The following is a 72,089-nucleotide window of genomic DNA, read 5'->3' on the forward strand; positions in this document are numbered from 1 at the left end:
ACAAGGTAACAAATAAATAGACTATTATTCCTTCCAGAGATGGAGAGAAAGGTAATCAGTAGAAAATGGAACTTCACAGCGTGTCCAGAGCCAAATGTTTTCCTGAAGCCTCTCTCACATGAAGTATCCCTCCTTCAGGATTCAGCCTAGTTTCTGCTATACCATGGCCATATCTCTCCTTGACCTGCAGAAGATCTTCAAAGTTTGGGATCCATCCCAACCACACATAGCTCACCAGCCTGGAATGTTTGAGACAGCCTGAAGTGTGTAGCCAGCAGAGTAGAGAAGAAAGCCAATACCGTCTCTCACACCAGCTGACCAGGTGACCAGGGCACACAGCCTGGTGGGACTCATCGCCAGAAATGTGGCCATCAGTACAGGCATGAGGCCTATCTTGAACTCATAACCAGGCAATAACCACTTCAGCCACTGCTACATCCTCTCTTCAAAGTCTGGGTGGTGGATCCAAACAACCTCACTGAGGCTGGGAGGCTGTGTAGGCTGAACAATGAAGGATATTACTGAGAGCTTTCCACTCAGCCTTTTTCAATCAGACAATCTTTGCAGGCTAAGATTACAGATTTTGCATTATGTTTTGTCATGAAAATTCAGTGAAGACAGGGATTTATAATCCGATGCCCTACTGCTGTCAGGCATAACTTCCTGAAGAGAGACTTTTTCCTTTGTCTAATTTATTTATTTTCCTTTGAGTGCAGCCTAAACCCTCCCTTCCTGTTGGGAACAACAGCTGCAGCACGCAGCATTGCCTTGCCAAGCCTGAACGACTGTGAAATATCATTTATCTTGGAGCAAGTTAGTATCAAAGAGAGCAACCATGTGGGTCTGACTATGAATTCATTACATAGCTGTGCTTAGGAGGAGTAGGATAAATTGCAATATCAGAGGCAAAAGACGTCCCACTCCCAAGGTGACACTCTTGGACCTGAAAGGACTGTCACATCTGAAAACACTACCGAGTCAAAAAGGGAATTTTGGTTTCCTTGCACAGAAAAACACTCTGAGCCTTCAAAGATTGGAGATACAAAAGTATTCACCAGGGCAGGAAACTGATACTTCTTCTGTAGGTTAGTGGGAACATGGTGACCCTAGAAGATGAAGTAATTGGCTGATGAAAGCCACATGCCTGACACACACACTTCCCAGCATACCTGTGTTATCCCACAGATCCGGTGGATCCTATATGAATGCCACAGCCCGCGGACAGAAAATGCTTTTAGCTACCCTTCTGTTATCTTCACCCTTTCATGTTTTTGGGGGGCTTTTTTGCCAGAAGCAACATATTTAAAGTTTACAAGAGAGTTCAGACAAGCTGGAAATTAATGATTAATCACATACTTTCCCCACCACCACTCCACTCCCATCTTTTGCTCTGGGTGCCTTTGGTGCCTCAGGTCCCCTAGGGGTGGCCAGCTGAGGGTTGGGGCAGGCAGAGAGCACTGGGCTGCTCATTGTTTTGTGCCCCAGTCTCAGGCTCCTCCGGAAGCATTCTGGGCTGCGTGGAGCTGTCGTACTTGCTTCCCTTTTCAACCTCACATATTTCCTATTAATGATGAGTGGGAAAGGTCAGGGAGGGTCTCTTTAATGGCCTGCTTGACAGCAAGCAACAGCCTTGGGAAATGGCTCTCTGATTTCCTGGGAATCCCAGTCTACTGAAGCAAAGAAAGAAGTCCTAAGAAAAGTGAAGATATCAAGGTGCTAAACAGGACTTTTTCACATGGTCTTGGTTCTGCCAGAATCCTCTTATGTAAACTTGGGTATAACTCTCCCAGGAATTTTGGTGGTAGGAGAGTAGCCTTAATACGAACAAAGAAGGCAGATGCAGGAAGTGTTGCACAGATGCACTAGGAGATAACAGGGCTCAGTTTAGGGCAGCCCACTCGGGTGCGTGTATGTCATTTTCAGTAGTCCGCCACAAAACACCTGGGAAGGGTCCAGACCACTGGCACTAGCATAATGAAGGCATCAATACCTTCTGTCCTTCAGTTCAGCTGCAGCAGCTGAGAAGTCTTTTCTTGACAGCAGTTCTGTAATTTCTCAGGGATCAGGATGATGAATGATTTCAATGTAAGAACTCTGCATGACAACAGTTCTCATGTCCCAGGACAGAAAGCCCCAATTTTACCTGTGCACATTGTGCTTCAAATATAGAAGGAGCGATAGATAACATTCCCATCAGTATTTTCACAGAGAAGCTATCTGGTGTAAATCAGTGTTGCGCTACGGAGTTGAAGCCAGTGGAGCAACGTCAGGAGTTTTTTGCTATTATTTTTCCCTCTTTGTTTTGTGACTTGCTTTGCTCTGTCTATCACTAAATGTTCCAGGGCTCTCTACCATGAGCCCAGAGTGTGGAAAATGCTGACCAAAGTTGTCAACTTTATCCGTGCTCACAAACAAGCTGTTATTTGTCGTTGGCATGTAAATAAGTCACTGTTCTTTCCACCCTATAGCCTTTAAATAAATACTGTGAACCAAGTTCACAGCATTGATTTCTTGTAAGAGGTAACTGAGATGATCTCACAGAAATATCCTGTGACAGTTTTGCAAAACAGGATGAGTCTCAGCCTGAATTTCATGACTCTGTTTTTTTCCACTTCTATTCCGATGGTTACTGTGTTTTTGCTGTCACAGGCAGCCGGTTAATTCATCTTGACTCACAGAGACCAGGAAAACGGAAACTTTGTCCACTCTTTTTAGTGTCTAAGGTATATGCATTATAAATTACTTGTATTTTTGTAGTATATTGTGTATATACAAAAGCTATATATTACTTGTGTGTTTGGTATGACCTAGGAGTCCTACCCTGTGTATGCACACTCACAAATACTGCATACTGCTGATTGCAGAATAGCATGCAGATAACCAAACAGATAGCTTTAAATAGTACCAATGTAAACAAGGGAGCTGGTAGCCTAGTCCAGGCTGAAAAACTTGCTGAAGAGCATGCAGACCAATAAATATATCCTGCGTATAAAAAATGCCTGCCTGCAGATTAAAATAAAAACACCGAAACTGGGAGGAAATCAGTTGTATCATCTTTATTCTACAGATGGCAAACTGAGGCAAAGATTAAATGCTTTGCCCAGGGTGCCATAAGACACCTGTGTCAGCACCAGGACTGGAGTTACCTGCGCCTCTGCCTGTGCCACTGCAGCCACAGGTTCCTCCTTGTTCTGAGCACAGTGTAGATTCATGCTATAAGCTGACGTAACTACTCTGACCCAGTAAATGTCATGCTCAATTTTTACCTGTTAAAAGGACAGAATCAGTAAGAGTGTGAGTGTTAAGGATGCTGCTGGGCAATGAAAATTGAAAGCTTTCAGTCTCACACACTGATGATAGGCATTTTGGGAAGGGAGTCAGCAGCAAGTTTTGCACTTAAAAGAAATAATATCAACAGTGGTGGGTAGGGGTTTGGGAAGCGAATCTAAAAGGTGCATCTCGATTTGGCTAAGAATGAAAAGAGTGTTTTCTTTCCACTGGTTGCTGGCTAGTAAAAGCAAAGGGGTGGAATACATCCAACTTGCAAAACTTGAATACAGTTACTGCTATCTGCAAATGGGTGCCCCTCCCCGCTCATGTGAGCTACACAGGCAAAAGAGAATGACACATGTGCTGTTTCCTTTTCCAGTTGTAAAGGGGTCAGGAGCCAGGCAAGGAGAGCCCGAACAAGAGGAGCATTTTCCTGGGCTCTTCCAGCTGTTCTGTTCAATCCCGCCGTCAGTTCTGAGCAGGGAAGAGAGGCTGTCAACACAAATAAGGCATTTTTCAGAGGCGTAAATTATGAGTTACCAAAACAATACGACATCTCAACCACGTGAGTACCCTTATCCCCCCTCCTCCTTACAATAAGAGTGGATTTATCAGTCTGTCACTTATGGAAAAGACTGTCTAATGCATCTCATGTGCAAAAAAAAAAAAAGAAAAAAAAAAAGAAAAAAAGAACACCTGAGACTAATCCTGAAGAAAAAAAGTTGTGGTGAAAATGTTTTCCTTTTCTTATTCTCTGTGTTTGTGCGTGAGCGTGTGTATGAAGAACTGAAACGGGCTCTGCAAACTCTGGTTCCTGAATAGGACCGAGCAAAGTTAGTAACATTTCCGCCTAAACCCTGGCTTAGAAAAGCTTCATTTGAATGTTTTTCCCTCCCCCGCCTTCAGGAATGAAAATACAGAGCATTTCAAAAGTGTACTGACGCTTTTCTAAGATATTAATGGTGCTGCCCAACTTGTGTTTAAGTCTCAAGCTGTCTGTGTGTAATATGAGACGCAAGCCACAAGCTGACAGTCTATATTTAAAGCTACAATGTGTTTCTCCTCCTGGAAATTTAGAAACGTGGGCTTAAGGACAAGCAAATTAGTTTCTCAGCAAGAGAGAGTACAGGAGGGCAACTCCGCTGCTGGCATAACTCTGCATATTTTAGTAAATTTGAAAAGAGAGAATTTGGCCCAAATATTCAAGTGAGCACAGAGGCTTAGCTGCAGCAGGGTAGCGTTCATTTTGGGGCAGTATTAAAAAGAAAGCAGAGGGGGAGGGAGTTGATTCTGATTTGAAAAGCTGAGAAAAGTCAAGGGGAAAACTGTGTTTTTGGTACTGCAATAGCAGCTCCATATCTCTTTTATGTCTTTAGTAAAACCTTTCCTGCTTTAATTCAAGACAGCAGGTTTGTATTATTTTTAATAAACAAACTGCCAACAGCAGAATTGTTTATCATACTGTGGTATCAGTAATGAAGGCAGAAAGTACAGACAGCATTGCTGGGAGCTGCCTGTGGTTCAGGGTTTGATCTAGAGATCGCTGTAAGAATATTTGGTCTATATGGATGTTGGCACTGATGATGTTTCCCAAGCTCTAATGAGGCAGGCTGATCCAGCAGAAATGACACAGTAAGCATCATCACTGGAATCCCAACCAGCAATTTCTATTTACCCTTTAGTCCTTTTTGCAACTTCCAACCAACAAGAAAGATTAGATGCTAGCTTTATATTAAATTTTATTCTATTTTATTCAGCAGTTTAGAATATTATAGCTTGTTTTCTATTGTTTCTATTACAGCTGGTTTTCTATTATTAATAGGAAAGAAACATGCAGACTAATTCAGGATTCTGAGAGTTTGCGTTTGGAAAAGCTTAAGTAAATTACTGCCATTGGTGTTCTCCAAGTGTGTGCAGGAGGGTGGTCATGACTCATTGAGGTGCATTTTGCATTTTGCTCATTGTGCAATATCAGCAAGGGTCCAGACCCAATCTTGTATCTTTAATGACAGGCTTGGCCAGGTGACAAGCCCAGGACGAGTGCTACAGTCCTGAAAACATTACTAATCACTCTCTGACAGACCCAGGTTGTCAGAGGACCCCACAGAAGGCCCTAGGGTTCTGGATGAGGAGTTAGTACCCCATGGGGCCTTTTGTGTGTTCATAATGAAAAAAGGCTGATGCATCAGGTTCTCTTGTTTTTTTCCAAAATCTAGACAGCAATTCTCAGCTTGAATCATTTTAAGATCATATGATTGCCAGTGAAAATAAATGGCTTACAATCTAGCAAGAAGAAGTATTCTGACTGAAAAATAGTGACTATCTATTCTTTATTTGCCCTCATAATTTCCCTTACTGATTCAGACAGGGCGTTCCTGTATTTTGTTTCAGTATGACTCTTTTTTTTTTTTTTTTTAATTACATGGATCAAATTTACAGATTAAGAACAGAATTATATTAGAGGGAAGTCTGATAGTACTATATTCCTGTATAATGCAAGTTCGATGCTATGTTTTTATAATGGTTGAGGTTTTGGGGTAGGTCTTGGGGAAATAGGTATTATTTCATATTAAAATTCCAGAAATTTTTGCAAGAAACAAGATATTGAAAGATCAGTGTGTTAACAGGCAGTGCACAGCATGGATAGCAGATGTTTGCCAGAAAGGCAGAGTAATTGGGAAAACAAATTTGCTTCATAACCATAGTGAAAGTCTTTGAAATGGGTGTGAAAATGCATAAAGAATCAGCAAAAACCTTTGACTATACTGAACATATTAATTCTTTGCTGAGTACCTGCAGGTGAGACCACAAAGCAGCTGCCTACTGATGTAAACTGAACAGTGTTAAGTTACCTAATTGCTCGTGTTCTTTGCTTATCTCCTTGTATTCACTCGTGGCTGATAAGGAATTTTTATTCATTCTGTAAATACAGTATGATCCTGGCAATCCAGGTGGGAGCAGAGTACTGTTTCAGATTTTCTGTTTCTGTGAACCCTGCAAATGTATTCTGCCTCTGTGCGGGGATGCCACACCATCTAACCTCGGGCATTTTCCACACCTGGCTCAGATATCCCATTGCTCTGAGTGGGCTCTCTGTATACTCAATGGAGAGGCAGACAAGCCAGTAATTCAGCTTGCTGATGTTAGGCAGTGTGTGTATATTTACTCCATCATTCATAGTTAATGGATGTTTGTGTGTGGCTGGAATAAAATGGGATACCTAAGTAAAGAAGTCTGCTACCAAAGCCAAAAATGGAGTTGGCCTTCAGTTTTGTTGACTGGGATTCAATACAATATCGTGCTGTGAATATCTGCAGTTTCTCTTTTTTTTCCCTCTTCTGCTGCTGCTGCTGCTGCTGACATAGAAGAGATCTACCCTGATAGTAGGAATGTAAACTTCCTGATTTTTAAATGCATAATCTCTGAATGCATCAGCTTCTGGTGATGCATTTGCTTCCTCCCACCTCTGCTCAGAGGTACAGGCAGTAGCTGCCTGACATTACAAAATCTGAGGAATTGCACAGGTTTAGCAATCTCTGTTCAGACTGCAGCTTTTGCCCTCTTTCTTTTAGACTGCAGTGACCCAGTTCCAAGGCAATGGACAGCTCAGATGAGGTGAAGGACTCACAGATAAACATCACTGTGCCAAAGGTTCAGTCTGGGGAAGCAGTGATCTATGCAAAGACATCTTTGGGGGTCAAAGGTGTTTATTCCCTTGGAGAAGGTGCTGTGCACCTTACAGGTTTTAATCTGTACTTGGCATGCTGGGAATGCTTTATCTGGGGCCTCTTATACTCCAGATGCCAGCTGTCAAAGGAATTAGTGGGTAAGGAGAGCAGTTTGTGGAGGCTTCTCTTCCAGCAGGTAAGGTCTTCCTTCTGGGTGGGTGGGAAAGCAGTGTGGTCTGTGCTATGTACAAGAATTGGCCCAAAAGGAAACCAGAAGGCAAGATTGTACCTCAGGCCATGCCTCGGCTGCAGAGAGAGTAAGAGGGTCAGGAACAGGGTGAAGCAAAGCAAGCCTTGTGAGCTGCATGCTTTCCATCTGTATTGCCAGCTGTAGTTCAGCAGTAGTCCAGGTGCAAGCCCTGCCCTGCTCAGTGGGAGCATATCCTGGTGCTGCCTCTGTCCCACAAGCGGGTAGTCTCGGCTCCCTGGCGCCCAGCTTCTCCACCTACCACAATGACAGCTAGGGCTTCTGGCAAAAAGAGTCAAGTATGAGTGGACTGTCCCTTCCAGAGAGGCTGAGAGCCTGGCAAAGGTGGCCCCTGATAAAGGCAAAGTGACTTACAGCTGTGAATGGTGAGTCTGGTTCGGAGAACAGCCTTGCCGTATCTTTAATTCATTAAGACTTATATTTTGGGGCTGCAAACTGGTCCTTTAAATGTTCCTGGAGCAATACCACTTACCTTTCACACAGGATCTGTGAAAAGCCACAACTGACCCCTGTAGACTTTTAATCATGTTATTCACTGCCTTGGCAATAGATTTTATTTCATTGCCCTTAATCAACAGAAGCGCTTGTCTGTGACAGTAACTAAGAAACAAAAGTGGACACTATTGATTATGAAAATCTTGGTCTTCACTGGTAAACCTGTGCGCATTTGTAAGCAAGGAAACCTACAGATTATAAGAACCTCTCATTTTTAGCACAGGGATCTCAAAATGTGTCCCAGAAGCATTTATGAAAATTGAATGCTTCTGCTTCTATGTTTGTCTCCCACCACTCTGCATATGATTGGAAAATTTGGCTTTATACCCCAGGGTTCTCCCCAACACCCTCGTTGCCTGGGATGTTGATGTGAAAGTCTGCAAATTGAAAGGCTCAGAATGCACCTGAAACTCCGGTAATTAACAGCAGAAATGTTGGCAAACTGCTAAGCTGGAGAGAATGGGGGGGATATCCACCCAAATAGGAGTCTGCTTTTTTAAAGTACACAGTTCTCAGCATTTCTGGGCACTGATTTTCACCAAAAAAAAAAAAAAAAAAAAAGCCAATGATTTATACATTACATTTTAAAGATTCAGGTTATGGCTGGTTATGTGCTTAAGCCTATTAGTATTGCAGAACTGTGCAGTGTCTGCATCTCGTTGCTGATACTGCTGCACCTTTCTTTCTAGGCTCTTGTGGAATATACCCTGAATCCATCACTGTTCAAATGACTGAGTCCAATCAGCAAAGCCTTTTGTAAAACAGGCTTTTGGGACTGCATTCTCTAGTGAAAGTCTGTTTGTGTGTCTGCTCTATGAGTGCCTGTCTCTATTGTTGGGGAGGGATTAGTATTCCTATAGCATACAGAAATGCAAGCCAACAGAGGGATCTGATTGTGCTAGGTGCTGTACAGGCAACCTTTCTTCAAAAGCCTGGTGGTAGACTACATAGAGAGGACAGATTACAGGTAGGAGAGAAATGACTGTTTTCCAGGGGCACTGTTGGAGAGGCAGCTTTTGACTATGGGAAGGCATTTATAGCACCCAAGAGGTAGGAATTAGTATTAATTCCAGTAGATCCACTAGGGCAACAGCTTTTTGCTTCCCACTTCCTGATTTTGTAATACATGCTTAGGAAATAAACATAGCTCAGAAGTCATTTAGCAACTAGCTTATTTGTTTCCCACAGAAAGATCAGAAAACTTCTAAACACGGCATTTGATACCAGTAGGATCGTTGCTTACTTTTTTTTTTGCTTCACATCCAAATTGTGATAGGAAATGCGTGAAAAACTGGGGGACGCCCAGATGCTGCAGTGACAAGAATACATTGACATCTTAGCTGGGCAAGTGTTTGGACAGCAGACAGACTGTGTTTTAGTTACTTCTGAAAGATTTAAGTTGCTAAGTCAAATGAATTTGACAGTGTTACCCCAGTAATGAGCTGATGAAAAATTCACCAGCTGCTAAGCATTCTGAAAAGCTACTTAGCAAATGAAGAAAAGTGGCACTTGGAGAAATCAGGTTTGGTTTGCTCACAGTTTATGAACTGTGAACAAATGGAGAATAGGACTGTCTTCTCTGGGTAATTTATTTGTAACCCATAACTCAACTACATCAAGTAATGATACGGCAACCTTATAACAACAGACATGCAGTTTGTAAGGTGTAGCTCAAATAAGATCTGTACTTCTCCATTCCTCCAAGAGACAGCATGATCTAATTCAGACCCAATTCCTGACCTTCCAGTGTTAGCATGGAAATCAAATGCACTGCCTGTACTATGCTGCTCCCTTATTGCAGATGTACCTTGCACTTGTAGTTTCACCAATGAGACAGCTGGCTAAGTGATTTTCCTCTTAATTAATCTTCTCATCTGCAAAGGAGGCCAGTTTCTCATATCTTCTTCTCTTCTGACATATGTTTCACCACAGGGTTCTTCCTGATGAAGCAGAAAACTTCACTTAAAATCTCAACGGGTTAAACTTGTTCTGCTGCATTGAAGTTTTAAAGTGATATTTTTTTGCCTTCCCTCTCCCTCTCTTTTTCATCTTAGAAAAAAAAATAAATTCAGTTATTTCATGAGAGTCTACCTCTTTCTTCTTCAGATAAGCCCTGAAATGGAGTTAAGCTTTTTATCAGTAAGTTGCAGGGGGTCTTTTGAACACACCCTGAGACAGCTCCATGTTATCGTGAGTGATAAATGCCTATTTTACTGGGGACTGCATGTTTAAAATGTCTAGTTTTATGAGGCGATCCACATTATAAAGACCATGTGTGACAAGGTCACAGCAATGCAGAATCAGACATCAAGTCTTTACATATGTGTTGGTGTTTAGATTTGCAAAGACTATTTTAGTAACATCAAATCTAGAAATTGGATTTGAATTATTTATATATGTATATATATATACACAGTGTATGTATGTATAATATACGGTATATCTATACGTATACATATACACAGACAGACATACATATATACACACACCACCCTTTTCACTACTTATATGGCTTTTCACTAGTCAGACTTCTAGGTATGGAGATTTGTATTTCCATGACCACATCTCTGTTCACAGGCCAATACCCACAGCTCATGTTTCCCCTTTCATATGGCAGATACCTTCAAAAGTAGCAGAAAAAAAAAGACTAGATTTTTGAAAGCTTCGCAGAAACTTAAACTCAGTAACAAGAAAGAGAACAAGAAGGTGATTTGGGCTATATATAAGAAGGTGGAAAATATTACAAAATATCCTTTTTATATGATATAGCAAAACATCAGCAAAGCGGCCTTATGCAAACTCTCTCTTGCAGATGCCAGATCCACGTGCTCTACTGACTGCCTATGCAGTCAGAGCCTGGCAGCTCATGATGGTAAAGGTGCTGAATCACTCCATGTTTTGAATTTAGGCATCATAGTATTTGTCTGAATCCGTCTTGGAGGCTATTACAGGACCCATGTCCACATAAGCAAAGATCCAGATTTCAGAGACAGGGGGAAGCAGATGTTCCATATGGATCATGCTATTTAAAAGGGGAGAACCCAGGTTAGGAAAGGCCAAGTCTGCGCTCTTCTTCAGGCAGTGAATAGTGCAAGTTTAAACTTCAGGCAGGCAGGAGATTTGGTCAGGGTTGTGTTCCTCGAGTAGTTCATTTGTACTGGGAGAATTTGGTAGTTGCATCTTCAGGACAGTTTTTTAGAAAAACTGATCATTTTAGCATATTTGTGCTGAAATAAAAGTTGTTCTTTAAAGAGTAACTATTCTCCTTTAGAAACAGAATGCTTCAGGAATCAATTCAATTGTATTCTGTAATTCTGCATCCGCTTCAGACAGTTATGGGAAGATGAATCTATACTGGATTAGCTTTCATGGAATTGTTACTCCTGTTTAACTTGATCCTTTTGTGTAGGCAAATTTGTTCTCTGTACACAAGAAAAATAAGTTTCTTTTCTTCAAAAAAGCTTTCTTACTAAGACAAAAGCAAGGTGCCTCTCATCTGCTAATCAGATATTTCAAAAATTTCGGTCACTTAAGAAAGGATGAGAAAACAGCTCCTGATGACCAACTTTAGCTAAACGAAATAATCATTAGGTTAAACAAATAGCCCACAAATCACTTAACCACAGGTGATTAGAAAGTTATACATATGAATGAGTAGAGAGAAAAAAAATATTTCTAATGGATTCTTGTGAAATGTGGTCACCCAAGATTTCAGAAAACTTGTGTATATTGTCAAAAATACTGAGGTATCTTTAAAATGATGCTCTGGATTTATATATTTTATTTCTATCTTCTGGGATCTATATGGGTATATTGCTGAATACCATTTTCAAGGGATTTTTATCATTTATTGGAGCTAGAAATTTACCAGTTTATAATAAAACCACATTTTCAGTAGAGTGTCTTATTTCCTGAGGCTTTAATAACCAGCACCGAGGAGCTAGCAGAGGTTATTCTTCTAACTATGTGATGGTTCATTCAAGTGTCATGAGCACAGTCCCTGTCTTATCCAATGCAGGGAGCAGAAAATTAAATTCTTAATGTATCTGTGATGTAAGGATGCTCTCAGAGAGCAGACCAGTCTCTATCATTACCTCTCTGTCACACCTGCCCTCTCAGGTTGTCTAGTCCATGTATCCTCTGCACCTCCTAATCCTGCCTGCCTGGCCTTTTCTCAGCCCACAGGTAAGTGCTCATATTTCAACACAGGAGAAACATACAGGTCCCAGTTGTTAAATGCCTTTTCCTCCCTTCTTTCAAAGACCTTCCGCAGTTCTGGCAGTGGGAAGGAACAAAAACACAGACAAGGAAGACATAAATCTTCCCTTGTCATCCTCTGGGCTGAGGCCTTACTTCCTGTGGGTGTCACCCCCTCTTCCATCTCCCTCCCTCTTCTCTTCTCCATTGGTTGCTCTTTATTCTCTTATCTTCACAGCTTGCTATGAAACAACACCTCCCCCCTCCAGATCTTTCCTGTCATCACATAGGAATTTTTATTTACAACCTGTGACACACTTTTCACATCCTGGATCTCACGATTAGGAGTTTATTATTGTCTGTCTCCTTTGAATTTCAATAATCACATCAGTTTGATTTTTGGAGCCTGTTCCATTCAAATCCAGTTTCCCCCTCACTGAACTCATGGGGATTTTTTTATTTTAAAGAATCCTGTACTACCAGTTACTAGTGGCAATTAAGCCCTTGGTGGAAACGGGGATATACATAGAATTAGGGTGCATCTCTACAGAAAACCCTGCATAAGGTTTTGAGCAGAGCAGACCAGGAAACAAAACGGCTGTTGAGAGCCATGCTTCCGTTCCAGCTTCCCCTTTTATTTGGGAAAAGGGGAAGTAACAGTTTTCTTGCTCCTTTTCAAAACCACTCAGTATGCTCTGCACACCCTGTTGCTTTTCCTATTACTCATCCTATCTTTGCTGCAGTCACGAAGAAGAGTGAAGTTAATGGCTTCTGCTAACATTGACATGGCCAAGAAGAATAGCACCAGGTCAGGAAGGAGGAGGGTGCTTTGTAGATCCTTCTTGTACAGGCTGTGTCCACCTAATGGAAAGGGACCAATTCTTGCCAAACATTATTGATTGCCTTTGGCACTTTCCCAGCTCCCACTGAGAGTTTCCTGCTACTCTGTACTTAGAGCTCAAGCAACAGTTAGTGTCAAGACTCTCAATTATTCTTAAAAAAAATGAAAAAACATCTTCTGTTTCACCTTTTGTAGAGCTGGATGAATCTGGTCCCTCCAAACATCTCTCCCATGCCTCTTACTTACCCACTCACCTCACCCTCTCTCCCCAGTTTATGCTACCTCTTCTCAAGTTAATCATCCTACACCCTGACCCAAGAGCCCAGCTCTCATTTCTGCTTACTTGCTGCACAGGACAGATTTTGAGATTAGTTCAAGTCCAAGCCATTACCACAAAAGTAGTGATACGTGATACGTGATGACTTTGTGTGCTGAGATATGGAAAAAATGGTGTTGTACAGCCCCAGAAAGAAGTCGGTTTGCTTATAGCCTGGGCTAGCTAGCCATGTCTTTCGTCTGTTTCCAGCTCTCCAGTCCAGCTCTTACCATCTTTCCTTGCACATCTTTCCCATTCCTTCTTAACAAAATACAGTCTTCTCCATTGCATAAATGTATCCTTTTTGCTTTGTAAATTCCTCAGGACAGAAATCATCTCTCCTTCCACCTCCTTTCTAAACAAAAATCACCAAACAATTATTTGCCACTTCAGTGTTCATAAGGGGCACTGACCACATCCGTCTTCCCAAAGTTACCTCATCAAGTTACTTATTCTGGGCAGAGATCTAGGCCTCCTGAAACATAAAGATAAAATACAACCTTATGTATGACATCAACTGGCAAAGCATATCAAGTTGGAAGGACTTTAGGGTTTTCTCCTTGAGAATATTTTTCCCCTAAACATACTCATTTTTATTCTCTGAGATAGTTTCTAGACTGTGAAGAACAAAGCAAGCTAGAAATCCAGCAGAGTTTTTAAGTGCATTAAAGGTAGCGTGCTTCAAAGCCACATGCCTGAACATTTAAGCACCATGGAAGAAATGAAGTAACAGGTAGTAATACATGTAAACTTGATTGTTCTCCTCTTCCTACTTTTCAGTTTGTCAAAGCCTAACTCTGTGACACAACATCTGACAAAGAGCAAAAATAAGGGATGCTACATGCACACACATACACACAGGAGAGCATAAAACTCAAGGACACGAGACAGCTTTGGATTTTTTCTTTCAGCCACATTTCAGACCTTGTAAGTCATTTACAGGAGTAAGGATATGGATTTACCAGACTTATGTAGAAACTCACAAATCTGGGCATGGAGTGAGTGCTTCTTGGGAGATTTGAATACAGAAATATAGTTCTCTGCTACACATTTTTTCACCAAGGTAAAGAGTATAAAATGCCATCCGCTACAGACTAGTGGCATTTTATAAATGTCTGCGTATTGTGAATAGAGATAACCGGTCTTTAATGTTCCTCACTTAGCAACTAAAGCATTATGGAAATATTTTCAGGTGATTTCAGAGAGTCTAAGTGAGACAGAATGAGATTATTTCTCTTTTTATTACCCCTAAAGAAAAGAGAACATAATAACAAGAGGTGTCCACCAGATCTGCCCCCTTTCCTACTTTTGGTGTATGTTTTCTGATCAGCTCCAGCTGTAAACACACAGATTCATCACCTGAGGGCCTGGCATGTAAACAAATAGGTGAGCATTTCCGTCTCCTTCAAGTTTCTGCAGAGCTTCTGAGAAAATGCCTTACTCAATGCAAGTTATCATTGCATTGCTGAAGTCAATGGTGTGGAGAGTACGCTGGAACTTGAGATTGCTTGTATTGATTTCATTGGACTTTGGATCAGAATTTGCTGATTTCAGATCTTCACTTTTTAATATTACTCTGCTTCAAATGCCTTGATTTAGCTCACAGCAGCCTGATCTACTATCACCACAGATTTTAATGAAGGCAAAATGATTTATCATGGGTAACTAGAGCTCTTGTAGGAACCACTATTGAAGGCAGTGGGTAGTGGGGAGCAAATAAAGATAAACGGATCCTGTAGGCTCCCAAAGAAGAATACTTCCTGCTAATTCAAGGTTCTTGCACATTAAGAAAAGATGTCTATGGCTCCTGAGCTCCTTCTCCCTGTGGATTAATGATCCATAAGGGACTCCTTGTACTAAGGAGGAGTAAATCAACCCTCCTGCTTTTGGCAGGCAGGAATGCGGCTGGGGAGATAAATGATTTTGCATTTCTCTGAACTTTGCTGTTGCTCCTCAGTAAAAGATTTCCCCTTCTGGAATCCATTAAAACCTATGAATCTCAGACAAAGACTCTTCTTCCTCCCACATTCTGTGTGAGATGCTTAATCTCTGCATCCTGGGGACATAACCATTTATGAGCTGAAAACAGAGCATGAGCCAAGCCCTTCTCCTCTTGGGGAACCTCCTCTGATTTCCTTTGCTTGCAGTGAATGAAACCTTTCATTTCAACAGCATCTGACTTCTGTCAGAAGGTTCATGGCTGACTGGAGCAACAATGGGTTGTCAGAGACAGATGAAACTGTTTAAAAAGTGTCATTGCTAATAAGTAAGGATCAGCTTTAAAGACAGGGGGAGAAAGCAAGAGGAGGTATGACTGCATGACACTGTTTTTAACTAAAAATGCAGCCTGGACTTTTTCCCTCTACTCCTCTCCATGACTTGCATTTCCTTTACAGAAAGGTCATGCCTTCTCTCCCAGGCTGCTACAAGCTTTCCCCAGGCAGGAAGCATATCCTGTGTCCTGTTTTCTCCAGAGGCCAGTAAGTAAGGAGATGGGAGCATGACTTCCACGATGCTGCTTCCACTGTGCTGTTTATAAGTGACCTGAGTACTGAATCGCTGGGTAAATCTCCCTCCCTTTCAAACATGGTGCAGCCCAGCCCCAGGACCTTGCAGAATGCGGCATCTACTGGAGGTAGCCAGAGGGGAAAATACAAGCTACTCCTTTTGGAGGTCTGGATTCCTATTTTTGTCAGATATGAAACTGTAGAAGTCTTTGGGAGTGGGGGGAGCACATGTCCTGTAATTGAAGGTTGAGTCTGTGCTTCATTCTAGAGGAGAGGGGTGTATTTTCCTCATTGAATGAGGAAGATAGGCTTGGAAATGGAAACATCTAGCACAAGCCATTTTCCACCTATATTATTTCCTTCATAGCTCACACCTGAGAAGAGGCTCTTGTTTCAGAGGGATCAACCACCCCAGGTCACGCCCTGCTGCCTGCAGTACACAGCAAGGTCCAGGACTTGTGGGTGGCTGAGGGAAGTCTGCCAGGGACATACTGATAAATGTGCATGTCTAGCTTAGCAATTGATTTTGTTTGCCACTGTTTGGCACATTAAGGTAACAGCTTGCTCTCCGTGGGCATGTGCATCTACATCCCTAAGAGAATATTTCTCCCCCACACTGAACATAATCCTGGGTGAGGGGAGATATAGCAAGAAATACAAAATCAGTCCCTTGACAGGCGCAAAGCCATGGGACACCAGCTGTAGCCGAGGGCCGTATCATCCCTCCAGACTCCCAGAGCACACATACCTGTTTTCCCATTCCCCATCCTTGCTGGGATATTTCCAATCCATGTTCTAGCTAATGGGATTTGGTACCAATTTTTCCCATCCTTTGTTTCACTGCCATTGCACAATGAAGCCATGCTGTGACATTAACAAAGCTGCCTGTGTGTTTTCCTTGGCCCTCACCAGCTGTTTGGTCACAGCAATATTAAGAAAAAGAGACTTTCTTTCCCAGGGGCACTGCCATCTCTTCCCACCTGCTACAGTATCCACGATAAGTGATTGCCAATACAGATTTGATCCTGATGATGCTGGGTATTCTTGCCTGACTTAAACTCTACCCATAAGAGTGCTTTAGTGAGCATGGAGCTGATGGTCCGTCTTCCCCGTTAGAGCCAATAGTGGATGCCTAACGGAGAGTTAAAGGACAAGGCAAGTGCCTGGGGGTCTGAGGCATGGGAAACTATTGGGCCAAAGTTAGTGTTTCAGTGTTTAAATGGTTGTATTGGGGTGTAAAAGCTTTTGCATTTACCAGAGTTTCTCATACGAAATACTTTAACCTCCTGCTCACATCCAGCCTCAGTACTTGGTAGGACTGAACCTCACCTCCCCCTCTTCCCTCTTCTTGAATGAGCTCTTTTAACTTGTAGTTGAAGGAATTCAACCTTGGGAGCTAAGCATTACTGAAGGCACAGCTTGTGTCACGGAGCAAGGCACCCCTCTGCCTTGTTCCCCTAGGTAACCACAGGGCCTCCAGGAGCCACGCAGAAATGCATGTGGCTGTGACTTGATCCTTTTGTCCTCTTTAACAGCCAGCTGTGCAGCAGGAGCCAGCCCCAGCAATGATAAAGGTTGCTGTCTGAAGCTATCCATGCAACTCAGCGCAGCACAAGGGAGTCATCCTGCCTAGCCCCTGTCTGGGAATGCAAGCAGGATAAGGAAGGTCTCTGCCACTCCTTCCCTCCTCACTCAGCTGAGCTCCTACATGTCAGCCAAAAATGTTCAGTGAAAGGCTTTAAGGAAGTAAAGCCAGGCTGCTGTGTATGTCCCTTCTTTATAAAGCATGTGCATATCCTAGGGAACACTTCTTGCTGACTGTCTCCTAAAGGGACTCCCAAGAAGCTATAAAGTCTTAGTGCTTCCACCTATGTGTTTAGCTCTTGTGGGGGTGACAGGGGCACAGGGAAAGGCTACCATGTCTCATGAAAGTAGCTTGGTAAATTAAGAAACACAGGCATTCAGGTCTAGTTGAAGAAGGAATTAAATGTTACAGACAGGCCCTGTAAAAGTGTGGGCTGTTTTATATACTTCTTTCAGTTTTCTGTTCCATCTGTGCAGACAGAACCAAAAAATGGAAAAGGGATGTGGGCTTTACTCCACTCTGACTTGTAACAGATACATACTTGTGTCCAAGCCTTGCCCTGACATAAAGTACAGCACAGCTCCCCCTGAAATAAACTTCAGCTCACACATATCTCAGGGTGGAACTTGGCTCTTAGACAAAGTTTAATGGGAGTCTGCTCTGGCTGAACTCTGCTTATGACTTCATATTTTCCAGGGCTGTGCTAGTGCTGTTGATTTGTTCATATTTTTTTTTCCCATTCTCCTTATACTAATAGGTGTTTCAGTGGGATAACTTGACCTTATGGTACTGTTCCAAAGCAGACTTCTCTAGAGGCAATGGTAAATAGTTTGGCTATGTTCTAAAAGGGCTTTGAGAAATTTGCAGGCTCCCTCATGACTGCTTGAGAAGACAGATTTTTGCAGCCTGTTAGGCAGCATCAGCTGCTGAATTAAACAGGGAAGCTGGAAAACAGATACAATGGACAGAGACTATATCTGATGATCTTGACAATGAATCCTTCGTTCTATCATGTTTCTAATATTCCTAAAAGAGAGGTTTTTAAAGCTTTTATCATTGGCCCAACTGCGCAGTTGGAATGCGTGGGATATCTGCCACCAACTTCAAAGGGAGGAGAAGCAGTTTAACAGAGAGAGCTTTTGCAAATCCCACCTTCTATGTATACCACTTGGTATTTCACTTTGTGTGTTGGAACAGTACCCTGCTTTGATACAAGTGCAAATGGGACTGCAGCAACTGCTGCTGCTGCTCGGCTGCAGAGCGTGATTGAGGCTGATTCAGCTATGGAAGAGCAGCATCCCTCCAGGCAGGGAGGGAGGCAGAGAGTAACTAGGGTCGCTATTTTGAGAGCTGAGAGAGGGCCCTTACCTCTTAATGCATTCCAATAATTTCTTACACAGAGAATACCAAGCCCAACTTTTTCCATGGCCTTCTAGAGCCACTGTGTTTCAACGGAGTCATTTGGCTGTGAAAATCTGGAGTTTTCTGTTCTGTTCTGACCAATCTAGCAAGGAAATCTCCAGCTTTATCCAGCTGCTTTTCTCCTTATGTTTCTCTTCTGGGGGACCTGTTTTTTTGGAGTGGAGATTTATAACATACTTTACCCGCCTGGAAGAGCATTCCTGCTTTTTACCCTCCCTGTCTCCACCTAGCAAACCCCTTCCTCTTAACAGATCAACTGACAGTCAGACCACATGGTCACCTGGATCAGTTTGCCAATAAGTAAATACCCCCCACCTCTTTCCTTTTGGTGGGCTGGTGTTCTGCTGGATCAGCTTGAAAGGAAAAGGGTTAGGAATGAGAATGCCCTTTTCTGCTGGAATGTAGCAGCCAGCTCAAATCACAACAATTCGCTCTCAGCTTTCCTGCATGTATATTTCATACATTTAGGAAAGGAGCAGCCCAAAGGCTTTACAGTAAGTCAAAAATATGTTGATCAGAGAAGTGCTATAGCAAGCATTTGTTGCTATTGAAAAGTACTAGACCATATTTCTTTGCTTAATGAGACACATTAATCCTCCATTGAAACTGCAGGGCTATCCAAGCTGAATCTGGCTTTAAAGGTTTAAAATGTAGTCCAAACTATAAAAATGTAACATTCTGACAAAAAAAAAAGAACTGAAAAAAACCTCAGCGATGTCCCTTTTGTTTTTCGTTTGCTGTTAAAACCACTAAGGACATGGTCTACGCGCTTTGAAATGGTTGCAAAAAAGTGGCATTTTTTAACTCGGTGACCAAAATATTAATATTATCCAAGTACCTACTGCTACTGCTGTTTTCAGTCCAGTTTCCTAACGAAATGAGTCTGATGTGTTCCTGCTGTCTGTCCGCTTAATCATCTGTTCATCCGTCACTTTCCATCAAGAACTTTTTGATCCACTGACCAGTTTCAACCAGATTTGAAAGAGAAGTAGAAGCGTCAGAAATTATTATCTTCTCCCAGTTGTATGAAAGTCAAAATTTGACTAGAGAGAGCCATTCAAGTGAGCAGTAACCCAAAAAGGACTCCTTACTAGGAGACTAAACCAAATGGAGTTCTTCTCTAGTTAGGAATGTGATAGCATCAAATTTTGGCACACTATGGTTGTTTGCAAAAACATACCTGCAACTTAACAGGAAAAAGCAGAGTGTAAGACTGTATTTAAGCACCTGTAGGAGAGATCTAGACCTTCTGATCAGTTCATGTTGAAAGCTCTGCAAAAAAAAAGGCTCTGACTACCTTATCAAAAGGCTAAGCCTTCAGCACAGGCTTTGGAAAGGGATGGTTGAGCAATGCTAACAGTGATAGTTGAGATTTGTTTTCCCTAATTATAGACTCCAGAAAGATAGGCATCTAATCTAAGCTAGTCTTCTAGATGTGCTGCTTGGCTGATGGGAAGAAAACTTGCCACACCAGACCACAGGCTTCATCACACTTGTGTTGGAGTTGAATGGATCTCCTTGCAAGAAGTCATGTCAGAATAGAATAGAATAGAATAGAATAGAATAGGAAAGTTCCAGTTGGAAGGGACGTACAATGACCGTCTGTTCCAACTAGTGTCCTCTCTGCAGCACCTGTGGAGACAGTTCAGATCACATAGATTACTTTCCAGTAGTCAAATATCTGGCCAGACTAGTTAGTAGCTCTCCACCTACATGGTACTTACCATTCAGGTTTCTTTAGGAAAGAGGAACATTAGTAATGACTTGTTAATAACTCTCATAACGTTATAAATCCCGAGCTGGAAAACTTTCAGTATATTCCTTCAGTGAAGGCTTTTTCATGCTCAGTTCTGTTAATGTGTTCAATATGCTATTTGTCAAATAATCACAGAATCACAGAATGTTAGGGGTTGGACCCCTGGAGATCGTCGCGTCCAACCCACCTGCTTGAGCAGGGACACCTAGGGTAGGGGCACAGGAACGCGTCCAGGTGGGTTTTGAATCTTTCTGGGGAAGGAGAGTCCACAACCTGTCTGAGCAGCCTGTTCCACTGCCCTGTCACCCTCACAGGAAAGATTTTCATCATATTCAGGTAGAACTTCCTGTGTTCCGAACGCGCCCATTGCTCCTTGTCCTGTCACTGGGCACTACTGAAAAGAGTCTGGCCCCATCCTCTCGATACCCACCCTTTAGATATTTTTAAGCATTGATAATGCCAGATAACTGTCCAAAAATAATAGACAAGCAAGATTTTTTTGCTTTATTTTTTTCTCTTTTTAACAATTATTGCACAATCTGTCTAGAATTGCTCAGATGAATGATAGATGGTAAAGAAGTTTTGCCAAAATTGCTCAACTCAATTCAGACAGCTTGGACTGATATGTAAATGCTTTTCAGATAATAAAATGGGTTTTGTCTTTTTAAATGGAACAGATATGCAAAAGAAATCTGCATATTCATTGCAGAGTCCTTGGAAAATGAGAAATGTTGTTGCCCTAAGCTATTATTTGCCTTGCAAGTTTCTAAGGTGTTTCAATATGTTGGGGTTTTTTTTTGTTTAATATGCTCAATATTTGAAGCATTTGGAAGATTGTTTCCACTACAGATATCTCCATTAATAATATTAACCTCGTCAGGGCTCCAGGAAAGTTCTGTGTCCCTAAAGAGCATATGCTAAACATCCTGACATTTCCACTTGCAATGCTTAGTAGACAGTGCCTTAGGCAAGCACTGGTATATGAGCTGGATGTAGCTGAATGCAATTCATATCAAATAAGCTAGGGGATGGAGCACACAGAGGTTCTGTTTCCAAGAATTGTCACCTTTCGGACTGCTTTCCTACATAACATTGGTGGTGGGAATGAGGCATAAAGGAAGAAACCTGCCCACGTTGGGAAAATTATTATACTTTTCTAAGGATAGTAGCCTGGCACTACATTCTTTGAATTGTCAAGATAACTGCAGGCTTTCACCAGGTTTCAGGTGATTTCTAGATGACCTCACTTGTAATTTGACCATATCACCTTTAATTTAAGCACAAGGTCAAGCTTTTTAATCTCAAAACAAGAAACAGATATTTATCAGCCTTAATAGTGTAATGGCTGTATTTCTTTCCTTGCATGGCAGTGTTCATTAAAACAAGTTTTCTGGCAGCAACAGAACCAGTGAAACACTGTTGCTTTTGGATTTATGTCTCTGCACCCTAAATCCCACCCTGTCATACACTAGCTCCCTCCCACAGCAGCTCCCCATGGGGAGGGGAAGCACCTTGCTGCAGCTCCTCTGGATCTACATGCTCGATGACTGGAAAGCTGCTGCTAAACAGAGCTTAGAATTGCTGAGTCCTCGCTACCTTTCCTTCACTGCTGGACTACTCCAGTCTACCTTTTCTCTCCAGCCTTCATGAAAATTGAGGCAAAGTGCTTGTCTTTTCCTGCTCCTTCTTTAAAAACAGTTGGAGTTGAATAATGGAGTCAAACTTGTAAGGATTACAAGGACAGTCAGGCACACAGCAGGAACAGAGAAAATCAGTGCAAAAATGCTGCCCAATGTGTTCAATGGAAATATTTCAAATACTAACAAACAGTTCCATCTGTCTATGTTAGGGTGACTAATTTTAACTAGTGTTTGTCTTGAATAGTGGCACATCCATAAAAAGGTTATGTTTCAAATGTAAACTAAAACCTAATCCTAAGAAGTTCTTAAGGTCATAAAATCAAGCACAGCAACATTAAGAAACACAGAGATCACCTTATCCTCTGATGACATAGTCAAAAGACTTGAGAGTCAGGACTGAGGCTGGTAGACCTGTTAGGTACAAATTAAAAGCACGTCTTGGTAAAAAATTACAAGCAGTTTAGCAGTTAAATTGTCTTACTGCATCATATAACCATTTACGCAAGGGGTTGGGAAGGAATTATCCTGTCCTCCAAGACCTCTTGGCCTCTGGCTTTCCACTGAAAGGTTTTGGCTCAAATTTTTATGCTTATGTTTCTAACATGCAAAGTTTAGGTCAGTGAGGTGTGCTTCTTTCATGCACCGTTTCTCAAGAAGTGCAAGTTAAATATCTGCTACAGGTTGTCAGATGGGCTGTCACTCTATCCATAGTCAGTTCCTTTGATTACCTATAATCATTTGCAACATTTTCAATGGTTAATCAATTAAGCCAGTGATTCCTTTCCATTCAGCACTGATCTCAGTGAATGAGTAAATGGCTGCTTTGTTCCCTTTTTCATTTGGCAAAAATGACTAGAGCTTGAAATTGTTGACTTTGGAGGAAATTCAGGCAGAAATTATTTGGCAGATTCACTGGATATTTTAGCATTTCTTTCAAAACCTTCCAGATTAAAAAGCCCTCAAAAGGAATACACTATTCTGATGAAGAGGGGAGAGATGGGAGGAGGATGGACACATGGAGAAAAATGTCCTGTTTGTGGACTGTACCTTATGGATTGGTTTATACCCCATTTGTCACTCCTCCTTTAATGAAGCAATACCAGGTCAATTTATCTTCCCCAGCAAAATGTTGTACATTTGGAGCGTGAGTCAAATTTGATGGTTGTGGAGGAAAAATATAAATTATGGCCTGGTTACATTAACATATTTCCATGGAAAAGTAAGGAATTTTTTGTAGTGATATCAAGCAGCTTTCCCATAGGAGCACAGCAAAACTTGGCCACTATACGTGAGCAGCATGACCACCACTGGGTGGATTTTAGTGTCTTCCACATCCCATCTCTAAGCACAAGTTTTCTGCAGCATCCTTTTGTGAGCTTCATTGCTTGCTTTCTAAGGAGCCCCGCTGCTAGTGGAGACAGCTCCTTTCTCTAACTTCTGTGCTCTGAGTTTCTTCTGCTGACCCCAAAACCTTCTCATCCTTCCTGATGCTATAAGCAGCAGACAGATCCATCTGAATTTCTCTGTCAATTTTTTACTGTGTGTATATATATCAGTGTGAATGCGTGGGACACTATATCCGTTACCAGAGGGGACATGGCCCCACAATAAACTCTCTCTCAAGTATTGTGCTGTATGGGAGCTTTAAGGTTGTAACATTTATAATACTTTTGAGCGGGACGGCCATTTTAATGCTTTTACTGGATGCACTTTTCTTAACTGCCATCAGAATTGGTGGGTGGTCCTCAGCTACCCTGAGCTAAGGAGCTAAAGTATTTTAATATATGTCTCTAGTAAGTGCAAATAAAAAAAAAAAAAGTATATGGTTCAAACCAAAAGGGGAATTGGGGGAGGTCAGTTCTTTTGGGGGATAAACAGAAAAGTTTAATTTAACTAAAAAATCTGTGGATTTTTTTAGATTATGTAACCCTTTAAAGCAAAATTTTTTCTTTTTTTATTTGTTATTTAATTTTTTTATTTCAAAATATAGAATACCTGATCAGCTTTAAAAGACCCTTACTATTTTTCACATAAAATGATTTCCAAAATTTCATGAGCATTTTCTCCTTGTCTCTCTTATCATTAAGAGATATCATCAGATTATTTTTTGGCAAGCTGATTTTTAGTGTATCTTTCCATCTCAGATTTTCCCCAAGACCCAAGTGCAATTCAGCTTCACAAAAGAAGGAGAAACTGTGTGAGTGATGCCATTACTTCCTCAAACACTGGAAAACATATTTTCTATTTTTTTACTTTATAACATTCCAGAATGGTGCAAAAATATTTTGCTAATACTGTATACCAGAATCAAATGTGAACTGCTAAAATTATGTGGCAATCCTAATCTAATTAAATTAATTTGATAATGCCCTTTTATCCTGTTTTACAAAGTATGAAAAGTCTTGAACAGACCATTATTTTAATTGAATGAGACTGGATTTTTTCTTCTCAGAATTAATGACAAAGTACTTGCTAGCTAGGACAGCAAGAGGATTGGACTCAGTGCATTTAAATTTTGTAGACGTTTTTAATGTGCATGATTTACCTTACATTTGGAGAACAGTCCATTTACTTGCCCAAAAGATCATGTGGCTGTTGTTGTATGTCACCATTATTGTCCTTATAATAATTTAGTATATAAATGGAAGCCAAATTATTCTGTCTCTTGTCCAGATTGACAGATGAGAAACTGTTCCTTAATTTCGAAAGAACAGCCTTGATGTGTTTCATTATCTAATGGGAGCTGGTGATGGCTTTTTCAGCAGAATGTGTCAAATTGATGGGTTCAGGCTGATGACCCTTCGGGATAAGAGATGCCAGCTCTGGCAGGGCACTACACACTTACCAGCAAATATTAAAATAGGTAATGACATTTTTTTTAATCCAGAAAGTCCTCAGTGCAATGCATCTGATATTGTAACACAGGCCAGAGAGCAGCTTGAGCAATTAACATATTTTTACCATGAAGTTTTCAGAAGTTGGTTCAGCTCAGTTTTACACATGCGGCTGCAGTGAACCAGTTCTAACTATAGCTTGTAAATTAAATCGGTATGCTAAGGTTAATAGATTAATGATTTTCTCGTGAATGCAATGTGTTGGCAAGGCACAAACATAAACCAAAGGGCAAGGAGGACATACCACAGTTGCATAAACAATGGAGATGTTAAGACTTCATTAGTTCTTCCATACTAGATGCGCAGTAAGAAAAGTCTTGCATCAGTGATGACAACAGGAACACATTAAGACTTGGTTTCATAGTTGAATGACGACTGCAGAAGAGCATACACAGAACAAAAAGAGCCCCTGGGAAAGGAATGGTTATAATAAATACATTTTATATACATAATGTAAAAAAAATTGCAAAAATTATAGTAAAGCTTTTGCCAATAGCAAAGTCTTCCTGGTGGACTCTCTGTATTACTTTATACTTTCAGAAGTTTCTAATGTTTTACTGAACCCAATCAAATACCTTACTATTGTCCTCAGTGGAAGCAATTAGATCTGTGATGAGTGTTTTTGAAACCCCACCTAAATACATAAAAAGGCAGTCTTCTTTTAAAATTACAACTTTTTTAAAATAAGGCAAAATTTGTATGATGTGTTAGGTCAATTGATACAACTCAAAAAAATAGACAATAATTTACTAGACTTGGTATTACTAAGTAAACTATATTTCGTAAGTCTCCAGTTCTACTTAAAGCTCTCTTTCAAGTGTATGAACATATGAAAGAGCAATCAATAAAGAGGCAGTATCCTCCTCTGTATTATATTTATATCCTTCCTGAATCATGAACTGTATGTTATTCAGTTGGAACATCTCCCTTGTTTACTGGAAGTCCTCACATAGATAGTGCTAATATTTAAGACAAAACTATTAAACACTTAACAATTGAATTTTAAAGACACATTTCAGCCTACAGGCTCCTTACACACTGCTTGCTGTGACAAGGTCAATATTTGGAGTGGTTCTGCAAAGCATGTCCATGGATATACCTAGATTAGTTGGGTTGTTCCTCACCTGGAAAAGTCCCACTAGCAGCAGTGTTTTTCATAAGGTGGTTGGGTGAACAGACTAAAGATGAAATCTTACAGTGTGTTTCCTAGTCTGGACACCTAGAAAAGCCCTGAGAAGGAAATCTCTGCCCTACAGAGCTTAGCTCATCATTCACAAGGGTTGAATGTATTTCAAGTGCTTCTTATGCAACAAACAGGCACATCAAGAGAGAAAATGGGCTGCCCAAAAAAGCACTTAGAAACCTACCTGAGTGTAATTTAGCAGCGAAGACGTAGTCTGAGATTGTAACCACAAGCAGGCAGCAGACGAGCATCATGATAAGGGATAGCTTAGGTTGCTAAGAATCGAAAGCACAAGCTTCTGGGTAGGAAAATCCTGAAAGGCAGGAGCAGGAGCAGTGCTGCCTGGCTGATGTGGAGTGGCTTTGAAAATCGTGTTGTAAAAGCTGCTTATCACACATAGATATCTCTATACTCACTCAGCTTTACTCAGCCACTCCAAAACAACAGTATCACCCACAGCTGCATGAAAATCATGACAATGTGAGCTCTCATCTCAGGCTCTTCTTTTTATATTCAACACTACTTAGCAGTAGGCACTTGTCCAGCTTTAGTTTGGAGCTTTATCTTAGGAAATGAGAGAGGCACTGACAAGTTTGGGGTAAGGTCTATGTTGTCCCATCAAATTGCCCTTGTGGATTACACAGCAGAGATTTGGTAGATCGCACCAGTAGATTAGATCTATCCTGTAGGATGATTCCCATGCATTCATATCAAATGTGCCAAATGGGGATTCCTTTGCAGGTACAGTTTTCCTTTCATGCCTTTTCCATGTGTAAATCCACAACAAGCAAATATGCAGGTGCTTAAATTGCTAACTACAGTGCTGACTGCAAAACCCCTAAGGGTGCAAGTACCAGATCTTTTTCTGGAAAATCCTTTAACAGGCGAAAATGATGCCTAAAGGACTAGAAAGCTTGAACCTCTCTTCAGGTTTATCCCATGTGTCACTGGCTAGCTCCAGAAGCACATCAAGGTATTGTTTTCTGCAAATAGCATGATCTAAAATCTGTGTTGCTATGCTGGATGGGAGAAAGTATTTTGGGAACAAATATGCCCCTTCCCATCACCATGTATGTCGAATAGCTTGTCAGTTTGGATGTCTTAAACATGGTTACACTTCTGAAGTAGCTCACTGATAAGTCTTCCATCTTTATCAGGATTCTCATAATACTTTGTGTTTTCCTTAAAGACCTGTTTCCTGGTGTCACAAAATCATGTCAAAACCTCAGTTTTCACCTATGAATAACATTTTGTCTTTGGTATTGTAGAGAAGGGCTGGAAAGTAAGACTTGAATGGAGCTCAGGTATGAAAGAAAGAACAAATAAGAAATAGTTTTAAATAATTTTAATGGCAGTGTCATACTTTTTGAGCAGGAAGTGACTTATGGTTTTTAGTGGTTCAGATTTGTAATTTAAAGAACAAAAGAAGCCATTACAACTACCAGGAGAAGTGCATAGCAAAACAAGGAGAGTGCTGAACCTCAAACAAACATTTTCACTCCTGGAATGCCTCCTTCAAGCAAGTGCTCCTCAGCCAAAATGGAATGTGATCAGTTTAAATTAGAAAAAGACTAAAAATTAATAAAAGTCAAGTTTTATTGAAAAATCACACCTGGAGGAGATGATTTAACAAACTTACCAATAAATTTAGCGGGAAAAACTCACCACTGGCTACATTAAAATAAAACACAATTGTACTGGCTTTTTACCTTTGATGCTCAAAGCCAGGGATCTGCTTGCACTATTTAAGTCAGGAATATTCCTGGGGCTTTCAGTGGCTGCTGCCTTCTCAGCATGATTTGATTGATAAGAATTAAACCGGTAGCAATTGTTGTTATATTGCAAAATTCCTTATCTCTAAGTTTATGGGCAGAACTGAAATTTTATGAACTTCAAGTCATGGCACAAAGGCATTTCTTTCCCTTCATTCTGGCTTTTAGAAACACACTTTTCAACAACAGGCAATTTGATTTGTATGTTCTGTTCTTGATTTAGCCAAGTCATTCTGATGGCCAGAGATTTTATGAAAAACAAGTTTCCCCACAATCTTTTGATTTCTGCGTGTCATGGTAACCAATGGCAATAAATGACAACACTGTCTAAACACTTCCAGGATCAGACTGTAGCTATGGACAAGGGCCAGTATAACAGTGAAAGGAAGTTTTGCAAGGACAATTTAGCAGCAGATAACACAAAAGATGTCCTTGAAACAAAGGAAAATAATCAAAACAGGTGCAACAGCAGTTACTGAAACACCTCTGAGTGCTCTGCATGTGAAAAAGAGCAGAATAAAGAAGGTACAAGAAAGCCAAAGCCTGCAGCCATTGCTCAGCCAAAAATTCATTGTGTACATTGGATATCTTTCTGCCTCAGAAAGTGAAGATTCAGTCCTACAGTAATGCAGTGTATTTCTCACATAGACTGAGCTGAAGTTAAAGAGAACATGCTTAGGTTCCCGGCCCATGCATGGATTCCCATCTGGATAGTGGCTGTTGTCTCACCCCTATTCTGGGAAGACAGCCTCATTTCATGACCACATGCCTTGCATTTTCCTCAGTCATGTTTCATGAAGGGTGATACTGCTCGAATCTTGAATGACACTGATACCTTCCCCCCGCCTAGCAATATTGTGATATTGCCATGAATCACATAGCTATTTTTGGACAAAATGAAATTTCACAGACTATGAGACAGGCATTGAGGGTCCCTTTCTCCCTGTCACCATCCTTGCTCTGAAAATCATCTGAGGAGCAGGCCCAAGATACTTCTGGTTGTTGCTGGTAGCTGCAGTGGCCTGGCACTCTGGATAATGCAGCAAAAGGCCAGCTGAGAGGACAGCAAGCACTTTGTGCAGTAAAAAGTCAACACAAAGAGCAGAAGTGAGACTCTCATGCTTGCAGTAAAATGGGAAATGTGGTGAGTGAAGCCACATCACAGTGTTAGAAGGTTGCTGAATGACACAGCATCATCAACTGAACAGATCAGTGCTGACTACATGGTAGCTCAAGATGGGTCCAGCATTCTTCTGAAAACTTATATAGTACAGTATGGAAATGAAAACTTTTCTGCAAAGTGATGATACTGTAATTCATTATCAAAAAGCACTTTGGTGGCAAGTGCTAGAGATAAGGCACCTGCTTGTTATCTGAATCTTAGAGGCACCTGGGAATGACAGGAAAGAGCAGAGAGTCACTCACATACCTTTTTATAATTAAAGGGATATGATTTGATCTGGAATTAATGTTTGGAAGCAAGCTATGTGGCTAGGGAAGCAGTTTAGAATTCACACCTTCAAGTATTTGATTGCTGTAGTAGAGCCTCCTTTTTTGGCATGCAGCACATATTTGGTGTATAAAGAAATACAGAACAGTTTGACCTTGAAACAATCTCTTCTGAGGCACACAGGTTTTGAATGGACGTAGACATAATTAGAGTTTTTAAATTACACAAGGCATGCTCAATCTTTCCATCAGTGTATAGCTGGAAGAAAATGTGGGAAGGATGTCTGGGTGAGAGGAAAGTACTCCTAGTTTCCAGAAAAAGTGTCTCCCATGTTTGGGAAGAGAGGGATCCTTTAAATGTCAGCTCTCCTCTTTTTATTGCAATTTGATATAAGAGACCAGACATGACTAAGGAGAAAGCTGCTGATAGTGTCTTATCCTTGCATCATCTATCACAGATTTAGCAAAAGGAGAGCCAGATATCAACCAGAGTGCCACTGTTGAATTTATAGAAGGATTTGGAATTAACATTTCTATCTTTTCCAGACAACTTTTCTATCCACTGTATTTACCAAAGGGAAATAAAAAAAGACCTCACATAAAGCTATTTGCCCTATTTGGAGACCAGTATTATTTAAAACTGTATAAATAGAACAATAATAAACAAAGAAAGGAGTGTCCTGTCACAAACCTAGCATGGGAAAGCTCCAGGAGTTCATCAACTTCTCAGACATCCAAATAATTCAGGCTGATACCAATGGCATGAAATAAGGAGCAGAAGCAGAAAACAAAATCAGAATTGTACCGTAATCTGCACAGAACTGCACAGAAGCTAGTCTTGTCTATAAGAATCTACTTTCACTTAAGGTTTATATCAGATAATAAGGAGAGAAAAATCCTCTCTGTTTTTTAGGATTTTTTTGCCCTGTCCCCTTTAAAACACTTTGGCTATTCATTAGTTGTTGTGGATATTTTTAGTAAGTGCTATAATTAAGATCAAAATGTAATTCAAATTCTAACTGCTCTTTCAGCAGCTTGCAACTTTTCAGAACAATTTCTTGCTTCTTAAAAGAACATGGTCAGGTACTTCTCTTCTGCATTTAAATTGCAAAGTTATAATTTTTTATAAATTATAACTCAGCAAAGAACATAATTTGATTTATCAGCACCAAATTCAGAGTTACTCTAAGTGACAACTGTGTTTTATACCACACACATAACAGGCTTGCCTTGATTCCAAATGCAGGTTTAAAAGAAAACAAATGCTAAGGTTAAAAACAGGATATTGCAGATAAATAAATAATAATTGAAATCAAAGAGCCAGATTAATTTGCATAAAATCAAGATCCATAACATACTCTGAAGAGCCATGAATGGGAAAATAAATAGGTACGAACATTTTTTCCCCAAAACTGCCTTTCTGAGAGTAATCACAGTACCTGAATGGTCTTAATTTAATCATTCACTGGAGGATGTTACAGGTAAGTGTTCATAATAAACAGTAGGTGTTTCCCTGAGGGCCATGATAGTTTGCATAATGCGCTAGCTATTTATTTTCCAGTGTTATGGTGACAGAAAACTGTTACAGTACAGCTAATTCTAATGAGATGTTTCATAAATGTCTTTTGCTAACGAGAGATCTTGTTTAAGTTCTGAGTTTCAGAGGTTAAAATAATACAGCATCACCAGTACAGTAACTGCTGTTACATGTGATCCAATTCCTTTTTCTTTAATTAACTTTTGTATGTTCTAATCTATTTATAGATGGAGACATCGAAAGCCCCACAGCTGTAGCAGATGTGGCTGTTATTGGAGGTAAGTAGCAGACCGTACTAAGCAGCACCATTAGATTTAAAACAGCGGGTTGGTTGATGTCTTGCATTTTGCAAAACCCCTACTTTCCTGACAAGACAACGGGAGCAGCACAATTAAACTTAATTAGGCCAGTGGGAAATCTGCTCCCAGAGGGGCTATTGGCAAGATAACGAGATGAGATAATGAGCATAAACCATATAGTGAGCAGTACCACCCCCATCCATTTCCTCATTTTAAGACAAAATACCTAAGAGTCCAGCAGCAAAGTCAACCTCTGATATTCTTCATTATTCACTGGGCCAAGATTGTAATTTAATACAAAACTGGTGTAGCACCTTTGATTTGAGCCATGCTAGCTCATACCGGCTGACCCTTTATTTTTACAGAATATACCACAGTGCATTTCTTGGTGTTCCATTAAAGATCTCTCATGCATTTAAACTAAATACAGTTGTCAGAGCAAAGCTATGTTCACGGAGAGAACCTGTCTTTTTATTTTTATTGTGTTTGTTCATTTCCATGCTAACGCACTAATTTCAGTCATTCACAAGGGGGTATACCAATCATTAGCGCAAATTGGTGAGGTTCTGCAATATTTCCCTCAGGTCCCATCTTCTGAAACTTTAATTTCAGCTTTCTGTGAACAAGTAGCAGGTAAATTGATTTGTACTTAGTCCCTTAGGGTTATTAATATTGTGCTACATCCAAAGCCTATTAAAGTCTCTTGCATCAAGGGATACCAGTAAGGTCCTAAAAATTGATGAAGCCCCCACTGCAACTACGATATTATTGTAAACCTAAAGTTCTTTGTATAAGCAGTTGCATTTTGCTAGCAGTAACTTCACTTTCCAGAACCAGGAACCATAAAATCTGTGGGATAACATTGCAGGCATATTTTTTTAAGACAGAGTTATCATTTTTATTTACCCTTCTAATGTTCTGTCCATTCCCCTGTTTTCATGCCAATATGGTACTCCCACTCAGTTTACTGATGCTGGTAAATCTAAAGCTTTGGAGATACCCACTCCTAACACATATCTTGAACACAGGGGACAGAAGAGAGATAGTGTCTACATACTCCTTATTGTCTCTACAGAACAGTTGGCATTTCCAGGGAGAAATTCATCTGACCAAACCTAGGAATTCAGTTCTAGAAGAGGAATTGCCCACACACACGCCATCCACTGACGATAGAGGAATCATAGAATACCAGGTTGGAAGGGACCTCAGGATCATCTGGTCCATCCTTTCTTGGCAAAAGCACAGTCTAAACAAGATGGCCCATCACCCTGTCCAGCTGAATCTTAAAAGTGTCCGATGCTGGGGAAAGCCCAAGGGGAGTAAATGAGATGGAGCCTCCTAAACTGTAGATGCCTACAATGATTCAGATTAATTCCTACATATTGGACCCTCACAGTAGCTTCACACTCCACATATGGGATTTTCCTAGGAATGTCCTGTTCTGGTGCTTTTTATTGTGTTATTTCTTTAATGTTTGGTTTAATTCTGGACTCATGTAAATATAGAAACAGCTCAGTATCATGTACTTGTGCAGAAACACAGCTAAAGTGTTTATAAGCACATCCCAGTTGTATCCAAAAAGTGTGAAAAAAAAATATCATGCAAGTTGAATAAACTTCAAAATATTTATTTATTTTCAGGATTTTTAAGTGAACAATTTCGTCTGGAGGGAAGGGGATACAGCTTGTAAATTTTTAACAATGGAATTGTCAGGGGTGCCTCTCTTTTATGGAACTTCCACCTTTCACAGTAGAAAACAGAAAGAAGGAAAGAGCTTTGGGAAGCAAGGACACACAGTGTTCTCTGCACAGCCACTCCTGGAACTTGGATTTGCTTTCCTTCACTAGGAGTGCTTCCGTTCACCATTTAGTCCTGTGTACTTTTGGGATACCTATGGAAATTTTTGTCCAGTCAACACATGGGTAGTAATTAGCATTAGTCCAGGACATAGAAAAGATGTACACAGAATCCCTTCCTCCTCCCAGGTGTCACTTCCACACTCATTACAGAGTTTCTTAATTAGAACACAACATGAAATGGCAGCTTGCAAATACAGAGCTGTACTGCAGTCACACTGCTGCTGTTACTTGTTGCAAGTCTCCTAAGAAATATTCAGTGCCCTGTACTCCGGAAACTGAGTACACTCATGGAGGCAGGGTCAGGTTGCCTGTGAGTTCCCCTCGGTATACGTTACCAGAAGGATGAAAGAAACATATTGGTTTTCCTTTATGTTCTCTTATTTCTCCTCATTTTGTAATGAACTTTTAGCTCAAATGAGTTCAACAAAATCTAGTCTCTGATTTGAAAGAAAGTTAGTGAGATTTTGACCTGCATTCCTGCAGTATCTATAACCCATGTTGGTTTTTGCAGCGCCAGACTCCTGTTCTGACCCTGGCCGCTGCAACATGCAAACACCTTATGATACATGGACTTTTCATCTCAAGCAATTCAAGTTGTGATGCATGGCTGTGGGATGCTGCTTGTATTTTATTACTGGCAATACATTTAACTGGTCTCTTTCCTCTAGGTGTGATTGCTGCAGTGGTATTTGTCCTCATTTGCCTGCTGGTGGTGATGGTCCGGTACATGTACAGGCATAAGGGCACCTACCACACTAACGAGGCAAAAGGAACTGAGTTTGCCGAAAGCGCAGATGCCGCTTTGAAAAATGATCCCACTCTCCAGGAAGCAGTGGATGAGAGCAAAAAGGAATATTTTATCTGAGAGGCAAGGATTTCCATGGAGACTTCCCCAAGGAAATCAATCATAAATGCTACATCAACAGAAGAGCTAAGAGATGGATAATATGAGGATATGGGCAAGCATCCTAATTGAAAAGTATCTCTTTACTTTTTTTTGTCACTGGGTTGTTTCCTTTCCTCTGCTGGTGAAGAACTAAATGCCAGATACTTGCCTGTTGATTTTATTAGCAACACAGCTGGTCACAGTTGAGATCAATATCAGATAAGAAGAAACAAAATCTCAGTTATGAGTGGTACACCAAAACCAGATAAAGATAGCAAATGTCAAGCCTTGACATTTGGTGAAAATCGTAGATGTCAATGGAAAACATCCTCGTAGAGTTAAAGATGCATCCTATGCTGATATGATACAGAACTACCTGAAATTGAATTTCAAATGGTCACAGAACAAACATTAAACTAGATAAAGCTGATGTAGCTGGAACAAAAATAGCTTTGTAGCCCAGATATGTCCCCCCCTCCCCTTAAATGTGCAATTTAGCTGGCACAGGGGAGTTTGTTTTCTTTGGGGATTTAGATTGGGATTTTTTTTTAAATTTTATATACATAAACGTCAAAGACACTTCAAAGAATTAAAGTTTTGGAAAACATGTAAAACGTAAGAATGAAACTTGTAACATGTAAGATGAAACTTGCTCTGCATGGCAGCTTGAGAACTGCAAAATGTTGGAATTTACATTGTAGTATATAATAGTCAGTAGACTTACAAATATGATTCCAATTAGTTGGTAGGTTCCTTGCATGCATGCATAAATAGAACGACATTAAAAGGTAAAGCATCGCAGTTTGAGCAGGTCTTTTGAAACAATGGAGCTCAACTAGATTTTTTCATGTAAGATTTTTTTGCCTGAGTATTTATTTATTTATTTTGCATTGGAAGATTCTCTTGAATGCCTGCCAGCAGGATTTTGGATTTTTTGCAGGGAGAGGAATTCAGTTCTGGTGCAGATACTGATAAATCTTTTACAAATGCATCCATAAGACTGCCATTTATAAAGAAGGTTGCTCATCTGCATCCCACTGGCTTGTATTGATGTCTCCCTCTGTACGGCCTCTGTATAGCCTTTGAATTGTGCTAGGTAAGAGAATTACACCGACCATCAATGCTCTATTATAAATAAATAAATAGATTAGTCATGGTGGGTCACATGAAAAGATCTTATTCCTCACCTAAGAATCGATGGCGATGAGTTTCTTTAGCTCAGTAAGTTGGCTTCCTAGTTGAAGCCCACAACTAGCTCCGGAAATAGGATAATTGTTCTCTGCACCTGCTCATTCCCAGCTGCAGCGGTGCCCTGGACTACTGAAAATAGAGGAGGAGAAATACATTATAACAAACAAGACACTGATGAGCTCTGCTCAACTCAATATGTCTTTTCCTGTGTTTTGATCTATATATGTTTGTACATAAATACAAAGTCATCTACAACTGTGTTTTCAATACATTGTTGCTGATCACTTGTGCTCACTTCTTGGCACCAAAGCTTGGAAAGCTCCTGTATTCATTATCAACATTGGCCACAAAAATGCTGTAAGAGAAGACAGATCTGAACAACAAAAGACTCTGAGGTCCCAAGTGAAGAAATGGGATATTTTTTGTCTTTTTGATCATAATCTTAGTCTTTTCTCAGTACCTGAAGGAGAGGAATGCTGAATTATTCTTAGAATCCCAATTAGCTTTGATTTTGAACCTTAAATTCCCATGTGTTTGCCTTTTAACCAAAGAATATCAAAATCATGCCAAATTTACTAAATGCCTAAGGTATTTTTTGGAACAAACCATTGTACAACCACATTGCATTCTGTGGCTACTGCAGTATAAAATGCAAAAAACGCAGCTCTAGCAGAGCTCAAATTTTTTTTATATTATGCACCTGACTGTTTCTTTCTAAGATACATTACTATTTTAATCTTTTTACTACTTTTGAAAACGAATCGGGTTTTATTTTTCTAGGACAACTGTTGGAGAAGTTCACTAACCTTAGCTGTAAGACTGACTTTGTAAAACTGAAGACCCCTGACCCTCCAGTTCAATAAAAATGTAAATATTTCCTCTGAGGAGACTGTAAACGGGGTGACTTGAGCTCTGCTGCATCTCCCACACAAGGCATGGGAGCACCAAAATTCTTTTGTCCAGTGCTATCAGGACCTATAGAGGACTACCAGCCTTTTGTCCCCTTTCATATACTCAGACCCATGTAATGTGAGTTTGACTGTTAAAGAAAATTGACTTTAGAGGAAGGTGTGAGGGACACAGGGAATGAATTCCTGCCTCCTTCCCCAGTCATGAAATTCTGTTTTTTTCAACTTGAGCCTGCTAATTATAATTAGACAGCTGTGTCATATCTGATACACAGAGGAACCTGAATTAGTGTCTCTTTCGGCATGTGTCTGAGTTTTTTAATTATGAAGTGGACTGAGACAGACTAACTGCCCGCATTGGAACTATAGAGGCCAGATTTTCTGGTGGTACAACAAGAGTTTGGTAGAGCTGAACTCCAATTCTTACCAGTCCAACCAACAACAGACTTTGTGTCATTGCTCCCCCTAAATCTGAACTGAATGAAACTACCGGTCTTTGACTATATCCCATCTTAGTAGCGTAATTAAATCTCTTTATCCCATTTTCCCTATTCATCTAGGCTGCCAGTCCAAGTGTACAGCAACAGCTTCCCAATCAGTAATGAGCCACTTCAAATATTTGCAGAGCAGTGACTCTGGCAAGAGCTATAGTTTCAGTTTTAGTTTATTTTTTTACAGTGTCCGTTTGGGTTCCAGGGCTTTGTGTATTTAAAAATGACTCAAGCATGCTGAACAGAAAGAAGACATGGTTTGTGGACCTTTTCTGTTTATTTGGCTTTTTCAGGACAAATTTTGCTTTCTAATGAAGAAAGCTCATGACATCTGATGACTGGCAGACTCTTAATGGCCTGATCCTGCTATTTTTTGCTCATACAATAACTCTACTTTCTTGAGTCATTCAGTTTAGTTGTAAAAAGAGTGCATTACAAACTTCCTGTAACTTTTAGGACTAATTAGCAAAACATCCTTCTGCAGGCAACATGCTGTGCTAAAACAAACATTATGTACACACTGAGACGTCTCAGCTGGCAGCCATAGCTTTTCATCACTGATGATTAAATGATTTTTACAATTTGCTTCCTGAATAGGAGAATTAAGGAAGCAGCTTCTTTTCCCCCCACATACTTTTCCTCGGGTCCCCCCACTGCTATGGCCTGTTGTCCTGCAGCTCTCTGGTGCTCCATCTCCCCAGCTGTGAATGCCGTTCTAGCTTGCAGTCCCCGAGGCTCCTATCTGGATCCCTACTGCCTTCCCTAAGGCAATGGATTGGCCATTTACTTATGTATTTATTTGTTTATTTTTATCAGTGAAGATACTCTGTCCCTCTCTGCCAGCCAAGAACTAATTTTCACAAAGGCTTTAGCTTTAGGCTTCCCAATCCTGTGTCGAATGTGATCAAACCTGACCAACCTGACCTGAGACTGATTTACAGAGTGATTACATATGCCACGTTTTCATAGAGAACAGGTCTAAAAATAGTACTGCAATCTCTCTAGTTAGTTAAATTTCTGTGTTATAAATCTCTAGTGTTCACTAAACAAGGGAGCAGAATGACGATCCCTCAAGCAACTCAATTTTGTCCTGCTGACTTAATGCCCTGTGAAAGCTTGTTGAATCCCACTTGGCACAGAAAGCCACTGGCCCATGTTTAGAAGCAAAGGTTATTTTCAGTGATGTACAGGAAAGCTGTACGTCAAAATAACCAATATTTGCTGGAGTTGGAAAAGAGAGGATAAATACAATCTCGTAGGAAGACAAGACATTTTTAAAGGATATATAGAAATTACAAGAGTTAAACATAATATTGCTGATTACATAGGTGAGCTTTAAGAGTGGTCCATGGGGCTTTCAAATTCTCTCCCTGAAAAAAAAATAATCATTTGCAAAAGGAAACATCCTTTTACACTATCTCGTCAAGCTTTGAAAACAGGCTTCACAGATTCAGTATTCTACCATTTTGCCTTAACATCTGGAACTCAGCTTCTTCTAATTTTTTGAATACCTGTACAGTCTAACCCTGCACAAAAATGACTGCTTGCGTGTGTCAGCCCATGTAGCAGCATTACAGCTCAGCAGAATAATTCTGTCCAAAAGCAGTCAGTCCCAAATGTGTATCTGGCCACCCAGTACAGACCTGCTACGCATTTTTTGCTGGGACTCGGCCTCTATCATTCCAGGTTTTCCTGAGGGCCAATGTGCCATTGTACATTAATGCAATCCCAAGGAGTATTTAATCAGCCATTAGTCTAGATAACTACAGATAGATATATTTTTCTTTTTAAAGTAGGACCAAATCACTTTTAAAGGCTATTAAAAACAGTACCATAGGTTCCCTCAGAACATTGACATCGATTTTTCTCTTAAATCAAATCTAGGGATCATTGGAGGAACACCGGGACAGGAAAATAAAAAAAGACTGTTCCCTTTCCGCAAGGAGTGCAGACAAGGTGCTGAAACATTTATAGCTGCAGGATAAGTAGGATGTCTACAGCCTGTGAGGATTCCTCACAGAATACAGGAAACGCTGAGGCAAGATGTAAATCAGTAAAAAGATACAGAGGGGAAGAAGGTAATTAGATGCCAATAGAGATGGAGAGCAGCTTTTCATCAAACAAAATAGATATTGCCATTTGGAGAAATCAAAGTGTATTTGCTGAAGATAACTGCTGACATCAAATTTGTTTGAACTATATGAGGTATTTGAACTCCTTGCATGTGCCAGTCCAATCAAAAAGTGCTGGTGGATACACACCAAAAGAGCACTCACTTTAAATGTACTAAGCTGTTTACTGCGTTTTCTAAAATCTCTCGGTTCTTCACATAAGAAAGCTTTGTGTGTTCAGAAAATGCAGAAGCTTCACAGCAGTAGTTCACATAAGACAGAAAACTAAAGAAGCCCTGAACAAGCAATGAATACACATCTCATGTCTGGAAATTCAGGTAGTTAATAGAAGCAGCTAACAATATCAAAGAAAAACATATAAGGTGAGTAAAAATTTCAACCATATTAGAAATAAATGAAACATTTGTAGTAGTGGAGGTCCTTCTCTAGTTCAAGAAGGTAATATTGACAATGACTGGAAATAAGGAATCCTTATTCTACATGACTGTTCCATGTGTGGTGGGATAAAATCCCACTGAATTCAGCAGGACAAGACTTTCACTGACTATATTTATCCTTTCTGCAAAACATTGTATTCCCAACCATATCAGAAACAAACACACTAAATTAAAGTAGAAATTTTTATAAGGGTTCTTCTTTCAGCATTACCTCGTGTCTTCACACCATCTCTCTATTGTTTCAAACTGTATGTATGATGGAAAGTATCTGATATGTTTTATTAAAGTCTATTTGAAGCGTCGCTATGACAATAATAGAGAACACAGAGCATTCAAAGCCTGCTGCTCGTTGTATGTTACAGCTGACTATAATGTTTGTATTTACCAAAGCTACTAATACACTGATGGTATAAATCTACTATATTTTGAATTGGGAGAAAAAAACCCATAAATACGAAGAAACAAATAACTTTATAATTAAAGTTGTCATTTTCAGCATTTAAAAGACTGTTCTCATATTTTTGTTCTCTTTTAAAATACCATGAACTTTGAGAATGGCCAATTATGTTGTTTTCATAAGGACATAGATCAAAAAGGAATAGTAGGCTAGAATTTTTCTTAGTAGAACATGCAAACCCTGAAAGATATACTGCTGGTGTTTGCATTAAAAAAGCAATAGAAGCTTTTGATAGATCTAAGAAGGAGTCAAACTTCAAATAAGATATCAAACAATCATTCTCTCTGAAGGAACATTACCCTGTGGATGACAGTGTGGACCTGTACACTGCTCTATTATCTAATGCACAGTATTCTTAAAAATTCTAGGCAGGCTTATAAACCTCTAATGGGTATTTACTGATGGATGGCCTGCCTTCCACCCAGCTGCTCACAAATGTGAATACTTCTGATTTGTTCTTCATGCTTTCCACACAATTTCTCTTTTTTCTTAATATATCCCTAGTTAAAGAATAATCAGAGGTTATGCCTAGTATAATATGTATTGTAAGGTTGCCTCTGCCACCTCTTTTTTCAAAGATCATTGCTGTCAGTGGGTAAAAAAAAAAAAGTAGGTCTTTAAGTGTTATGTCATTGGGTCAAAATGATGCCTCAAAATGATGAAGACCTGGAAGGTACCAGAAGGACAGTGGATCATCTAAGTTTTAGTATCCATAAGTGGAGATGTTGTGGTAAGAACAGCTCTTCCAATGGGCCTTTCATATGCCATAGGACTAGAAAGCCAGCAATAGCCAAATGGTTTATTAGCAATGTTTTTGCTGGGATTAGAAGCAGAGAGGTAAGACTACTGAAGACTAGGCATTGGATCCTCCATTATTGGCCAGAACATTATATATGCCACACCTGACAATGGGATCCAGTGTTACTGGAGGTGCTTCAGCAGCCCAAATCTGCGATGGCTTGTACAGTTACCAGTGGCACTGCATGGCATGTAATTTCACAGAGATTTGATATAGGCTGTTCGTCAAGAAATAATGAAAGTCTGTTGGGACCAAATTCATCCTTTATGGATAACCAGTAGTTGACAAGCTTACAGCAGAAACAAAGAGGAAAAAAGGAAAAAAATACCAAAAAACAGGAAGTACCTGATACTAAGAGCTTTCAGCAATATGTGCCCTCACATAACAACAACTTACACATACATATAATTCACTTCACAGCTCTTGGATCATTGGTGCTGGACCTAAAGCCTCAGTACAGGATATTTTGACTATACTGAGAAAGAAAATTGTCCAGACCTTGTAGTAACAAACCTGCTTCCCAGCTAAGATTATGATTAACATTTCTATTTCAGCTTAAACAAAAAAAGAAAGGTGTAACACCTAAACCTTTTGCAGCCAGCCTTGCTAGGGCTGCACATAGAGAGGTTTCCTAATTTCTTATGTTTGGCTGATGACCAGGAAGATCTGAGTGGTCACTCCGTTTCCATTATCTTGGAAAGAAAGTATTTAATCTCCCATAGGGATTGCTAGCAGATTCACTTGAAAGCCCTTCTCACTGTGACATATGGATATGCTGATAAAATGCAACTCAACACCACATTCTTTGTTACTGGTAACAATCATCTTTATCCATTCTAACACCTAATGGAGTGATCAATAGCATTTTAATAAAGCCCACTCTAAGTCATATTTAACTCAAATAAGATTTGATATTGTATTTCGATTAAATTATACTTTCTGCCATTCTTTACTGTCAATTTCTGCTTTCCTCTCCATTCATAAATTTTTGTTTCATGAATGTATGTGTGACCCTCAGGGCTCTACATACTTTTTCTAATATTTCTGTGATGTTATGCATAAATACAGCCTTGTGCTCAGAAATTCTTCTATAAAGCTGAAATATCTCCATTCCCTTCTGTTCAGCAGCAGCACAACTTACCTACCAGAATAGAAATGGAAGAATCAGAGAGATTATTACATCTCTTAGTTTTCTGGTAAAGGGATAAAGACCATTGTTCCATGAAGGGAGCTCAGGACTCTCTCGGTCTTTCTTCTTGCATGACATGAGTGATGCTTCTGACACTGGGATGTAAGAAAGTAGAATGAAAAATGAAAGGCACAGCACAGAATCAGGAACAAGCTGATTCCCCTGGTCGGCAAGGTGCTGAACACTTGCCAAAAGTTAAACCACAAAAATTAGTCATAGAGACTTCTGCCCAGCCCCCAAAACACTATTTTTCTTAGTCTTCTCATTCAATACCTTTCTCCCTTCTTCCCCCCCCCAAAATAAAACTGGCAGCTGTGTTTAAGTTTAACCAGGTCTCTCATCTCTGCAGCTTCACTGACTGCAATGAAAAATGCATTACAGGCTCAAGGAGAAGAGCAAACAGTTCAGGATCAGATTACTTTAAACCTTACCTGACCTACCAAGTCAGTTTACTCACTGTCCCACTTGGAGGTGTAAGTTACATGGATTTTGAAAGCCTGTCCCGATTTTTTCATTTTGCCACAGCCCTCCATTCCAGTTTTTGTGCTCTTCTGCTACAGGATCAGGAAGTTTCTGATTAGGTTCTGGCTGACCTTTTCATAGATCCAGTCCTCAGGGGAGGCAGGGGATTGTTGTTGTGGGTTTTGGTTTTTTTTTTCCATACAAAAAATTATAACTTGATGAAACAGTTTTGTCAAACCCAAAGAACAGTGGCATTTTGGTAAGGAAGCTAATGGCATAGTCACAAATGAAGGATTTGAAGAATGAAGGATTCCCAGTGAAGGTCAGCCTTTCTACACAAAGCAGGGGGACATTGAAAATTCGAAAGAAACATTACCAGAATATTGTTCTGACATGGACCACACAATCCCTTTTCTATAAACCAATTTCTTGGCCAAACTTGAATTGTTTTTGAAACAAACTCTCCTCTTAACTCCTCATAATTGTCTCCTTTCTTCAATAAAGAGTAAATAAATAATCGGTATGATGAAAAAACATTTTAAATTAAACAATTGAATAAGAGGTCATTATTGACTAAAATTATTTATTTTCCAACATTTCTGTGCTGTAGAGTAAAATTTGTTAACATTGCACAAAAGAAAAGTAATATTTTTGTTTCATATTCCCTCTACAGTAACATTCATGTTTGTGTCATTTTATCTAATAATCATTTTTCTTGTGCAGTGTCTTTCCAGGTCTTGCCCTCTCTCTCTACGTGCATTGGGTTAAGGCAGAGCTGGGAAAATATATATAATCATTCACTGCCTAGCTTTGAGTCCAGGCAGGTGTTCACACCTTCCAAGGGCTCTGTTTTGTTTTATTGTTATTATTATGGAAAATTAAACCCCTGTGAAAATGCTATGCACTTTCTTAAAATTATATATTTAGCATACATATCTCTGTAGTCACTATCCAGAGTATCTGCAAGAACATATACTTACTTTTTATTTGGTAACAATCTTCCAACATTTTCCAACATTGTCTTCTCCACCTTGTTGCTGTGAGAGTGAATTTAAGACTATATTTCTTCAGCCTTAACCCTCAGACAATATTCTTCCAGAAAGCCTGAGAAAATTACAGCATCATCTATCAGTGCAAGGCTGCATCAGGATGCAGCTGGGTCACGGTACATTTTGTTGCTTGTAGTAGGTTTGTGGGATGTTCATTTCATTTTAGTTGGCATTGTCAAAGCTGACTTTGGTTTCCTAACTAAAGTTGGTACTGAAGAAAACCAAAACACCCTTTGGATTCTGCAAATAAACCAAAAATGTCCTGTATCTGAGGTAAAGCTCAATGATTCCTAACAATAACAAGTTTGGTGCTCTATTATCTTCCACAAAGGTGAAGACTTCTGCAGTTATACATGCTGGTACCTTAAAAGCCATTGGTCATAAAGAGAACTGAAACTGTGACTGTTACATCTAAAGACAGAAGTTTCTCCAGATTTAGTTAAGCAACTAAAAGCTTCTAGCTGAGGCTGGTGCCTCTCTCACATCCTTAGCTGGTCAGGAACACTTAATACACAAGAGGTGTATTCGTATAAGCATTCAGTGGGATAGCTTATAGAAGATACAAATTACTTCCTGCACATCTTGATTCACTAGCTCATGATATGTACTTAGCAGGTATCCCTTTTCAATAAAACACAAATTTTAGTTCTCTGTGCCCCAACAACAAATTAGTGTGAATATTTTGTCCCATTGCAGCTAGAAAAAAAATTTTTAGGAGGCTCCCTTCAGCTGTACAATATCTTACAGACAATATAGGGGCAGCACAAGCCTTCTGTGAGCTAAAAACCAGAAATATTACTTCCCCAAAAGAGCAGTTACATTTTGCCCATTACAGTATATTTGCTTAGCAAAGACTGTCAGAATAAAAAGGATGCATTTCCTGAGAATTATAAAGAACAGAACGAGTATTTGAAATATCTATTTGCAGCAAATGAATGATGAAATAATTAAGTGTTGCCTTATTTTCCTAATGGTTTCTGGAATAACAAGGAGCCAGCACTCCTATGAAAAGTATTTCCCATATGAAAAATCCACTATTAGTTAAAAGCAGTTGACATGCATTGTCATTACTGCAGAGCTCAGGAGATAAGGCTCTTTGTCAAGGTGAACAACTTTCTAAAGGTCTCAGCTGGTAAACGCTTGGAGCCATAACATCTACTGACTTTCAAGCAAATTGGGATTGTTGTGATTTCCCTTTTTTTTTTCAGTTAAGGACACTGAGATGGGAAAAGTCTGTAAAGAAATCAAAGACAAAAGCCATCAGCCAGACCAAGTCTATGAGATGAGATATCCAGGGTGACTTGGTCAAGTTGGCATTCCCAGCGAAAAATGCAACTGAGTCTACAATGAACTGGGAAAGCAGGAATGAGGGACTCCATTGGTTCTACATGCAAGGCCTCCGAGTTTGCCCAGATTTGCACTGGGACTTTATTAAAAAGAAGGGTTTGTGCTTTTGGGGATTTTTTTAACAGCAGTATAGCTTAGCTGCCGAAATTCCTGATAGGAGTAAAATAAAATAACACATAGCCTTCTGCTCCAGAAGGGTATATACACAGCTACTGGGATACAGAACATTTACATGCCCATTCAGTTCTCATGTCAGCGGCTGCTGTGGTTGCTAAACTAGTCTAATCCAAATAGTGTTTCTACCTACAGGCAACACCTGAATGTAAAAAGGCAGAAATAAATAGTACCTCCATAACTTGGGAGACATCCAGTCTCTGCCTGTATGTTTATGCCTGTGTTTTCTAGGTTCTTGCAGTTGGTGAGTGAAACAGCAATATACCTCACATGTTTACTCTGAATGACATACCCTGGCTGCACAGCACCTTGCTGAAACAACCTTGCAAACTACAGAATTTCATATTCCAGCTCAGAGGACAAGATAGCAATACAAATTGTACTTCTTAAGGTCTTTTGCTAAGCCCATATAGAGAATGTTACACTTTGCACCACTGTACCCATTAACAGCATTGGGAACAAAATCAGTGAATGATTTGTATTCCCAGCTACGTATGTCCTAATTTTGGATGGATCATTTGATGGAGATACAGGCAAATTACTCAGTTTCATAAAGAGAAGAAGTGTCTAGAATCACTCTGGCTGCCCCAGACTTGCATAGCTTTTTGTGGCTGTGGCTCTGTTTCAGAGCAGCTGCTCCATCCCTAAGGAGACAAGGATCTCTGCTGTCTCAGGTCTCTCCGATCTGCATGCAACCTCGATAATCTCCACATAAACATCTGTCACCAGCTTGTGAGGGCCATCAGCTACAGAAAAAATGCTTTCTAGAGGGTCTTATCACCTCTGACTGAACCAGTGAAAATGGACTTTGCAATAACTTTAACAACGGCTGAAAGAGGATACAGATGCTGGGCAGAGTCCATAACTTGCAACAGCAGCTGCATCAGATGCTGTAAAATCAGAGCAACCTGTGGGTCAGAAATGCTGTGTTGGTGGGTGAACACACAAACACATGGACCTGGGAAGACAGATGAGCTCTACTGTGGTACCTTGGGGACCATGGAAAGTGAACTTCTACTGCCTAGCACCTGTGCTGTGTAAATACAGCTATATACTTGTGATCCAAGAGCAGCCTGGCCGCAAAGACAAGCTGAATTAACCCAGTGCTTATCTGTGGTTGTTCAAACTCAGTTACAACGTAGTCTGAGAGAAATCTCTTCTGACAGCTGAGCCAGATGGGAGTAAGAATTGATGGTAGTCACTCACTATGAAGATCAAGCTGTGGATCTCACAAATATTTTATCACCATATAGCACAGAAAACCCCTCCTTGAAATTCTCTGCACCTGCACACTGATAGACAAAAACCAGGCAGGATGTCCCTGTAAAAGGCTGGTTTTCTGTTGTGTGGATCCAGGGTTTCAGCTCAGCTGACAGGCAACTGGTATAAATTAACACAGATTCCTTGACTTCAAAAAACCTAAGCAATGTAAATTGGTCAAGGATCCGATATATTAACATGTTGAGAATTGAGAACTGGATGAAGAATAATTATGAAAAGGCTAGAATCCAAGACTTAAGACTGAGTATATTTTTTGTTATGTTTCCAACAGCAATTCATGTTACAATAGGTAAATTGGAGAATTAAAATGACCTCAAAGACAGCAAACAAACAGCATCTTTGAAAGCAGAGGGTTTTGATCCTTTCTAAATTATATTGACAGTCTTAATTTTGCAGAACTGATGGCTTTATTTTTATCTCCTCAACACAGTTAATCTGATAATGTGCTACTGTAATTATAAGCCAAGGCAAACTTGCTTACATTCTAGGGAGAGTATTCTTTTAACAAAAAAAAAAAAAAAAAAGAAGAAGAAGAAATATGCTATTGTGCATCAATGACTTAATTTAAAAAGTTTCCCAGGATTTTGGGAGGGGGACTGAAATGATGGGAAAGAATTATCTTCTTCAAACATCTGGGAGCAGAGCACAGCTGGCTCTCTATTGGAGCTTGGCACTCAGTGTGCTATGAAACATACTTGAGTACATAAGAGAGACTCTTACAAAGCTGAATCATTTGGGCAATTAACACTCAAAGCAATTTCCACACAAGCCCTTGATATATGAAATTTGAGTTTTCCATAAGTGACAGGCAGGCTTCTGTATGCAGACAGCTCCAGCTTTGCTGTAGCACTTCAAGGTTTATGACGGGGAAAATGCTTTCAAAGATGGAAGATGCTTTAAAAAAGTTTTTTTGCTCATTTGAAATGGAAGACCTGCTGACAGTGTTTTACTATTATGGGCTTGTCCAAAGTTACCTACCTCACAGGAATACTCAGATCAAGGGAAAAGTTTGAAAGTTCTACATTGCAAGCATATAATATCTTAGAGGACTAAAAAAATAACATTTACTTAATTTTCACCTCTTATGCAAGATCTTGGATTGGGTATAAGCTAGAGATTCTCTCTTAAGAAGGCACAGAGTCTTGCTCATATTTTCTTTGGAGAGCAACAGCTTAAGGCAAGAGATTGAAACAGATGAGAAAAAATATGGATTTGATAAGTGTAATTACTTTGGATCAAAATTCCTGGGAAGTCATTGATTTTTAAAAAATATGTAGTAAAGCCCCAACAATATTTAAGTTGCCTATTAATGTTAAAAGGTCACATACTATATGGTTCACTGACTCAGAATTTCCAGAGATCTGGGAACTGACTGCTGGATCTATAATGCTTAGAATGGGTAATCCTGTTTGTATGACAGCCAGAAATTATCACAGGCAGGTAAGGAGGGGAAAATTTGGAGTTAGTCACAGACAAGAAGATTAGGGAAAAGAAACAGATTTTTTTCTGTCATCAACCATAACCCAAGCACTTTGTGAAATAAAGACACCACCCTTAATTTTAAAGCATAAAACAAGATTAAAAATTTTCTTCTCCCACACCTTCAGTCTGTGAACTGTGAGTGAGGGTTCAATGTTCACAAAATTAGTTTAATTCATTTTTTAATATTTAGGTGATTATTTGCCATTTTTTAAATTAAGTGCAGGACTGAGTAAAATAGAAAACAGAATACTGTTGCTGCTCCTTCGGTTCTGCAGGGAAGTTTTTTCAGATACTCTTTGAAAAGGAATATTGTGATTTAGTAGCAGTATAAGGAAGGTTATTTAGAAGACAAAGTTACATAGAGCATACCTTGCCCACCGCTCTACTATCAGCTGGTTTTGATAAAGCTACTCAATTTCCACAGAGATAACTGATAATAGAATCCACCTCAAGACCCCTGGTTTGATTAGAGTCTTCAAAGTCAGAGTTGAACCCTATCGTCAGAAGCATCCTATCAGTAACTGCTTCATAGTGAGAAATAGAGAGACACAGTTGGATCCTTTAGACCTAACAGAAAATTGAACAGAGATGCCTTTGAGAGGTAGACCTATGCATTTGAGGTGTCTCAGAAAGCCTATATTTACTGCCTAGTAAGGTCAATAACGAAGACTTTATTTGTGCATTGCTACTAAGACTGACAATAGCACTTTGCCATTAAGTGCCTCAAATTCTTTTCATCCTAAACCCATATTCTGCCAAAGCTATTTTAGGCTTCAATGACCAGAAGCTTTTTATCAATGACCCTGAACTCCCAGGACACCTTGCTTCTTGACACTGACTCAATCTCTGCAGACCTGGTTTTCATTCCCCAAAATACCGCTATTACCCAAGAATCATGACTCCTACCAGTCACTTAGGGTTTGCAATCTAACACAGCAACTAGGTGTAGTTAACTATCTGTGCTGGCTTCCACTAAGAAGCTAATCCTCTCCTATTTAGTAAATAGCCACAGCTGGGGAAAAGCTTTTATAAAGAAGTTTTTCAGTCAATCATCTGTTTTGGTTAGAGGGGTGTAAAGTACAGTGTTTTTGTTTGGGTTTCAGAATGCATTTGTAGCCAAAGATGAAGCATGGAGAAAAGTTTGAAGAAGGAAAAAAATGCAGTGTGAAAATGCAGTGATTTTTCATGAAGAGCACCTAAAAATAGCTCTTCTTGGAGAACAGGATACTCTGAATTAGAAGAGGAAGTCCCTATTTCTGTATAATTCTATACGGCTATTTTATGCAAGGCAGGTTTTCTGGCAAAGCAGGATACTTAGAGGAGGTGAAATTTCTCTCACCTTCCTCCTCTCTCCCTGCATACCTCAGCCAGTGTGGAATGGGCTTCTCAGTCAGATGTCAGCATTGCATCATTCCCATTGAGACACAAGCTACACCCAGCACAGCTCACACGGTCTGATCTGTTGTAGGGACAAGTAAGTACGCTGCTTTCTACCCTGCTCTCCTGTTGCCACCCCGCTATCAACCTCTTGACTGTATCCAGCCCTTATTTGCTACTAGAGTAGCTGCTTCCCACTAGTGAATACTAAGTCTGTTTCCCTGTCTAGTGAGCTTTTCTTTCAGCTTATTTTGTCTACCTGATTCAGGACAACAAATCTGTCACCTTCCTCATACTGATATCATAGTAAATTGCAGAAGTAGTTAGAAGCTGACTCCAGTATCATAGGGAATGTGTGTAGCTGTGTAAGAAGGTAAGCATAACATAAAAGAGCTTTACTGGGTCAGAAGAAAGGTCCATGTAACCTAGTACCTCATCTCCAATTCTTTGCCAATTGCAGATATATAAGAGAAGAATACAAGAACAGAGGAAGCTTACAGTGCAATTTCTCTAGCATATACCCTGCACATTTATGATTTAAGGATTTCCTATATCAGAGGAAGGTCGTTGTGTTCTTAGATTGTAAGGATTTTTCTTCCATTAACTCATATGGTGATGTTTTGAATTCACATAACTCTTTTTGTGTTTCAGACATGCTGAAGCAAGAAGCTATAAAGCTCAACAGGGCATTTCATAAAGCAGTACTTCCTTTTCTTTGTTCTAAACCTGTCCCTGATGGTTTCTCAGCACAGCCCCAATAGTCTTTGCATCAGAACAGATGACCAACTGTTATTTCCATTTACTTACTCAGTGGTCCTCATGCCACATGGAAGCCCTGTCCACATTCTGAGTGGCTACTTAAGACAGCTACAGTAACCTGTCCTGTATGAGGGAAACTACAGCAGGAATTTCAAATAATGTGAGAGGAAATTACCTAGAAAGTTGTATTCTTTAGATGTTTTTCTTATTGTTCTCAACTTCTGTTAAATGACTCTATTAAAGCTTGACACCTATTCTCTGCATAATACAGTCAGCAAGACATTGCCTTTGTGGTAGCAGCCTTATTCAAGAAGAAAACACTCTGCAATCCATAGCTTCTATGCAACAGACAGCATTTTAATCTTTATGTTATTATAAACCAGGAGAGGGTTTTCAGAACTGTATTCATGTGTAACCTTGATATTAAAAAAAAAAATATGTTTGGCTTCCACTTCATGAAATGTTGTTCTTTTCCTCAGTTAATGAACTGTTGTGTCAGAACTCTTTGGACAGAACTAGGGTAATATGCAAGGCAAAGTCCTGATGGATACCTAACAGACTTGAGCCTGAAGTTTGTCTGATCTTGGGTGGACTTGCTTGTGGAATCCAGATAAATTGGTGGCAGGAATCTTTGCTAATACAAAGCAGCTGCAGACTGGAGACAGGATAAATTCTAGTCATGGAGGTGGCATATTTCACACTAGCTGACAGCATAGGTACATTACCAGAATGTTTCATCTACATGTCACTCTCTAGTTTCTTTTCACAATCATAATGCTATTCTTCACCAGGGTTAAATAGGACTACTCTTGTCTTTTCCTGAAACACGAAACAGCTCTGCCTTAGAACCAGGGAATTACAAGCCTGAGCTGTAGCATTCCTGGTCCACCTTCCAATGGGGTATCCCATAGCTGAGCTGGAGGTAGATACAGAACTGATCCTCATCAGAGAGGGTGACATGATGAATAAAGGTCAATAAGGGCAGTAACAGATTTTTGCTTTGGAAGCTTGGTCCATCCAAACAAAGTGCATTTTAGCTAAGTGAAATGCAATATTACCGATCTAAAGATAAGAAGTGAGGAACTGAACCCTAGTAACCAGTGAGTCATATTTATAGTTCATAACAAAGAAACAATGCAACATACTTTGCAAGGGTGATATAATTGGTAAAAAAGTCATTCCTTGGATGCACCAGCAGGCAAACACTGCAATGATTTTAGTTCCCTGTCTGGCACTGCTCACCTGATGCTGGCACGTTTCCTGCATACTGGAATGGCATGTCCAGTTCTGGTGTTGACATTCTAAAGAGGATGATGAAAAACTACAGGGTGTGCAGGAAGGAGTCACAAACATAGCCTAAGGGATGGAGAAAAATATTTACAGGGAGTGAACTTGATCTTATCTCAAAGAAGACTTGAGACAGCCACGATTAGTGCATTAGTAACCTTCCTGGGGAGAAAATAGCATATGCGAAATGGTCCTTTAATCTTGCAGAGAAAGACATAACAGACAATTTATGGAAATTGAAATTGAGCAAATTCATATTAAACATTTTTAATGAGTGTGATTAACCATTGAAATTCACTGAACATAACAGGTCCTTGTTCTCTGCAGCTATGGCTGTGCTAATACTTAAAAGAAACTAAGGCTCTCATCAGTAAAGCTAGAATCTTTCTACCTAGGTGTGGGCTAAATGGATCACACTCACACTTTTATGGCTTCAGGTCAAGACTGGCTGTGTTTTCTGAAGTAATATGTAAGCTGAAACATAGAACAAGCTATTGGACTCCGTCCAGGAGTAAGAGTGTGAGACTGACTGGCCAAACCCTTGGACTTTTTCATCCAAGGGTCAAGTTTTAGCGGATCTACAAATCTACACAACCTTACTCGTTCACAAAATGTCCTGAATACCCATACTTGCTCAAAGCAAGCTTGCTTGCAAAATTCATTTAGCTGCATAGAGGGCAAGTTCTACAAGATGTAATAAAGCCAGCATTACAACTGTGCCTCACACGTGAACGAAGCCAGTAGATATTGCCTCCTGGAAATAATGGTGCAGGAGGCCTATCAGCTGCTCAGGTTCTCTTTTACCTGCAGGCATTGTTGTTTGTGTTGCTTAACACAAAGATGTGTTACAGTGTTATCGCTCACTCCAGCAGATATAGCACTGCTAATTATCCCATCATGTAGTCACTTTGCAGTGATATAAATAGCCCAGTTAGTGTCATTTTACATTATCCAGCAGAGAACCTCCAAAGCCTGGGTAGGGCATAGAAGTTGCTTAAAAAGAAAAGCAGGCCACTTTAAATATGGATGCTGTAATTTCTCCCCACATGCTTCAGATGCTGCTGTTTGTTTGAATCAAGTCAGTAGAACAGGAAGATGGATGATGAAAGAGATTAATAAGTAAATAGTCCTATTGCTGAGAATTCACCAAAAGGAGAGATGTAGAGGCTGATGTGTATATACTTGCCTCAGTCTCCCCTAGATAGTATACTTCACAGTTTCCCCCTCCAAATTAATTTCATAACTTGCATCCCTTTTTCCTCTCTGCAGATGGTCATGTTTCCTTGTTGCCAACAGAATGCCTTCGTCTAAAGCCCTGCCTTAAGGACCTCTGACACTTACCCTTGAGGTCCATACCACAGCTGAGAAATTCTGCTGTATCTAAGCTGGACTGCTTACTCAAGTAGGAGGTTCAACACAATGGCAGACTGTGTATGGGAGATTATGCCTGACGAATGGGACTCCCAGGTTTCAGGCTGAGATTTCCAGTCCATAAATACATAAATTCAAGGGGGAATTGTGAAACAGAGGCTGGTTTGGACCATTTGTGCACATGCATATGTCTGGAGCAGCTAGAAATTCTGGACAAATGCCCCATATCCTCAAATTCCACCTAGATAAGATTTCCAGGCAGTAAATATATCTAAATGGGAAAAAAAATTCAAAGGAGTGCTATTATTATTCTAAGCATCTGTAAGAAAAGATTAGAAAAACTGGGAAGTGCAAGCCTAACTGTTCAAGAGGGAATTGACAGAGAAGGTTATTAAAACCAAGCTGAGCAAAGGAAAATTCAGGCTTCTTAATGAAAATTTGCTGACAGTGAGATATTGTGCTAAGTAGTAGGATCACTAAAAGGAGGCAGTATGGGCCTTATTTCACAGCTGAAGAATGAAGAGTATAATCCCAGTTAGATATTTGGAAAAGAAGGTGACACAGGGGTCTGAAATTTGTTTCATCTTTTTCCAAGTTCTGTAATCATTGTTGGCACTGTAGTCTCTTCATCTGCAGTATGTCTTGCTTGTGCTGTCTCTCTGATATACAAGCAAGATCTGTTTACTAGGAACCACACGGATTTTTACTATAGCTTGGCTCCAGGAACAACATTTGGCTTCCCTGTGGCTGAAGGCTGGAAGTTCTTGCAGCTGCAGGTAGCCATACATAAGTATAGGTAGTGCAGGTTACCAAAATGAGGTCTATGATCTTCCAAAGAGAATTCATTCTGAAAGACTGGCTTGTTCTGCTTGTTTTCAGGTAGGTAATTTTGCTTTAAGACATGTAAAGAATAAATATTTTCCCAGTGTTTCTTTTCCAGTTGAGTAACTATATAGGTTGCCAATAGGGACAGTAGTTGATTAACAGCAGAAGAGAACACAGTCCAGTTCAGAGTGTATCAAGGGGTGGTTTGTGTCCCTCAGAATGTGGTCCACACTCTGGAAATCTGAGACCAATTTCAACCATGTCAAAGGAATTAGACAATCAGAACATAATAAGGGAGTCTTGACAAGGAGGTGGGGAGTCACTAATTAAGTGAATTAAGGGAAACTTGGATGAATACCTCTTCACATGTACTCATGGAAAGGACAGCATCTCCACAGAAGTACGCCCTTCCCTCCAGATTGCATTTATTCTCATAGCATGGTCATCTAAAAAGTGTAAAGCCAGAAGAATATAGCCTGGGACACTAAGGAAATGATTCTTTGCAAGGAGAGGGCTGTGCAGCCTCTGTGGAAAGAGGAATAAAATTTCTAGTGTTGGGCATGAACTTCTTCCCCAGATTTGCACTGAACTCACACACATCTTGTGTCCTAAATTCTTTAAGGTGAGGAAATGACTTGCAAGCTCCAAAGCAACCTCAGGATATAATTTTCTGAGCAAACACCTCTAAAATGAATGTTGTAAATCTCATCTATTCCTTGAGATGATACTCAGGCACCTGCATGTCTCAAGGCAGAACCAAAATTTTTAAAAACTTGCATACAGTTGTCCAGGAAACTTTTCATGCACATCTCAGGCTCTACTTGCTATGCAGATTGGATAGCAGCATGCCCAAAATAACTTACGTCTCTGCCTGCCTATTTGCAAATCGAATGATATGAGTTAATAAGCAGCAGAAGACTGGATCCCCACGGCAAAGTACGTAGGTATACAATTTATAAATCAGCAAGAATTCTCTATTGCTGCCTCATAACTCAGTTGCCATTGAAATTACCTCCCATCTTGCATACCTCTAGCAGATTTGTTCTTCTGCCAGTCTTTCTAACAGCACCATTTGTAAGTATGCTCTTAGGGCCAGTTCTAGAGCCCATTGAAGTCAACAGAAAACGTCTCATTAGTTTCAGCAACCTTTGGAGTAGGCAGAAAGTAAATAGGCATATTGCGTGCATTGATCTTTAGAGGCTTTTCTTCATGCCAAATAACTCAAGGTACAACTGTGAAGAATTCAGAAGTGGTTTGATGGAAATGAACATGTATCCTGCAAAGTCTAAAGAGCTGGAGCTGGAGCCCAGGAACTCAGAATGTAACATACTGTGAGGTTTTACTGACATTTCAACATTTTCCAAAGATTAATTCACAGCACTTCTCAGGGGTCTCAGCATAAGTAGCTGCAACAGACCCCACAGGGTAACCCTTTCATGCACGTTACCTCCACTCTTGCGTTTCACCTCTAACAACACTGCTGAGATGCTCATCGCCTTAAGCTTTTTGGTGTTTTAAAGACAGCTGGAAATTCTATTAACCAAAGAATTTTTCCTTTCAAAAAAAAAAATGCTCTTTCTTTGAAAACAAAACTTTTAGCAGGAATTAGTCCATCTAGATGAATTTCGTTTATGAAAAGCATTTGCAGCTAAAAGAAAAAAAAAATATGTTGAAATGAACTATTTTGATGTGCCTGACAAAAAGTTGTATTTTCCATTCCATCAAAGTTCTATTTGCAAATTAGTTTTTAGCAAAATAAATAAAACTGGGCTCACTACTAATGCTTTGAAATTATCATAGTGACACTTTTTTTTCTCACACCAATTCATTATCATAATTGTTTCTATGAATGCATTTCCAGATTTAACACCTCTCACCTGATTTGTGCACTGAAAATATGACAAGATTATTCTTTCCTCCGCACCTCCTGCCCAGCTTCCCAGGGTTAGAAGAACTGGGTTTTCACCCTTCATGTTAGCAGCTCATCGCTGACACCTTCTGTTATTTTGTTAGTGTCCATGCAGGTTGTTGCATTTTTAAATCCTTTAGCCAAGCAGCTTTCTTATACATCCTAGATCAATGTTGCTTAGAGGAATATTGCAATCGATCCCTGCCCTCTTCTTGAATGAAGTGCTCACTGCAGCACTGTAACTCCTTTCTAAATATGTGCCATTCCTTGGAGACAAAGCATTCTAAGCATTTTGCAACACTAAATTTAGTGTTTGCTGGCCTGTGAACCCAGCCCAATGGGCAGTGCATGCCAAAAGCTCAGGCATGTTTCCTTTGCAAGGTAATACTACGGTATAGATAAGTGAAGAGGAAGGGATTTCTATACATTCCCTGGGTATCTGTGCAGGGGCTTTTGTTCTGTGTGAGTGCAAACAGGACACGGACTCTGAGGTCATTTTTGCAGCCACTATTCCCACCCGGCATAAATATGTTTCTATTTATCTTGGTGTGGCTTTGTGAATATTGGACAAAGAGTCTGAATGACTGAAGTGTGATAGGAAAAGCATAGGCCATGTATATCAACATAATCATATGCTGGACTCGCAGACCTTGGGGACAGCTGCATTTGAAGTCATACATAGTTGCAAGGGAATTAAATACAATTCTTTGATACCTGATCATAAGATTTGGTCAAGGACAGCAGCACTGCTTCCATTTATTATGTATAAAGCACTTATGATCATGGGATGCTTGGTAAAATACACATGAACTGTTCTTCAGTAGGCACACAAACAGCTGGATTTTGGGAAGGACCAAGAGGTCTTCCTTTCTCCCTGAAAACTCTTACTCCTTCTTCTCGACAGGATTTGGAAAGAAGAATAAAAGGAGCAAGCTTTCAGCCATCCTCAGCCTAAATCAGCATCTTTCCTATTGCTGCTGGGAGCTCATATTGTGACAGGTCATTGCAAGATCCATAAACTCAAAGATGAAAGCAATTGAACCTCTTGAGGGAAAGGCAGAGAGGATAAAGCTGGAGGTAGCAGCAGGATGCCACAGGGTGGGAGGGGAAATCTGGAAAGAAACCTTGATATTTGCTCTTCCCTGCCTGGCAGGTCTTGAGCTGTTCTTGCCTCCCCCAAGAGCACTTGCTGTTTCTGTAATGGGTTGTTATCATTTGAAGCCTAATTATCCTTCCCAGAAAAACAACAAAACCCAGAGATGTTAGGAGAGTGTAAAGTCCTAACAAAGTGAAACCTAGCAGAAACGTATGACAGGGCCTCTCCCCATCCTGTCCAAAAACACATACCTGAAGACACCCTCCTAGTCTAGTGGAGGGTACCGCTACCCTAGCTTACCCTAGTTTATCATGTGAATTACTATTTCCTAACTCTTGGTGTTCTCTAAATAAGTAGCTCCCTAAGCTGTTTGTAGGTGAGCGCAGAATGAGCATGTACTGAGCTGGTCATCACTCTCTGGCTTTCAGACTTTGAGCTTTTCTAAATATCGAATAGTCCCCTTAGGAAAGGGGAGACTAATTTTGAGTCTTTCATCTGGGATGACTCATACAGGGAAAATATTCAATTCAACAATCTTTCAGAAGTAGAACAATGGTTTTGCTTAAATATAAAATGGACTTTTTGACTTAAACAAAAAATAAATATCCCAAATGCCAATGTTGTGCTTTTCCATAAAAAAATGGTTTCTATAAGAATTGTGATGCTTGTGGAGGATAACAATGCCTGTGTGTCATGCTCCATCTTCTCATCTGGTGCACGGTATCATAGCATGATTTAATCTCCAACACTGCACTATCGTAGCACCCCATGTCACCTCCATGATATTCATCTCTGCAGGCACAGGAATTTTTCAGGCTGCTTTTAGCCTTCATCATTTACTCTGCATTAGAATTGGATAAATCTGTCTGAAACTGAAAAGTTTAGTAATTTGGCACTTCTTAGCCCCCAATAACTACAATATATGAGCACAAGTCAGTATTGGGAACTCTGAAAATTGTGCTGCTATTTCTTTGGAGTGCTCCCTCAGCTGCCATGAATAGGGCCTGTAAGTCTGGCAGGCAAGCTCTGTCAAACACAGGGAGACATTACCTTTAGCTCTTTGATCTATAATATTCATTAGTATCCTGCACATTCCCAAGAAATTGTTGCTTTGTTTCTGGTTTTGTTTAAGTGTGTTCGACTTCATGGGATGTTTTGATTGTCTCTTCAATATTTTTACACACAAACTCTCTGCTATAAAGGTGCCATCTGTGTCTGAAATATACACCAAGCATTCTGGGGTTTTCCTCCCTAGAGAGCTCCTGTTCTCTGTGAAACACTGAATAAAATTCATATGGGTGTTTCAAAGCCAAATAATAAAAAAAAAAGAAAAAAGAAAAAAGAAAATAGCTTTTGCAAGATTCATTCAGGGAGTCAGATTCAACCATCTCTACCAGCATTATGTCATCCAAGCAATGTTCTGACTACAACAATAAAAATATTGTTGCAGTTAGACTGTAACAATTCATCCTCAGATGACACCACAAATATTAGGAAGCTTGTGTTATGCGTAAGGTTTACACTCTCTAGACCAGAAAGGCATAGAGGAGGATTTGGCTTGTACAACAAAATGGCAGCAAACACTGAATAAAGCTCATGGACACCTCTTACTAAGTAACGATGAACACTTTTGATGGCTGTAATTAATGTCCTTTCATTGTCACTAGACCAGCCCTAACCTCTGATGCCGCACTGGGGACCAGTGCCATTGCTTTACTGTCACTTATCTAGTCTGTCCACTGAGGGCACATGAAGACCATCTTAGAGATGAGACTCACCACCAGTTTGGGTAGCAAAACTTTTGATCATACTCTGGTAGCGCCAGCAGCTGCCTAATGGAGTATGGCATATGCTGAGCTTTCCAGTGTCCTTAGGAGGTCACTTCCTAGACCTAGCAGATGACCATGTCAAACCACCAAGAAGATTTTTTCTTAACCTGGGCAGGCAGCGTAACACGAGCAATGTGGGCAAAGGCTAATTCAGCCCTCTTCTTTTATTTACAGCCTGGAACATTCCCATGTGGGATTTCTCCTCTTTTCATGAGTAATTTATATTATAATAATGCTCAGAAGCCCATTCAGGAGCCAGCTGCAATACTGAAGGACATCACAATAACCCCTCATTATGGGCTGGACTGGCTGCCATCTTCTGTGAACTCCATTATGAAAAGAACTGGCTCCACTGTGGCTTTCTTTGCCCCCCTCACCGGAAAATCGGGATAGTTAATGCTAACTCTAGTCACATACAGTAAAGGCAATCCCTGCCCCCAGGAGCTTCCAAAGGTTTATATTAGAGAGCAGGAAGTTGCAGTGCTGTGAAGTGACTTGCTGTGAAGTGACTCTTCTGCTGATGGATGAAATGAAAGGTTCAGCTCTTGCTGAAGAGAGAAATTGTAGGTGCACAATGCTGTCTTCAACAGCTACACTGGAAAGATTTTCTGATGCACTTCTTGGGACCTGCTGCAAAGTGCTACATCAAGCAGCTCATTCACTACTAAAAGCAGCAATATGCTCTATCAGGCCTACAGATCTCAGGCATTATACTGTGTGTGTGCTTGGCCAAGGCTCCTGACACTTACGTGTTAATTAAGAATACAGCTGCTGTTGTCATAACACAGCAGCTACTCAGAGTTATCTGAGTTCCCTGCAAAATGAGAACAAAAGTTCCAGCTTTGGAAGATTATTTAGTTTGAAACACAAAGCAAGTAGATAGAGCAGGAAGCTCTGTGGAAGAGTTAGTTCTTCATCACAGGCTTTGGCAGACTAAAATCTAGGTAAGGAATTGCCCATAGGGAGCAGATATAGGATTCCTTAGAAGGAATCCCTGAGGGACACAATTAAAACAGGGTATTTGTTGGCTTCATCTGTTCTAGGCCTGGCTCATAGCATTAAACCTTCCGTGACCTGGAGCAAAAAGGAAAATTGATGTCCTCTAAGTTGTGAAAAGATACTGAGGCACAGTTAGGGAAGGAAGATGGGAGTTCTCATTTTTCATACCCTCCTCTTCCAGCAGTAGGTAACCCACCCATAATTGTAACAGAGAAGTCCTTTCACTTTAAACCATGTTACAGTTTTGGTGCAAGTTGTTTATTTTTATGGCCTGGCACATTTAAGACAATAGAAAGATGATTGTCACCCTTACTGAAAACTGCGTCTGTCTCTGGGATCAAGCATTGTGTGCTGTCCTCCTGTTATCATGGGACACAGCTGAAGATTCAGAGCTCACTGCTATTGAGGGGAGTTTTACCACTGACTTCCATGGGAGCTGGATAAGGCCTTTATTCAGCTACTTTATGAATGTTCAGTATTAAATGTTTCTTTTTTACAGGGTTATTAGTGTATAGGTCTGATGTACACAGGACACTGAAAAACATTTTTACTGCCAACCCTCTGTTTGAACCAATGTGCAGTTTGGCATATTATGGTCCATTATTTTTGACTGAGGCTCTAAACTTCACTGTAAAAATGCTGTCCTGGTTGTTAGTTTGCTATCCTGAGTGTTGCCATAAACACAAGTTCTTCCATCCAGGAGACAAGTAAGGTAATTTCTGATGATCTGATGAACTCCTGGTTACTCCCAGGCAGCAGTAGGATGCCTAACCTGGGATCACAGTGACTTAAACACCAGACTGGATCAGTAATTGGGCTGTACAGTCCTTTCAGAGATATATCTCCTCCCTGGCTATTTACTCACTGTATGCCAGCAACTCACACGTGAAAGGATAAACCAGAGCCCAATTTGCACATTTTACCTGAGGACTAAGCTTTACATAAAGCTTGTTAAAGCTTTTAATACACATTATAGGCCAGTGAGCAGGAGATTTCCTCCAGGCTGGTGAGCATGGCATTTATTGACCCTGTTTTACCAATGTTGTTTTGGGGAAATCTGTGGTTTCCTGCCAGCAGCAGCACTGGAAGGAGAGATGACAACCTGCACCTCCCAGCAGATTCCCACCAGCTTTTGAATAGCTCTACTGCATTTCATCTTACAATTTTATCAATCTATAACAAATGAAGAAATAAGGAAAACTTAAGAAAATTACACTAGGCAGCCCTGCTATACAGAGTTTGGGCTCAGATTTTTTCCTATCCAGTGACTGTAAAAGTTTGTATGGGTTTGAAAATGGGTTTGAACAGTTAATGGAAAAATAAGAAGAATGTAAATGAGCATGCTAAATATGAAGAGAACAGCCCTGCAGTTTGGGAGAGCATCATCTGTCTGTGTGGTAGCACTCTATCTTGGATTGTCCTATAGGCACCATTGTGGACAGGATCTTAACCCTGAGTCTCCTCTCCCAGTCATTTATGATAACCAGGTGCAGGTTTTTTGTAACAAACTAGAATAAGTATGAAAAATTCCAAAGACAGGAGCATATCTACAGTACAGCTAAGCAGTGAAGTTCTGTATAGCTTTTTCTTCCTGTGAAATGAAGAAGGATTTCACAACTGCCCAGTCTACAGACTTTTGCAATGCTTACTTCTGCAGTGGTATAGTTAATAAATAATTGTGCCTTTTTATCTCCCAATTTGAGAATGTCAGGTGTTTATATACTTTAAAAGTTTTCAACAGGCCTTTTAAAAATAAATAATGAGTCAGAAGTCCTATATGTTCAGCTCTGGCTCCCAAAATAGATTTTTCAAACAGTAGATTTGTATGCAGCTGGAGACTGGGCCTGGGTACCCTGCCTGCTTTGCCATGAGAGAGCTGGGCCTGGCAGTGGGGCAATCAGGCAACCCAGAGGGGTCGTTGTTACTAATGAGACTTTTCCCTCTGGCTCTTTGCTAAGAGCAGGGAGCTATGGGGGAAGCCCATGTTTCTGCTAGGCTGTGGTTCTGGGTCAAGGCCACTTCTCTGAAATGTAGGCAAAGCTGAATATTATCACCCAGGAGATGAGTAGGGCCAGACCATTCCTGCTGCAGGAAGAAAAAGGGGGTGTGTAGAAAAAGAGTTGGGATGAGAGGTGCAAGGTGTGACAATGAGGTGGTGAACTGGACAACAAAGTGTCTCTGATGCTCCTTCCTCTTCCTCAGCGATGACAGCAGCAGCCTGGTGCTCCAGAGCTTTATCATGGGCTTCCTCTAAGGACTGGTGTTAACAGCCCCATGGTATACAGCAACCTACAATAAACAGGTTTAACCCAACAGCCCTCCTGTAAAAACTGACAAAAGCCTTTAAATTTTCAGTAACACTGAATCCTGAGGTGGGGTAAGGGAACATACTAGATGGTTGCAAATTCAGCAAGTCCCACCAGCTCTGCTCAGCCGGTAGGAGCAAGAGGCCATTTTATCCCAGTTTGCATTCAATAAGTGTTCCTGGACATTCACTATGCTTTTAAAGGGGGGGGGGGGGTGTATTTTGGCAATACTATATAACTTTTTTTTTTAATCCTGCATCACCAGACGGCTACGTTTCATGTTGGTTTTTCATGCAGAGTTACTTGTGCTTGCCACTATGGTCACATGAAGAAAGCAGATACCTTTAGCAAATTGATTCAAAACACACCAGGGAATAAAAGTAAATCAATTAAGATTAAAATATCTGAAAATCAAAAATCAGACTCATTCTTAATGAGTCTTTCCATCACTTGTTTCAATTAAAAAAGTACTTCTTTGGTTGAGAAAGCTATTATCACCAACAAATATCTTTCTTAAAAAAAAAAAAAAAAAGACCTGTTAAGTGCTGAGTGCTAACAAGTTTAATTGGCCAAGACTAAACATGCTTTTGCAGAAATATAACAACTACCCAGGGGAATTAAAAAAAAAAAAAAGTTTCTGCCTATGAGGTCTGTTTTATATATTGACATGCAGTAAGCTGTATCATTCAGCTCCTGTGTCTGGACAGTTTAGTCCAGGTCCCTTTTCCCAGTGATTCCCAGCCACAGACTTGGGTTACTTTTAACCCAAAAAAAGGACAAATTAATCAGTAAAAGGACAAATTAATCAGTAAAAGGACAAATTAATCAGTAAATGGAAAGCTATAAAATGTCTGAATGAAAAGGTATTTGGCATGAAGGTCCACAACAGAGAGAGCTGATGAAAATAGAAAGTGGTAACTTCATCCTAGTGTTACTACACTGACTAGTTATCTTCTTCCAGTACACAGCAAATGCGATGTACAACCCTACTGAGGTGGCTCAAGCCAAGGCACTTTACCTTATATTCACAATGAACTAGAAGCATATATGTGTCTGGTTACTGCTGTTCAGCTGATGGGTGGCAACATGTTAATTCCTCATTATTCAGTCATGTCTCATTGCTCTTAAATATGAGTTTAAGTTTTCACCATGGTTCATGATTTGGATGACAGCATTAAAGCCTTGGACAGATGTCAGCTTCTCCCCAGTTAGCCGCTCTGGGGTAGATGTTGTCTGGAGTAGGTGTTGTCCAGGAAATCCAAAATCTTCCTTATTATTCTGAGGAAAGCAAAACAGATCAAAATAAAATCGCTGAGAAAAATCCCTTTACAAATAAGGATTCCTGGTCCCCTATTAACAGCCCCCTCCTTTAAAATTCTTATAAACCTAGTTTGCAATGCATCTGGTAGACCTGGGCTGAGTTTCGACGCCTCATATTATTAATCTGAAAACTGTGTGAGACTGAATCCTGGTCCAAGTAAAGCCAAACTAGAATAATTCAATGACTTCTTTTAAACCTTCCTTTGAAAATTTGAAACCATAACTTCATGCTCCTTTTCAAATCTTGCCCTGAATGATTTGTTCAAGGGAGTTTGGGTAGGAAAAGTAATTGAATTCAAGTCTCCATGTCTCCTGCTCAGTACCATCATTTCTTTACTATCCTTGTTGGCAGGGGATGAAGCACACAGCAGAATTAATAGAGACTCACAGAAGGGCAGCGCAACGTGTCAGTCATCAGTATCCAATTCTTTGACTACAGACCTTTTCCAGCTGGATCTACTCATAAAAACCCTCAAAGCTCCAGCTGAAAATGGCTGGTGACTCCAACTGTGCTGCTGTGACTCTGGGAAGCTCCTGAAGACAAATTAAAGCAGAAGGAGACTGATGGTCCCTTGATTCTGCACATGCTGACCCTAGCACCTGCCTCTAGCCTCCTCACTAGCTGAGCTGCAACATTAGCTGATGTGTTCTTGATTGCTCCTGCACTTAAGCAAATGAACTAATGGAAAGTTGTTAAATGCAAAGCAAACAATTAATTAAACACTTTATTTTTCTGCTGTTTAAAAAAGGAAAAATAAATGAAAATGTGACTTTCCTCCCCAGTCATTGCCACCTCTCACACATTTTCTGTATACCAGCACGGCACCCGCTCTGCTAATGACCTGCCATTCATAACATAGACTTAATGGCTCAATAAATACCACTGTGTGACAAATAGGTTCTGTTAGTTTCTCAATCTCACTCCAACTGTTTACAAAATGGTTTTTTGGCATTTAGGCCTCTGTTTTCTGGAAACAATTCCTGGATTTAGTACATCTTAGAAGATATCTCCCCTGTTTGCATCTGTAAGGGCAATACCTTCCTCCTAGCAGAGTCCTCCTAGTGACGGAATTGTTAAGTCTCAGAATTCACTCAAGATAAGCTTTTCTAGCTTTTAAACTGTGAGGATCCTTGATGAGGTAATTTTTTTTCTGGCATTAAAAATTGTGTACCAAGAACTGTGTTCCACAAGTAGATAAACCCTCTAGAAAGAATCAGGATTCATGTGTGGAAGAAGCTGGACATACAGAAAAATCCAGTCCTACAGCTTTGAACAAATATTAAGCTTAGATTGCCACCTTCTGCAGATGGTAGCATTTTGGGGGAGTTCTATCAGTCCACTCTGCAAAGGACCCATTCAGAAGTGGGAAAGTCAGGAGCAAGATACAGGGACCAAACAATAGAGGTTGACCAGGTTTTAGAAATAGATTTCCTGACCAAATAAACATCCTTTCTCAGGGGTGCACTCTGCAAATCCCTCTTCATCTGTCTTCAGTTTTCAGGGGCGTAAGACTCAGTTGGAACATTGCTTCTGGGCTAAAACTTATATCAATGCTTTTAGTCAAAAAGCAATTTTATTTTGCATATTTGAAGAAAAAAAGGCCATGTGAGTGTTCTTAAGCTTACAAAGTTTGAAACAAACAAAAAAAAAGGACAAAAACAAATTGAAGTTAGTTTTCCTGAAGATGCTCTTTAGTATTTACATAATGGGTTTGTATTTCTAAAAAGAAAATTTTGCAGACCATTGAACCACAGCACAGCAGCTAAGTGAGTTTGCTACTAAATCATTCAAAACAAGAGTTATTTAGCTTTTAGAAGAAGCAAAACATATTGTTGCATAAGGCTCTGAAAGGACTATTACAGTTTTTGTGCATCATTAAAGCAAAACCCCCAAATAATCCCTTAGTACGTAGGTTGGGAAACCATAGCCTGTAATGAAGCTATGAATATTTATTATAGAAGAACTACAGCAAGTCAGAAGTAGCTTTGGCCTAATAGTCTCTAATGCAGCTGGCTGGATAAGCTGAATATTACAAAGTCAAAAATGTACCAAAGCTATGTAACAGAACTCTGCTATGCAAGTAAAGCAGCTAGAAATATGGGAAGAAATAAACCTCCCCACTGTAATGGACCAAAGGTGACTGAGCCCCAGCCTTCTGCCTCTATTAGGGGTCAGGAGAAAGTGGTGAGGGCCAGCATCATCTCATGGCAGTCACAATCCTCTACTACCTTGAGCAGGTCTTGTGAAAGGACAGTCCTTGCTGACGCCTCTTTCCTGTCCTTCCTGAGGTCATCTTTCAGCTGTGCTCACAGAACTCTGTGGTTCCAGCTCAACATTTGAACAGACTGATCCAGTTCTTGTCCACATATCTAAACCGTGTCATCCCTATGCTTGTGTTGTATTGGAGACATGGGCACAGCCCAGATCTAGAAGCGGCATAAATGGTGTTCCTTGCCCTTGTCTTATTACTTTCCTTATAATTTCTGACAGATGTTTTTATTTCTCTTATTTGAATGATATTTCTGTACCTTGATTTGACAGATATTTTTGACGCCTGCCAAGTACAGGGGTGGTATTTTCGGGGCAAGGATAGTGTTTTCAGAGAAGTCTGCAGTGACTGATTTGGAGCCTATACTGCGTAGATAGCTGGAGTTATTTTTCCTGTCGTGCATTACTTTGCACCTAGCAACACTGAATTTCATTCACCATTTTATTACTCAGCCTCTCCATTTCATCCATCCGCAACTATTTATCTGCACCATCAACCTCAGGATTGTCAAATCTAAATAAGTTCATGTTAACGTGAACGCTGTCACTTCACTACTTCCTGCTTTTCCCAGATCATTCATGAATATGTTGATCAGCTCCAGTTCCATGGTATCTTTCACTTTTGTGCATTGTGTTGTGACCACTTTTAACAGTGGTCATTGCGAAGTGATGACTTTTAGTAACCAGGTACTAATGTGTAAGATCTTCTATCTTATCTCACAATAACTTTATGCTTTACCCAAATATGATTCTTCGCACCATTTTTTTTCTACCCCAGTAACTTTGTCCTACCTTCCCAGAACAACCTGAAAACCCAAGCATATTTTATCAGCCTACGGCATCCTTTCCAACACGTGCCCTGGCTTCTTCAGTGAGCTAAGGTGTGCATAACTTTCTCTTCCACTGACACTTCAGTGTGAGACCTTTTTTCTCCAGATACAGTCTCTGTATGGGAATCTCCTGATTTCCCCCAAAGTAAACACCAAGGAAAATAGTTTATTTGAATTTTCTGTTTACTATCTTCACTGGGTCCTTAGGAACATTCTGCGGTTCAGAGGTCACTAACAACTCCCCAAATGAGTAAAACTGAGAACTATATCCACCTTTTATTACTGCCAGAGGGAATAACCCAGTCAATCTATCTGCATATTTATAACTTGACCAGGCCAACTCTTCACTCAAGACAAAAGTTCAGATCCATAAAACGCTCTTGACCTTGTAGTCCTGGTGACTAAGTGTTCACTTAGTCACATAAGGCTATTAGTTTCTGTGTCACATAAATGTTCTGGGGTTTTTTTTCCCCCTCTCCTTCTATATTCTAGAGTTCATGTTAAAAGATCTGTTCTTTCAGAAGAATTCAGAAGGCTTAATTGTGGCACATGGCACTTAACCAATTTGTTGGGTTTTGTTTTTTACCTTACATCCACCGTGATGGGTGTTTTGTTGTTTGTTTTTTTTCTTTTCTTTTTTCTTGTTTCATGAGAGCTTTGTGAAATACAAAGGTGCAGCTTATGCTGGCACCACAAAGACCAGGTGCTTGTAGGTGACGTGCAGCTCTGTACCATGAAGCCGTGCAGGACTGGTCTCAGAGTCAGAGGCTGCTCTGATTTAACCAAAACAGGAGCCGCTACTAGTTGCAATTATGTTGATGAAAAGTGTAATGAAGATTTGGAAGGTCTACCCTGCTCCTGTGGCTACACTGCTTCCTCCTTGGTGATGCACATCTCATCTGTGCTACTGCCTTCTGGGCTGGGACAGATGTCCCCAGGCAGCTTCGGGTGGTGTGAGGGTAAAATACAGACATACAGCTGCTCAGTGCTGGCAGATCTCTCTTCTCTTTTTGTGCAGGAATCATACCCTTTCTCAGTGAGAGGACAATACAGTTCCTAAATACATCTAGGACAAACCGACATAATTCCTTTAATGTCATATTCTAATTAATATTGTTGTAAAGGGAACCCCGTTTATACCAGTTTATCATCTCCGTCGCTAGGCTTCAAGTCATTAATTCATCTTCCAAAGTAAACCTGTATACACAAGCCACTCTTCACTGGAGAAAATAAACTTTGGCAACGGTTTTTCAGTCTCATCTTCACAAAGCTGAATTTCCTGAACACTAGTTTTTGAAACTCAGCAGGATCTTTTAAAATTAATAAGGCAAAATATTCCATCTTCTGTTGGAGGATGATTAGGATTTAGGGGTAGATTTTTCTGTTTTTTAAAAAGATACATATTTCTTTTCAATTCTCTTAAGACAGCACAAATTGTCTTGATCTAAATAATATAACTTTCTTGCTACCTTTAATTAATCCTCCGTTACAGAAACACATTTTCCCACAGAGTATTTCTCCTTCCCTCTGGCAATGCAGTCAAGTGGAAAAAAAAAAAAAAACAAAAACCCAAAAGAAAAATCACATCCATCACACAAATGTGTGTGGGTGTGCACACACAGATACAGGGGCACCCCACAAGGGTCTCTAGGAGAACCAGGAGCACATGGACACCGGAGATCTGCCCCATTTCTTCTTCAAATGGCCAAATGGGACTGTCTGTTACCCATGATCCTTGCAGAGATTCTGCACGACTGACTGCAATGTATAAAATTGAAGTTAGGATCACTTTAGTTGGGAGCACAGATAAAATCAATGGCTTATAGCTACTCACATTTATCAGTTGAAGTGGTCAAATTCTTTATGATATGTGATCTGTTTGAAAGGATTTGCTTGTGCTTGATTCCTTTGTGTTTTTCACTCTCAAGGCAGTGAGCAGATCACAGATTTTTAAAAAGCAACTGTATTCAAACATAGGATGTTTTCTTTTTTTGGTGCTGAAATACATACCCAGGATTGATTATTTTACAAATCACAGGAAGCCTTTATTTCATTTTCCACCACAATTCATTCAGCATTTATCATTTGGAGGTCTAGGGAAGAAATGGTGGCTTTGCAGGTAACAAGTTACTGCACATGATCTAAACTACACTAAGTGACTGTGTAAGTGTTAATATCTTCTGTCCAACGTATGGGAAAAGGTGGCTTCTTCCCAATCCATTTCACCTCTTTGTCAGAGGACAGCAGTGCACCAGCTGCCTGATGAGCTCAAGCAGAGGGACAACAGCTAGCTCAGTTGCCAAAAGAAATACCCATGGAGCTGTGGCCTCAAGCAGCATTGCCATGGCAGCCTACAGCAATTTTACTAGCTAGCAGAAAGCTGTTTTACCACATGGTAGCAAAAAAAGGTGAAAAAGTTAATTGTTTTCATCTGGCTTAGTGTGCTGAACTGGCCAACAGAAGTCTGCAGGAAATCTGGGATTACCATGGGGAGGAATGTGAGCCTGGGATGAGGGTAAGGACGTGGCTGGCAATCAGTGGATGGATTAGTGAGGGGTACCATATAACAGCACTCTTAACAGAAGATGTATTTTATTTTCTAAGATGTGAACATTTGTCTGCCTTTGGATGTTGATCACAGCTTAGCTGATGCGCAGGAATCTGTCAGACCATGATCTTCCTACACCGATGCACTAGGTTTTCAAACAGATCACCCAAATTACCTAGCATTGTTCTCTTGCCTTGACTAAACTTATGACACTAGTGAACTACAAGTAGCACACAGAGAGAAACAAACTGGAATGAAAACACAGCTTTCAGATTCAGCAAAACCTGTTCTACAGTCCTATTTGTCTCAGCAGTTCCCACACCAAGATCCCTGGTGATACAAACAAAACCATCAATGTCATTGCCAGTTTTGACTGATTTCCAACCACCTCACCACCACCCCAAATAAAAAAATTGTATCAACAGCAAAACAGCTTCCCAAATGCCTCCCAAGGACAGGTTCCTGACTCCATGGCTATCCTCACAGGGAACAATTTGCTTGACTCACTATATTTTGCCCCTTCCACCATGGCAGTAGGTGCCTTATGTACTAGGTTAGTGTGACAGTCCTTCTTCCTTTGAGGAGGGGCAGCAACCATGTTGAAATCTCAGAGCTGGATGGGGCAGACTCAGGCTGTGGATGATAAATAACCTTGCACAGGGTTTATTACTGTTGTGAGCCTCCTTCATCAGAACTCTCTCTAGCAGACCACCAATCCAAGTTTCCTATTCTGAAGTAGAAGGGAGTCCTTTGATTTCATCCCCATCATCTTCATATTAATTTTTTTGGATTTAAAATATTATACAGAGGAATGTTCATAGCCCAAGGCCGCTGTTTGTTTCAGTGACCCCGACAACTTCTCTTCATTTGCCAACTGTTCCAGAAGTCGCTTTACCTGTAGGCTCTCCTTAGTGCTCTCCTCCCCAACTTATAGGAACACCATTCCTAAACTCAGTATCAACTCGCAGTGTCCATAGGAGTTAACTCTTGCACCCCACATAGTCAATGGTTTGAAACTGGAACTGACTCTGTTTTCCAAGAACTGCTCAGTGGAAGCAACTGTCCAGAGAGGGTTACGTGGTACCTCAGATCATGCGATGACCATGATATTTTTAGTTCAAGGGAAGGATCAACAATCCTACTCAAAGCTGGTCCACCTTTGCTCCCTCTACAGTCAAGGACAAGCATTAGTTGTAATTCCTAAACATGACACCCATCACATATTCAGCCTAGAATCTCCCTCCATATCAGACCAATGATACCATTTTCCAGGTTTGGACAAGGACAGAGGAACAGTTTGAGCGATGCAAAGATACAGACTTTTTGGTTTTCTTTTTCTCCAATTTCAGGTCATCAAATGGCATAATTATTAACAGCAAGACCCGGACGCTAATTAAATTTGACTAGCATGTTGCCTTAGTAACCATACAAAATGTTTCAATTACTTCTGAAATGTGCCTCTGTTCCATGGGAGATGTCGGCAACTGCAGCAATAGTTTAAGACGGTCGAACATAGTATCTCCAGCCACTGCTGCCTCTCCCTGCCTCCTCTCGCTTGCTCTGAACATCCCTGAGATGGATGCAACACAGACTAATAACTAAAATGGGATTAAAATTAGTATTATGAGGATGCAGAAGTTTTAAACCCTTTCTTGAAACCTCCTTGCAGTCTGAGGCCAATAATACCCTGAACCTGTCACCCTCTTCAACTCAATGCTAGCTGTTGCATCCAATTGTACTGCAATTATGGCTCTTCTCTTGTGCTGTTTTTTATACTGCACCTTGGACTTAATCTGGTCCTGAAAAACACAGTAAGCTGCTTCTTTAAAAGGTCTGTTTCATGTCTCTGACAATGGTGCTTTACTATAATGAGTGAAGCCATATTACAGGGAATAAAAAAAACCACCACCACCTTGACAATATGCAATAACAGAAGCTAATGTGCTAACCCTTTGGCATTACCTGGACACATAATGTTGGATCAGCAATGTATCCCTATGCCAGAATGTGTAAAGCAATTCAGTAATTACCATTGATTATGCTCTTTTAGTAGGCTATTTAATGTTACAATAAAACAGAGTGTGACAGGTCAGGCTCCAAATCAGAGCTTGGATTTCAGTACAAGGGATCCAGGCAAGAATTTTCCACTGCCAAAAGCCAGGGTGAGTCTGCTGAAGCCAGCAGGGCAGCGCTGCTGCTGCTAGCTCAGGTCTGGGCACCCACCCCACCTTCCAGCAATCACCTGTGTCACATAACCAGCAACATGCCAGTGCAGGACACCAGAGGCTTCTGAGGCTGTGGGTGCCGGGAGCAGTTCCCCCTGCATGTGGCCCTGTCATCCTCACTACCATTAAACCAAGGTGGTTCATCCATTCACAGGTACAATCTTCTTGCCTGCCACCCTTTTCCCTTCCAGCACGGCTCTTAAGTCCTTACTTAAGTACTTCTTGCACTGCCATGTCAGCCTGACACTGCTCCTACCTACCATAAGGATTGAAGTGGTTCCTCTACTTACTAACCTCAGGAGTTGATGTTATAAACAGATCTTCTTGCTCCCTTTCCAAAAGAAATACAATATTTATTAATGAATTATATTGTAAGATACTTAGCTTCACATTTATCTCCTGCCTCCCTTCACACACACACGCACACACATGAACACAGATACCTTTATAACTTGGTCATGCCTGCCAGTAACCTCATCTGGCTCCTCTTAAATAAAGAGCTTGAGAAGAGCACGAAAATGCTATCAAAATATCAGGAGATATTTGATAGTCAGGATGTAAAATTTTTCCAAGAATGACAGAAATACCTAAAAGGGAAAAAGTTCAATTTCAGCTGGATTTTTTAAAAACCTCAATCCTATCTCCAAGTCAAAAATATTTAGCTATAATCAGTTAGCTAACAAGCACATTAATATTAACCTGCTTTGAAAGTTGTTCCTTAATAAAAAGGGAAAGCAATTAGGGTGTAACTGAAGAAGCTGAGACTGTCAGCCCTTTTCAATGGGTGGCAATAGCAATCTATTTCACTGTAACCACTGCAAATAAGGGAATTGTATGCCATCACACCGAGTACCTCTTTCTGAAGAATTCCTGTGTCCTAAAGCATTTATTTTCCTCTGTCTCCCTGGCCTGGTTTTCTCCCTGATAGATTTGTGTTTGTTTGTAACACCAGCTATGTTTGTTGCTCATTTTCCTCGTTTTCTCATCTCAGCCTGGAACACTGGTGATTCTCTGTTTGATTTCTGGACGAACGCACCCCCCAGCTCTTTCAGTTTTCTGACTTTGGATTGCCTTGGTTATACCTTCTGCTCTGCACACCAAGTATGTGACCTTATCCATCAGAAGTGGCTGACTAGCCTACTTGTTGTGCATGTGGTGTGTTTCTGGACCACCTGGCAGGGCTTTATGCCTGAACAAGCCCTGCTGGAGGACATACTCCAAGCTCAGGGGTTACACATCAGATTTTGAGGACCTATCCTTTCGAGTTAGGTGTCTAAATTGTTAATAGATCTCTGACCTCTCTTCATGGCTCTGGCCCCACCTACAATCTGACTGACTCACTGGAAGCATCTAATTTCCTCTGCTAGCTGTGAAAAAGCCGAATTGCCAGCTGAGGCAATCTACCCTGGGTAGATGGGGAGAGGTACACAGCTCCCCATCATGCAACAAGGTTAATAGTCCTCCTTCACCTCACAGAGAAGTAAGGTAAAATGTCACAAAAATTATGAGACCTTCACATACTAGTTTAGTATGGAAAGTAGAACCATCACAAATACAATCGAAAAGGACCTTGAAAAATCCTCTGCTCCATTATCTAAAACAGATAGGCAAACAAAACTTCTGCCATTCCTTGACTCTCCATCCATCTTGTCTTTTCTTCACCCTCTCATTTTCTCTGTTCACTTCTTTGTAGCTCTGTAGGTAGCCTCTTTAACCCCTCAAAGCAGCTGGGAATACAGTCTGACTGCAAGGTGCTACTATTGGGAATAAAGTTGATTGTAATAAATAAGGAGGCAGAAAACTACTGCAGATGAAATAAAATGCAACTCATGAGTCATTAAATATTGAACCAAATTCAAGCTGCATAGCCAGCCTCAATCTGTTTTTACTGATGGT

General features: G+C 40.3%; 1 protein-coding gene across 1 annotated transcript; it reads left to right on the forward strand.

Moving 5' to 3' along the window:
* The first annotated feature begins 3,612 nt into the window (after window positions 1–3,612).
* On the forward strand, window positions 3,613–39,508 carry GYPC (glycophorin C (Gerbich blood group)). The gene is made up of 4 exons (XM_075093105.1): window positions 3,613–3,835; window positions 24,728–24,828; window positions 31,028–31,078; window positions 33,627–39,508. The coding sequence occupies exons 2-4, from the start codon at window positions 24,732–24,734 to the stop codon at window positions 33,821–33,823; spliced, it is 345 nt and encodes a 114-aa protein (XP_074949206.1). The 5' UTR covers window positions 3,613–3,835; window positions 24,728–24,731; the 3' UTR covers window positions 33,824–39,508.
* The last annotated feature ends 32,581 nt before the right edge of the window (window positions 39,509–72,089 follow it).

The sequence above is a fragment of the Phalacrocorax aristotelis genome, chromosome 5 (genome assembly GCF_949628215.1).
Source record: "Phalacrocorax aristotelis chromosome 5, bGulAri2.1, whole genome shotgun sequence".
NCBI classification, from domain to species: domain Eukaryota; kingdom Metazoa; phylum Chordata; class Aves; order Suliformes; family Phalacrocoracidae; genus Phalacrocorax; species Phalacrocorax aristotelis.

Coding starts and splice junctions, on each gene's coding strand:
- GYPC (XM_075093105.1), top strand. CDS start 24,732: ATGTGTCAAATTGATGGGTTCAGGCTGATGACCCTTCGGGATAAGAGA. Junction 24,829..31,027: donor ACCAGCAAATATTAAAATAG/GTAATGACATTT, acceptor ATCTATTTATAG/ATGGAGACATCGAAAGCCCC. Junction 31,079..33,626: donor AGATGTGGCTGTTATTGGAG/GTAAGTAGCAGA, acceptor TCTTTCCTCTAG/GTGTGATTGCTGCAGTGGTA.